The sequence below is a fragment of the Nicotiana sylvestris genome, chromosome 9 (genome assembly GCF_000393655.2).
Source record: "Nicotiana sylvestris chromosome 9, ASM39365v2, whole genome shotgun sequence".
In the NCBI taxonomy this organism is placed as follows: Eukaryota; Viridiplantae; Streptophyta; class Magnoliopsida; order Solanales; family Solanaceae; genus Nicotiana; species Nicotiana sylvestris.
Window position 1 is genome coordinate 153,208,085 of NC_091065.1, and position 72,089 is coordinate 153,280,173.

Consider the following 72,089-nt stretch of genomic DNA (forward strand, 5'->3'; position numbering starts at 1 on the left):
TAGAAGAGCTCCGAGAGGCACCAACTCCCGTGCCCGCCCTTGTACATTCAGCACCTCAACCGGATGCACCGGGTCAGGGGATGAGAGATGCTATTCAGTTATTGACTCGATCAGTAGTCACACAGGTTTGTCGTCAGGAAGTAGGTATTGGTCACCCAGATAGGTCCGTGAGTGCGAGGGTTCATAACTTTATTAATTTAGACCCTGCGGTATTCACTGGAACAGATCTAAACGAGGACCTTTAGGTATTTATTGATAGAGTGCAGAGGACGTTAGGGGTAATGAAGGCCACTGCGACTGAGTCAGTTGAGCTAGCTTCCTATAGACTCCGAGATGTTGCAGTTAATTGGTATGAGTATTGGGAATTGTCCAGAGGTGATGATGTCCCTCCAGTAGTATGACAGGAGTTTATAGAAGCTTTTTTTCGTCATTATATGCCACCAGAGCTTAGGCGACCCAGAGTTGATAGGTTCTTGACCCTTTGATAGGGTAACATGAGTGTTCGGGAGTATAGTCTTCAGTTTGATTTATTGGCTAGGTATGCTCCCACTATTGTATCTAAGATGGAGGATCGGGTTCACCGGTTCATGATAGGATTAGAGCCTCACTTGCTTAACGCTTGTATATAGGTGTCACTTCAGCCAGACATGGATATTTCTCGTATTCAGGCATACGCTCAGGATGTAGAGGAGCGTAAACAGAAATAGTGGGCCGATCATGAGCATGATAGGGCCCAGAATATGAGAGCAAGGTCTTTGGGTCCTTCTGGTGAGTTTCGAGGTGGTCAGAGGCAGCAGTACTCGAGGTATCCATCCAATCCCTCGGCTAGCGCGCCCCTCAGTTTGGCGGTAAGAGATTTAATTGTTCTACATATTCAAGGTCTGGTCAGAATTCCAGGGCCTCAGGTTCTCAGTATATGGGTGAGTCAAATCAGATGAGGCAACCCTTGCCACGATGTACTCAATGTGGTAAGCAGCATACCGGGCAGTGCTATATAGGGTTAGGTGTTTGTTATACTTGTGGTTATCCAGGCCACGTTATGAGGGATTGTCCGATGAGAGGTGATGCAAGCATAGCTCAACCATCGGGATCTGCATCTGGTTCGTCCTCATCAGTACGCCCCTTTGGGCAAGGTCCCCAAGCACCAATAAGTCATGGTAGAGGCAGAGGTGGAGCATCTAGCTCGAGCAGCCCTCAAAACTGCATTTATGCATTGGCAGGACGACAGGACCATGAGTCATCGCCTGATGTTGTTACAGGTATATTATCAGTCTCCTCATATGATGTATATGCACTGATTGACCCAGGTTCCACCTTATCATATGTTACTCCGCTAGTTGCTGGTAGGTTTGGAATAAAACCTGAATTGGTTACACCTTTTGAGGTATCTACACTTGTTGGGGACTCGGTGATAGCTAAGCAAGTATATAGGGGTTTGTATAATAGTAGTTCATGGTCGAACTATCGTAGCAGACTTAATCGAGTTAGATATGGTAAAATTTGATGTTATAATGGGTATGGATTGGTCGGCTTCTTGTCATGCCAACGTTGATTGTAGATCAAAGATAGTCCGATTTCAATTTCCAGGGGAGCCTGTTTTGAGTGGAAAGGTAACATGGCATCGCCGAGAGGTAGATTTATTTCCTATCTCAAGGCAAGGAAGATGATCAGAAAGGGTTGTATTTATCACTTAGTTCGGGTTCAGGATGTGGAAGTGGAGTCACCAACCATTCAGTCCATCACTGTGGTGAATGAGTTTCCAATGTTTTTTCCCGAAGACCTTCCGGGTCTCCCGCCAAAGTGAGAAATTGAGTTCTCTATTGACCTACTACCAAATATTCACCCAATATCTTTTCCTCCCCATAGAATGGCCCCCTCAGAGTTGAACGAGTTAAAGGAACAACTAAGGGGCTTGCTTGAAAAAGGTTTTATCAGATCTAGTACGTCACCATGAAGAGCACCTATGTTGTTTGTGAGAAAGGGGGATGGTCCCTTACGAAGGTGTATTAATTATAGGCAGTTGAATAAGGTGACAATCAAGAAAAAGTACCTGCTCCCGAGGATTGAGGATTTATTTGATCAGTTATAAGGTGCCAAGTATTTTTCAAACATAGACTTGAGGACCGGGTACCATCAGGTAAGGGTAAAGAGGAAGATATTCCGAAGACAACATTCAGGACCAGATACGGGCACTTTTAGTTTCATGTTATGTCGTTCGATTTGACCAATACCCCAGCAGTATTTATGGATTCGATGAACCGTATTTTCATGCCCTTTTTAAGATCTGTTCGTAATCGTATTTATCAGCGATATCTATTGGTATATTATCGTTCAGCGGCTGAGCATGCAGATCACTTGCGTACTGTGCTCAGAGTTCTACAAAAAGGGAAGTTGTATGCAAAATTCTCTAAATATGAATTCTGGTTAAACTCTGTAGCTCTCCTTGGGCATATCATTTCGGATGAAGGCATCCAGTGGATACACAAAAAAGTGAGGCATTGAAGACTTGACCTAGACCCACAACACTGACGGAGGTTAGTAGCTTTCTCGGTTTGGCAGGTTATTACAGGAAACTTGTAACGGAATTTTCTTCTCTTCTAAGCACCTTCGACCAAAATAGTATGTGGTGTCTTTATTAATGTTCCGGAATAACATAAGGAAATTTATAATGCAAGTAAATTGAAGAAATGTTGTGAATAAGTATAAATAGATATGTGTAGGTCGCAAGCTAAAGTATGGTAGAGCGACAAGGTTTTAGGAAGATAGGAGGAATGATAAGAAAAGATGAGTGAAAAGGTAACGAGAATGTGTAAGTCCTTGGGAATAGGTTCATAAGAAAGCCGATGATTTCTCTAAGTTACAGAAGGCTCAGTATAGCCTGAAAGAACTTAAAGGAGTCTAAGACTAGTAACATTTAGAATAGATGAAATATTACCCTAATAGTGGGATAAAGGCGTAATTGTAATGGATAAAGGATGAAGTTTGGGCCTCCGAAGAGGGAATTTCCTGAATTGTAAAAAAATTAGGATACCCATGTAAGTTAACTCAGAAGGGAACTAAGTTTCAATGGACCAATCCTTGCGAACGGAGTTTCCAGGTATTGAAGGACAGATTAACTTCAGCACCGGTTCTATCGCTCCCAAAAAGGACCGATGGTTATGTTATCTATTGTGACGCTTCAAGCGTTGGATTGGATCGTGTGCTGATGCAGCTTAGTAAGGCTGTAGCTTATGCTTTTGGACAACTAAGTAAGCACTAGAAGAACTACTCGACCTACGATTTAGAATTAGCCTTGGTGATTCATGCACTAAAGATGTGGAGGCACTACTTGTATGGTATTCATGTTAGTATCTATGCGGATCATAAGAGCCTCCAGTATATCTGCAAGAATAAAAAAGAAAAAGAAAAGAATTGAATTTACGTCAAAGAAGATGGTTGTAGCTACTTAAAGATTATAACGTTGATATTTTATGCCATCCGGAGAAAGCGAACGTAGTAGCTGATGCCCTCAGTCGTAGATCTATGGGTAGCCTATCATATTTATAGCCCATAAGGTTCACCAGCTAGCTAGTCTTGGAGTTCGGTTACTGGACTCAAGTGATATTGTAATTACTATTCAAGATACGGCAACATCCTCCTTAGTAACTAAAGTAAAGGAACGCCAGCACGAGGATCCTGTGTTAGTTCATTATAGGGATACCACCCATCGGAAAGAGAAAACACCGTCTGAGATTACAGAAGATGGGGTCCTTAGATATCGAGAACGATTATGTGTGGCGTCCTTAGATATCGAGAATGATTATATGTCCCTAATGTTATAGGGCTACGTCAGCAGGTTATGTGAGAAACTCACTATTTTCGTTATTCTATCCATCCAGGAGCGACAAAGATGTATCATGATATTATATTGGTGGGACGGAATGAAAAAGGAGATAGCGGAGTTTGTTGCTCAGTGTCTTAACTGTCAGCAGGATAAGATTGAGCATAAAAAACCCCGGGGGATTATTGTAGGCTATGGAGATTCTGATTTGGAAATGGGAAGTAACCAATATAGATTTCATCGTAGGCTTACCTCGTACCCAGCGTAAGTTCGATTCGATGTGGGTGATTGTTGATAGGCTTACAAAGTCAGCCCATTTTCCGCCCGTTAGGACTACATATTCCTCAGAGGATTATACAAAGTTTATATTAAGGAAATTGTACGACTGCATGGTGTCCCTGTATCTATTATCTCGGATATAGGAGCTCAATTTATAGCTAACTTCTGGAGGTCCTTCCAAAAAGGATTGGAGACTTGAGTAAGTCTTAGTACATCATTTCATCCCCAGACAGACGGACAGACTGAACGTGCTATTCAAACACTGGAGGATATGTTACGAGCTTGTGTAATAGACTTCAAAGGTAGCTGGGATGATCATCTGCTGCTTATTGAGTTCGCATATAATAATAGTTACCATTCCAGTATTCGGATGGCTCCATACGAAGCTCTTTACGGACGGAAATGTAGATTGCCTATAGGGTGGTTCGATATTTGAGAATCTGGATTACATGGCCCAGACCTAGTTCATCAAGCCATAGAAAAAGTAAAGTTGATTTGGGATCGACTATTGGCAGCTCAGAGTCATCAGAAGTCATATTTTGACGTGCGGCGTCGAGATTTAGAATTCAGGGTTGATGACTGGGTATTCTTAAAGGTGTAACCTATGAAGGGTGTGATGAGGTTTGGCAAGAAAGGCAAACTTAGCCCACGGTATATTGGGCCTTATAGAATCATTCGGAAAGTGGGACAAGTAGCTTATGAGTTAGAATTACCCTCGGAGTTGGAGTCTGTCCATCCGGTTTTTCAAGTATCTATGTTACGGAAGTGCATTGGCGATCCTACCCGAGTGGTGCCCATGAATGATGTATAGATTACAGAAGACTTATCATATGAGGAAGTTCCAGTTGCCATCCTAGACCGACAAATCCACAAGCTACGGAATAAGAAAGTAGCCTCTGTGAAAGTACTTTAGAGAAACAACAATGTGAAATAAATGACTTGGGAGGACGAGAAAAACATGAAGTCTAGATATCCCTACCTATTTCGTCCTCCAGAGAAGGGTCCGACTGAGACATCATAATCATAAGGTACATGTATAAATTCTTGTGTTGGTTATTGTCGTTGGTTATGTGAGACCATTGTCGTTTTTCATAATTATGGTCCTGTGTGTCATTGGATTATTAAGCTTATATGGGAAGAGTTGGTAGTGGTGTTATTATAGAGGCGACCCTGCCAAAAGTTACATAGATCACGGGGAGTTTAACATTCGAGGACGAATGTTTCTAAGGGGGAAGGATGTTACATCTCGCATTTTCGTACGTTAAAAGTTTTGCCTTCGGTTAATACGTAGACTCGGGGATGAGATAATCTTGATGTTAACGTACATATGCTATTTATAACAAGTGATAAATAAGTGTTATGAATGATAAAGGGGTACACAGATTAAAGAAAACGAGTTTCGTTAAAAGTGGCCAATTTGGAATAAAATAGGGGCCAGCGATAATACCTGATAATTATGAACTAGTACCATGCAAGGTACCATATGACCACGGTAGTATAATATATATAGTATACATGAAGTATTTTTAAAATAAATAGAATTTTAAGTAATTTGTGGCAATTTTTAAATTATGCGAGTAATTGATTAATTACCGGGTAACAGAACATGACCTAGTAAACTAATAAGTGGATAAATAATTAATAAATTAAACCCCCCCCCCCACGCACACATGGCAAGAAGCCACAAAGCCTAGAAAATGACTAAGTAATCATAAATCTAGGTGGCTACCTAAGAATAACTTAATAATGACTTAAAGACTAAGTCTTAGAAAGACTTGTAAAACTTATCCAATCTGCCTTTAAGCTTCATTTAGTGTCTTTAGCTTCATTTTGTTGCTTTGGCTGAAACCAAGAGCGTTAGAACAGAAAACCAATTCGTCCAAAATCTTTAGCCAACCTTTCAATTAAAATTTCAAAGAGCAACCAAATTTCATTTCAAGACTTCAAGCAGAATTTCATCCATATTTCGCAGAAGCAGATTCGTTCAAATAATTCCAATAACAAGTATGTTAAGGCCCTCCCTTCTTTCTTTTGGCATGGTCCATATGATACTGAAGAAACGAGCAAATACATAGTTTTCATAAATTACTCTATTCATAGAAATAGTAAGAGTGTCGATATTCTTGATTTCCCCATTATTATTATCTTCTGTTCATGGGTCTCAGAATAATACGCAGTTGAAAAAGTTATCCGGAAGGAATATTGAGATTATTACGTATTTTTCATGCATTTCACTCATTTATACATATGAATTGACCCATGACTGGATGGTGTTATATATGTAAATATATGTATATAGGATATGGGAAAAGGTTACGGCGTTATATACGCACCACCACCTGATCAGCTGGTATATGTTGATGATATTGCCCATAGTGGTTTGATGATATGATGGGATGCTCTCAGTGGCTTGATGATATTATGTACACCCATACCTATGCATGACACGAGATTTATATGCATGTGCATGACGTTATGGACGTTTTAGAATTTACAAAGTTGTTTCTATATTCCATGTTTCATCTATGTCCTTTACGTACTAATTTTCATGCCTTACATACTCAGTACATTTTTCGTACTGACGCCTTATTTCACGGGGCCTGCGTTTCATGCCCGCAGGTGCAGGTAGGCAAGCTGACAGTCCCCCTTCTTAGGATCCCTAATCAGCGAGAGTTGACACGCTCCATTTGATCCAGAGATGCTTTTGATTTTGTTACGATATGTTTGTATATATACATGTATATGGGTATGACGTGGCTTAGTCCCGTCTTTGTACAGCTATGTTTCTATTAAAAGTCTGTAGACAGTATGTCTAGTTGGGTTATATGTGGCCTTGTCGGCTTTCAGTTTTGGATATATAGTTGTCTATAGCAGCCCTGCCTGCTTGCCCACTGTATTCTGCATGTATACGTACATATGCCTTGATGGAGGTTTCCTTCACGTATGTTAATTTCGTAATGCAGCAGATGTTATTCAAGTTCATATCTTAGACGCATGCTTAGGGGTGTTTGACAGGTAGGACTCAGGCACCCGTCGCGGCCCATCGATTTGGTTCGTGACAAATATTATAGGCATCCTTCACACGCGAGCTTAACATTATGGATTTTATGTACTAATTTTACATGGTAGAACTGCATAATCATATATATATATATATATATATATATATATATTGAGTTGTAGTGAGCTATTGAGCTGTAAAGGCGTATGGCTTCATTCATATCGAGGTATCAGTTAGGGAAAATTAATTATATCATGTTCCTATAGGACGTAAAATTTTATGTTCCTATTTGTTTGTGAATTAGGATCCATCCCTCATGAGCCACCTTTCCATGTTTCTCACTTGGTGACATACACGTGGATTTATGAGAAATCCATAAGTTTCTGACTCGATTATGATATCGATTGATGAGTTTGAGCATAAGGGTGAAAGATTTATTTACATTAAGTGATCCTTTATGCCTGTTCATACTTTCTTACATATTTTATTCATGTATATCATCCATATATGCTTTTATATATTTTTACACATATGTAGGACTTGTTAGCAGATTGTTGGACACTTAGAGAGTGTTAATTTGATGTAACGGTCAAGTCTTTATTATAGATATTTGATATTAGGCTATTGTCAATGCATTTCATATAAATGCTCGCTGATTGTGCATATCATTAAATATGTTGTTTTGATGCGTTGAACTTATTTAGCTGAGATAGGTTGCATCATTATCGTATGTCCTATCTGTGCATATTGTTATATACTTTGATTGTTACTAACTTTCTCTATTGTTGCTTTGTATATGAGTTGCACATGTTAAAATGAGTATCTTTTGTAAAACTTCGCCACTACTTCGTTGAAGTTGTCTTAATACTTACAAAATATTGTTTCGAAGTATTCATACTATTTTAGAGTTGAGATATTGTACAGTTCTAGAGCAAGCATTAAAGATATAGTAGTGTTGCATTTGCAAGTTGTCATCTTGTTCATAGTAGTTAATTTGAGAATTGTATATCAGTTTTAAATATTTAGGATAGATATTATTTTTTCATATATGTGTTGTATATTCTCATTCTTAGTCTTTTATGACTTGTGACCCTAATTCTAGGATAGTTATTGTAAATTTTGCGATTATAAATTATTATTTATATAGTTATCTTTTGTTGAGGATTACTTCTGTGTTGGTTGATTTGCAAGTTGGGTTAGATATCATTACAATTTGATGGAATATGGGTCGTGACACAATACATGCTTGCCAAGTTTATAAATAACACACTTCGGCGAGTTAAAATGGAAGCTTATGATCATAAGATAAATGAGTTTGGTTTGTAATTCAAAAGCACCAATTAAATTAAGGCAAATGAGTTTGGATTAATCACAATTATTCTATTCCATCATTATAAATAAATAGGGTTAAGGTTCAAATATGCCATTGAACTTTGTGAAATTGTTCAACTATGCCATCCATTAATAGTTTCGATCAAATTTGTCCCTGCCGTTATATATAAAATTGGTCTAAAATCTAAGTATGCTTATTTACTAGCGAAAGTTTTTCAATACATGTCCTTTGTAAAAGTTTAAAGTTACCCTTGAACTTTGCGAAATTGTTCTAATTTGCCCGTAAAACTTTACGAAAATTGTGGCGCTAAGGATATTTGACGGGAGATCCAATTTTTATTTGTGGTCCATTATTAGTTAGCCATCGAGAGAAGCAAATACAGAGTACGCTAATCAATAAAAATAATGAAGTAGCAATTAATGCAAAAATAAGACACCTTTATATGAAACATGTTAAAACCCCAAATAAAACACATAATATTTTCATATGCTCATTTTCCCCTAGTCAAATCATTAGTGGTTATACGAAATTGTTTCCATACTATTTGACGCATAAATAAAACTATCATGTAAAAAACATTTAATTCCGTAATAGATGAAGGAATATTATTGATAAGAAATAGTAATTATTATTTCCTTCAGGTTGTCGTTGTAATCTTGAGAAAAGTTCTGATATAATAAGAACAAAACATTATTAGAGACGCTGCTTCTTAAATATTATTCAGAACCGCAGAAGTTCTCACCAATAATTCAAACTTAAGCAACATAAATTGGTAACCCAATTGAAGTAGAAGAAATTAAGATCTTCATAAACGATAATATGGTAGAAATTAACGTGGTTTATTTGTTCATGCCAGTGGCATTGTAACGGCATCTGCTGTTACTAGTGTTTTGGTCTTCACTTGCTGCCCCACCTATATCAAAATATCACCAAAATTAAAAAGAATATTTTTAATATAAATAAGCTTCAAAAGTTTAGATTTATTGCAGATGGTGGGTTGATGCTAAGATTTTTTGTTAAAAGGGATTAAACTCTAAGAAGAGGTTATCGAGCTCTGAATAAATTATTTATATAGACTAAATGAATTTTGAAGAACTAATCTAAATAACCGCTTAAACTAAAAATAGCCGGCGGATATATAATCTATGTATACCGGATAAGAATAATAAATAGTGAATTCGGTCGGCTATTTGTGTAAATATCTCATGAATGTGTTTTGCTCTGATCCTCACAGGACGGATCTAGAGGCGGAGCTAGCCTATAGTATGCGAGTTCGACTGGACCCAGTTACTTTTGCTTAAACGTTGTATTTATACAAAAAATCAATTAAATATTTATAAATATTTAATTGCTAAGACTAACTATGAATACTGTGGCATATTCAAAACTCATAAACTTCAAGTTCTCGTGATGTTTGATTGATAAATGAATAATTAACAAAGTCCGAACCTCTTGCACTGTTTCCTTGGCAGACTGCACAGCAGTCCCAACCTTCTCCATCAATTGATTACCTTTTTCCTGATGCATCGCAAATTCATAAAATATCACAGTGTTATCTAGGAAGTAGTTGATAAAACAATTAAACTTCTTTTACGTATACTCGTATAGACATCTAGAGTAAAAAATAAGACAAATTTCATGCAGAAATGAAGAGTTTTTCCGTTCCAAAACGATACTGGTAGTGCCCGAAATCCATTACATGTTTTCACCAATGCAAATACCGTATATTATTTTTCATTAATACTTAAACAGATCCAACAAATATTTTTTATCTCTATTTGTTATTTAAAGTCATGGTCTCCTATTATTTTCATCAACTTTATTAAATATAAGCTCACTAAATGGAATGTTTAAATAAATAAATAAAAACTCCTATAGAACCTATGTCGAGAAACATGCTAAAACGCGCCCCTACTCGATGGAATGAAAGTAGTAAAACTAAGATTGTACCATGATTTTTTATATTGTAATGATATCTGGGTCAACTTGCATGCGATAACTCTATCATCAATATTTAAACTGATAAAAAAATCACCAACTAAAATTAAAAATCGCATGGAAGAGATAGTGAATATTAATGCAAACCTGGGCTTGGCCCTTAGCTACGCCAATATCGTAGCTCAATTTCTGATTTTCGTCCATGGTTTTTTGCTTTTGAACTTGGAAATATTTAGAAACAAGTAGTGGACACAATTAACTTAAACTCTTAGAGATCTTACAATTGCTTATGGATGTGTGTTTTTCGTTTTACAAAGACGTTGTATTTATAGATTTGTAAGCCAATCCAATGCTGACATCTGGAAATCTAGATTTGTAAGCTTAGGTAAGTGGTAAAACACATTCTTGGCCACAGGACTAGGAAGAGGTTTTTTTGTTTTATACTCTGCATTTATAGATTTTAATGCTAGTACAATACCGACAGTGAGATTTTTTAAGATAAGTGGTAAAACGCAATTTTGGCCACACGGGTACTAGGAAGAGGTTTTCTGTTTTGCACTCTGTATTTATAGATTTTAATGCTAGTCCAATGCCGACATCTGAAAATCTAGATTTTAAGATAAGTGGTAAAACATATCCTTGGCAAGTTGGCATAACGTGGGACTTTTTGGTGCGTATTTAAATTTAGTCAAGCCTCGATACAAATATCAAACACCAAATGAATTTTTTTTAAAAAAAAAAAAGGAATAGGAAGTGGATGAAAAACAGTCACTGACATTTGGGATGAGTGATTATGAGATTTAATTTCTATTAATTTGAGGTAAATTCGAAATTGTTCGAATTCTCTGATCATCAATTGTCACACGCCTGTTCTAACCCCTCCAAAAGATAATGTGTGTTATGAATTGTGGGTTAAAGAGTTTTTTCCAATTAAAGTGACAAATTTGAAATAGGGATTATTTTGTTATTCAGAGTCGCCACTTGGAATTGATTTTTGGGTGTTCCAAGTCACCTTTTATTTGATTCCTATTCAAAGGAAAGTTTGACTCTTTTATTATTGATCTGCGAAAACAAAGTCCGGGTAAGGAATTCTGTTAACCGGGGAGAAGGTGTAAGGCATTCCCCGAGTCCCGTGGTTCTAGCACGGTCGCTTTATTGACTATATTTGGCTTATACTATTTTTTGGATAACTTGTGTTTTATTGGTTCTCATCTTTTACCTATGTCTACTTTATTGCTTGATTAAAATTATGAAGAAAAAAAAAAGTTATCTTGAAATAAGTTACGCGTTCTAATACTTATTTTGTTATATATCACAATTATGTCACGGAGACCATACACATAGCCATGATATTTAATTATTTAAAGCGCACCTAAATAAACTAGCGCACTTGAAGTATTTTCCTAAACTAATTTAAGATTATTGTAAGGCAAAAAGTTATGGAATTGTTTGTGAAAAAGTGTATGATTTTAGATATTTGAATAAATAAATTATCATATACCAATACCCTACGTCCCAACAATTGAAGCCTAAACTTATTAGTGTCCAAATCTTCCAAACTTTTAGCAAGTTTAAATACTATATTTTCAGAAACATGATTAAACATATAACATTTAAAGATTGATTTACATTATTATTTATAAAGTTTAAAGATAAATAAATAAAATCACATAAAATAAGATAAAAAAAAGAGGGAAGAATAAACCTTTTAATGCAAGATTTCCAATTAAATGAGTCTCCAAGAATATGTACAATAACTCAGACGAACGCCGAACAAGCATAAGCAAAGATGATCATCAAAGCCGGTGAACAGAGCTCCAACGGAATCCTCGACCTCGACTGTTAACACCACTCTTTGGCGTGTAAAAGGGGATGTTTTGAAGTATTTTTTTGTTGGGTTTTGGGGTGTTGAATTGCTGAAAATTTTCGAAAGAAAGAGGAAGAAAGAATAACACGAGTAGAAATTATCGTAGCGTAGAAGAAGAAAAAAAAATTGTTTCTCTCAATTCTCCCCTCTCTTTTCTCTCCTTTCTCTCTTTTTCTTCTCAGATTTTCTCTTCTATTTATAGCAAAATCTTCGAAATTTTTCAGATTTTTTTTTTATTTTTTTAAAAATATTTTATTATTTTTTAATTAATAAAAATCCCGCTTACAATTTGCTTTTCTTTTTTATAAAAAGAAATCCCACCTTTATTTACTTTTATTTTTTAAATTCCAACTTTAATTACTTTTATCTTATTTAAAATCTCATCTTTTTTTTTTTACTTTTAAAAGAGGATTCCACTTATTTTACTTTTCTTAAAAAAACAATCCACTTTCTTTTGCTTTTCTTATAAAAATTCTACTTTCTTTTACTTTATTTTTTTTTAATTTTCAGCTACCTTTATATTTATTTTTTAATTCCAACTTTCTTTACTTTTTATTTTTTTAAAATTTTCACAAAACTTTACTTTTAATTTTCCACTTTCTTTTACTTTTTAAAAGAGAATTCCACCCACTTTTACTTTTATTTTTTTATTCCATACTTCTCTTTTTCTTATTTTTTATATCTCACCCGAAAATTAAAAAAAATTAATATTTTTCGGATTTTTTTTTATCATTTTAAAAATAAAAATAAAAAATAAAATAATAGTAATAGTAATAATTCACCTTTTAAAATTTTGTATTTTTACCCTATAATAAAAAGTGTAACAAAGCTAAAAATTATAGGTTAAAACTCCTAAAATATTTACATAGAAGAAGTGACAAAAAAATAAATATTGTCAAAAATTAGGTGCTCACAGCTGCCCCTCTTTGCTTGGAAACATGAAAAGTTTTCGAGCAAATATAAGGTGAGCCATGTAACTAATTTTTGAACATATCTTTATTCAAAAGGGAAGAATAAGGATAAGAGAAAAGAGAAAGGGTGCAACCGAGTCTTGGTTTTGTACAGCCTACATATTCCGGGTTATAGGGGAATCAGGTCGTGTGTAGTTCAAGGAGAACTGTGGAATGATGAGTTGAAAAGTCGAGTGAAGTTCCGCCGAGGCTCTGGTCCGTAAGTCTGTTATTACAACAAAAATAAAAAAGAAACTAAACAAGCCTATCAGCTATGAGTTACAAGATTCCTATCTATGAGTCTTCTAAAGCTTGATCTTGAGTCTTGGATGGTTCTTCATGCAGACTCTGATCTGAATCTTGATGCTCGTTAGCTGCAACCGCTGGTTCATTCTTCTTCAGCTTTTCAGATCAAAACGGAACATGCAGAGCTTGTGACTTCAACTATGTCTTGAGCAATCCACATCTTTCCTTCGCTTCTGCACTTTGGATTCACTTCTTTTTCTTTTTCTTTATTCTGGACTGAGACTCATTCTTTGGGCATCTCGAACCCTGTGCCTCGAGGTAAAACCTGCTCAGACACCAAAGCAAACAAACGAACGAAATTTTTCTGCCCCAGTTTTCACTAGGAAAATTTCGTGAGTTATTGTAACAAAATTCTAAACTACTTTTTTATTGAAAGCAATAAAATCAGGATTGTGTATCCTTGAGAAAAAGGGATTGAGGAGTGGGCCCTATATCTATACTAAAAGTCTACTAGGGAGTGGAGACCCTATGTTGGAAAGCTCAGCTAGGGATTAGTGTACCCTATACTGGTAAAGGAAATTTAACCCGGGGTTGGTGCCATGTATTACTGAAAAGGAAATGTAACCAGGGGTTGACACCCTGTATTACTGAAAAGGAAATGTAACCAGGGGTTGGTGCCATGTATTATTGAAAAGGAAATGTAACCAGGGGTTGGCACCCTGCATTACTGACCAAAAAAAAAATGTTGAATCCCCCTGGGTGATAAAGTTCTACCTGGGTTAAACTAACCAAAGCAAATCTGGGTGAAGAGTACTTCTACCCGAAAACTATGAGCCGGATCTCCCTAGGCAAAAAGGTTCTACATGGGTTAAGCTAATATAAAACAACCTGAGCGAAGAGTACTTCTACCCGGAACTATGAGCTGGATCCCGCTAGGCGAAAAGGTTATACCTGGGTTAAGCTAATGTAAAACAACCTGAGCGAAGAGTACTTCTACCCGGCACTATAAGCTAGATCCCCCTAGGCGAAAAGGTTCTACCTGGGTTAAGCTACTGTAAAAACAACTTGAGCGAAGAGTATTTCTACCCGGAACTATAAGCTAGATCCCCCTAGGCGAAAAGGTTCTACCTGGTTTAAGCTAATGTAAAAACAACCTGAGCGAAGAGTACTTCTACCCGGAAATATAAGCCGGATCCCCCTAGGCGAAAAGGTTCTACCTGGGTTAAGCTAAGTAAAAATAACCTGAGCGAAGAGTACTTCTACCAGGAACTATGAGCTGGATCCCCTTAGGCGAAAAGGTTCTACCTGGGTTAAGCTACGTAAAAATAACCTGAGCGAAAAGTACTTCTACCCGGAACTATGAGCTGGATCCCCCTAGGCCAAAAGGTTCTACCTGGGTTAAGCTACATAAAAATAGGAGGTGGGAACAATAGTGACGTATTCCAAAAGTAAAAGAAAAATGGAGATTTTAAGGAACTTACGTTTGGTGACATTCATTCTTTTAGAATCACCATTCTGCATGCTTTGTTCCTGCTTCAAAAAAGAAAAATTTGTGAGGTTTCAAAGTGGTGGTTGGTTTGTGGCCTTGATGCCCTGAGTAGCTTGATTCACGGCCACTACTATCGAAGAACCGATTCTGTCAGCGTGGTACCGAGATGTCCATGGTACCGCTACCCTTGTCTCTAAGGCAAGGCTATTTTTTCTTTAAAATCAAGCACAGTTGTCTTGCACCCAGTATCAGTTTGTGTCCGTAGTGCTTATCAACTTTTCTTATGAAGCAGGTTTTGCTTAGGCGACCTTTTCAGTTTCTTTGAGACACTTTGTTCGTCTTATCAAATGAGATCACAGATGGATTCGTGCCTTCGTCAATGCCATATATGCCCCAAATTGTGCTCGACATTACAGGGAAACTGTAGCAAGTTTTGCAGCCCTTTCTTTGCTTCGATTTTGATGCAGGATTAGACCGAAAGGGACTCAAAGAAAATTATGGGTAAAAACAGAATAATAATTGGAAGCGAAAAAGAACTGTGCTTAAACAAAAGGTGTCCCTTTCGGGGAAAGGAATATGGAGACTTATCTAAAGGTATGTGCCGACTTCAATGAATGATGACATGCATTTTGGACTGGATGCCTGATCTGTCTACGCTATCTAATTATCAAAATCTGCCGCAAATGTTCATCTTCCATTTGTCTTGGTTGTGCTCCTGCCGGAGAATCGAAGACCCTCATTCGGCTAGTAGCGCCCTTTGCAGGTTTTCGCTAACTAACCTCTCTCATTTCTCTACTAACCATCGCCTTATGGTGCCCATCTGGGTTTTCACCAATAAGACTCTCTCATTTCTTTGTTCACGATTGCCTTATAGTGCCCGTATGGGTTTTCACTGATACGACTCTTTTTTTTGGCTAAGATACTACATGAGGGCGGTTACCTAACGCCCTTGGCATGAGAACTTCAAACATTCTCAAACACATCTATCAGAAGTTCTTGAAAGGTAAAAAAGGTGAAATGAACCTTGAAACGAATTACAACTTTTGGAAACCGTTTTTACGGAAAACCCGTGAAATAAAACAAATTTCTGCCCCAGTTTTAGAGTATTGGGAATATGGATATTTTGTTCTGATGGGACCGAACCCAGGGTAAGGCTGCCTACGTTTCCTTTCGGAATCAGGTCTGACGTAGTTCAATGCAAGGATTTTTTATTTTTTATTTTTTGCTTTTTTTTTCAAGTATACCGGTAGACAAATACGGATCAAAAGGCTTAACAAAAGGGTGACACCTATTTGGAGTAGCGAGCAAATGATAGCCTTTGTCACTTCAATCTGAGAAAATCAATGCGTGAAATTCTACAGTGGGTATATATCAGACATAATATCTTTTGATTGCATCTACGTTAATAGTCATGTATGGTACCCGTCCTTCTTCATCTACCAAGTGCAAGGCCCCTTTTGGTAACACTTTCTTGATGATGTAGGGTCCTTGCCAGTTCGGGGCGAACTTTCCTTTAGCTTCTACCTGGTGCGGAAGGATGCGTTTCAACACCAGCTGGCCTACCTCAAACTGCCTTGGGCGCACTTTCTTATTGTAAGCGCGTGCCATTCTTTGCTGGTACAACTGGCCAAAACACACTGCTGTTAGCCGTTTTTCATCGATCAACATCAGTTGTTCTAATCGGGTCTTGACCCACTCAGTGTCTTCAATCTCTTATTCCATAATAATTCCGAGAGAGGGAATTTCGACTTCAGCGGGTATTACAGCTTCAGTTCCATGTACAAGCAGATACGGAGTTGCACCAACAGATGTGCGAACAGTCGTGCGGTATCCCAAAAGAGCAAAAGGCAGCTTTTCATGCCATTGCCTGGAACCTTGGATCATCTTCCGAAGAATCTTCTTGATGTTCTTGTTTGCCGCTTCAACGGCTCCATTGGCTTTTGGCCGGTGAGGGGCAGAATGGCGATGCATGATTTTAAATTATTCGCATACCTCCTTCATCAAATGACTATTTAGATTGGCTACATTGTCAGTGATAATGGTCTTTGGGATACCAAAGCGACAGATGATGTTGGAGTGAAAGAAATCTACCACTGCTTTCTTGGTGACTGCTTTGAAAGTGACGGCCTCCACCCACTTGGTGAAGTAATCAATTGCAACCAAAATGAATCTATACCCATTTGAAGCCTTTGGCTCGATCGGCCCAATGACATCCATTCCCCAATCAACGAACAGCCAAGGAGAGGACATGGGATGCAACTCCAAAGGAGGCGAGTGAATCAGATCACCATGAATCTGGCATTGGTGACACTTGCGAACAAATATGAAGCAATCTCGCTCCATAGTAAGCCGATAATACCCTGCCCGCAGAATCTTCTTTGCCAAAACATATCTATTCATGTGAGGTCCGCATACCCCTGAATGCACTTCAATCATGATACGCTCTGCTTCTGTAGCATCTATGCATCTCAACAAGTTTAAATCTGGGGTCCTCTTGTACAGAGTTTCCCCATTCAGGAAGAACCATTGGCGAGCCGCCTTATAGTTCTTTTTTTATATCCTTTGGCATGCTCTGGATATTCTCTTGTTTTCAGGAATCGTTTGATGTCATGATACCATGGTTCACCATCTGGTTCCGTCTCGATTATATTGCAGTAACCGTGTTGATTCCGAACTTGGATTTCTAGTGGGTCAACATGAGTGTTGCCTGGATAAGGGAGCATCGAGGCTAAAGTGGCCAAGGCATCGGCTAGCTCGTTGTGAAACCTGGGAATGTACCTGAACTCGATGGATCTGAATCTTTTGCTCAAGTCTTGCACACATTGTCTGTACGAAATAAGCTTGATGTCTCGAGTCTCCCATTAACCTTGGGCTTGCCGGATAATCAAGTCAAAATCTCCCATAACCAATAGTTCATGCACATCCAGATCGATGGCCATTTTCAAACCCATGATACAAGCTTCGTATTCTACCATATTATTGGTACAGAAGAACCGAAGTCGGGCTGTTGCAAGGTAATGATGTCCAATAGGTGAGATGAGGATTTCCCCAATCCCAACTCCTTTGATGTTGACAACCCCATCAAAATACATTTTCCATACAGGGTGATCGTCTAAAACTACTTCCTCTATTGAGTTAACCTCTTCGTCTGGGAAGTATGTGCTAAGTGGCCTGTACTCATCATCAACTGGATTCTCTGCCAAATGATCTGCCAAAGCCTGTGCTTTCATCGCGGTACGAGTGACATAGACGATGTCGAACTCTGTAAGCAGGATTTGCCATTTTGCGAGCCTGCCAGTGGGAATTGTCTTTTGGAAGATGTACTTCAAAGGATCCATTCTGAATATGAGGTAAGTAGTGTAGGCCAAAATATAATGTCTCAGCTTCTGAGCGACCCAAGTCAAGGCACAACATGTCCTTTCTAAAAGGGTGTACTTAACCTCATAATTGGTGAACTTCTTGCTCAAATAGTAGATTGCGTGTTCCTTTTTGCATGTTGCATCATGTTGCTCCAGAACACATCCAAAGGAATTATCCATCACTGATAAATATAAAAACAAAGGCCTACCAGGTTCAAGTAGGACCAGTACAGGGGGTTTTGATAGATAATCTTTGATCCTGTCAAAGGCTTTTTGGCAATCGTCCGTCCACTTGATAGCGGCATCCTTTTTAGCAACTTAAAGATGGGCTCGCATGTGGTTGTGAGCTAAGAAATGAACCTACTGATGTAGTTCAACCTCCCGAGTAAACTCATGACTTCCTTTTTGTTCTTCGGAGGTGGAAAATCTCGAATGGATTTTATCTTAGATGGATCCAGTTCAATGCCTCTTCGGCTGACTATAAAACCGAGGAGTTTCCCATATGGAACCACAAATGCACACTTGGCTGGATTAAGCTTAAGGTCATACCTTTGAAGCCGTTCGAAGAACCTTTTCAAATCGCACACGTGATCAGCCTGTGTCTTTGATTTTATGATGACATCATCGACATATACTTCAATCTCTTAATGCATCATATCGTGAAAATGGTGGTCATGACCCTCATGTAAGTTTCCCCTCCATTCTTTAAACCGAATGGCATGACCCTGTAACAATAATTACCCCATGGAGTGGTAAAAGCGATTTTTTCTGCATCATCTTCATCCATTAGAATTTGGTGGTACCCAGCATAGCAATCCACGAATGATTGTATCGCATGCTTTGCGCAATTATCTACAAGAATATGGATATTTGGCAAAGGAAAATTATCCTTTGGACTTGCTTTGTTCAGGTCCCTGTAGTCAACACAGACTCTGGTCTTTCCATCCTTCTTCGGCACAGGCACAACATTCGCCACCCAGGTGGTGTATCGGACAGCTCTGATCACATTGGCGTTCAGTTGCTTCATTATTTCCTCTTTGATTTTGTCACTCACATATGTTTCAAATTTTCGTTGCTTTTGTTGGACTGGTGGAAAATCAGGATACGTAGGAAGCTCATGAACCACTAGATCGACACTTAAACCCGGCATATCATCGTAAGACCAAGCAAACACATATCTGTATTCAAATAAAAGTTGAATCAAGGCATCTCTGGTTTTCTGTTCGGTGTGAATGCTTATCTTCATTTCTCTAATTTCTTCAAGACTTCCGATATTAATTGGCTCAGTTTCATTGAGGTTGGGCTTAGGCTTGTTTTCAAATTGTTCCAACTCTCTTTTTATTTCCTCAACAACCTCATCTTCATCATATTCCACCTCTTGATGCATTATTTCGATATTAGACAGCTTTTTAAGATCTGGGCGTGAATTCCTCATGCATGTCATGTTATTAAAGCCGGCATTAACAAAACTGAAATGGAAATAAAATGACAGGAATTAGGAAAAGGGAAAGATACAAACTTAATACGAAACTGAACTGCATTTTATTGAATTCGAAAGTATAGAAAGGTTAACATTAAAATAAAACAATCACACTGAGATGTTTGGATTACAACCCTTAAAGTAACCCAAAAATACAAAAAAGAAGCTGAAAAAGCAAACTACAAAGACTCCTTCCTTGTGGGGAGAGGAGTTGTTTCCCAGTTGGTGAGCATGGTGGCTGGGTCAATTAGTTGCATATCGGCACGACTAGTGCCTTCACCGTCCTGGATCATATTCACTTCAGAAAATATCTAGCTGAGGCCATGACAAATTTCATCAATGTTTGCATGCGCTGAGGAATTTTGAACCTCTTGGAGTCATGGCTTGACAAAAGTGTAGAAAATGTGAAGGATAGGTTGTTACAAGACCCATCCATGCTTTTTGTGGTGCTTGGCTTTGTTTTTATCTGCTTGTGTTGGCCTGAAGCCTAAACCAAAAGTACCCCGGTTACCGAACAGAGAAATAAGCTCTGAAATTCCTTGCAATGATTCCCCCAAGCCTTTCCCTGGCTCATAACCTTGTCTCATTATAACCGCAGCCACCATTATAGATGTGGTGGAAAGACGAGGATGTAGAATGGGATTTTCTTCCTCAACATGGTCCACAGAAACCACTTTGAAAGCTTGATAGACAATGGACTCACACCCTTCCTTGGCCTCAATGCACGGGATTAACGGGTCTTTATAAATGGATGACTCGTCTTCTCCGTGAACAATAATCTCTTGCCTATTGTGTTCGAACTTGACCATCTGATGCAATGTGGATGGTACAGCTCGAGCCATATGGATCCATGGCCTTCCAAGAAGAAAGTTATAAAAAGTGTCCATGTCCACTACTTGGAAGACATTTTCAAAGTCAACCGGCCCAATCGTCATAGTGAGGTTGATCTCCCCAATGGTATCTCTCGCTGAACTGTCAAAAGCCCGGATGTGAACATTGCTGGGTCGGATTCTGTCTGTGTTGATCTTCATGCCTTGCAAAGTAGAGAGAGAGCATACATCTACACTCGAGCCTCCATCGACCATGACTCGTTTTACATAATGCCCCTCACATTTGACGACCAGGTGCAAAGCCCTATTGTGCCCGGCTCCTTCCTCGAGAAGTTCATCATCAGTAAAGGAGATTCTGTTTACCTCGAAAAAATCCATTAGCCATATTCTCCAACTCATTCACTGTGGTCTTCTCTGAGATATATGCCTCGTTTAAGGTCTTGATTAGTACACGGGCATGCTCTTTTGAGTGTAGGAGCAGAGATAGTAGAGAGATTTGGGCAGAAGTCTTTCTTAGCTGTTCAATGATTGAGTAGTCATGAACTTTCTTCTTTTTCAAAAACTCTTCTGCCTCTTCTTCCGTGATAGATTTCTTTATTGGCAATTGTCCCTCTCTGATTTTCTTGGCCTTTCTCAACTCCTCTGGAGAGTAACACCTCCATGATCGAGTCAAACCTCCAGTTTCCCCCACTTCTTCTATGATTTCCTTGCCTTTGTATGTCATCACAGTTTTGTTGTAGTTCCAAGGAATAGTTTTTGTATTTGTCACAGGGGGTTGCATGGCAGGTCTGATTATGATCAACTCTGTTATACCGTTTGTACTACCCTATTTCTGCCTTGTGATGGGGTGGCCTGCAAGGACATACAACCTTGGGCTTGGAACATTAGAGCGAATTTCCAATCTCATGACCTTGGGAACAAATAAAGTTACATTTTCTGAACTCGGGGTGCCTTTCACAAACAATGGCACATCTTGGATCGGACTTACATCCCATTTGGTTCCCTCTTGAATTGTTCCCATGGTCATCTCTGCCTGATTAAACGGCCTGCATTCTAGATCTCGTCCAATCATTCCTACAAAATGAACATCGTTGTGTGCTGGCAATGGGTTGTTTGTAACATTGGGAGGTTCTTCGCCATTTGTTACCACAATCAACTTTTCAGTGATGAGTCTTTCTAGGATTTGCTTGAAATCTATATGAATCGGGATGCATATAGTGGGGAGCGATGGGTCCAATCACGCCCATCTATTTCAGCTTCCGAAAAAGACTAGAGTATGGTTTAGCCAATGGGGTGAATTTTTCCACCGGCCTCTACTCTCGACCGTAATCCTGCTTGGGACGAGCATTATAGGATGCCCGAAAATTTTGTTGCTGAGGTCGGGGGGCCCTTGGAGCTGGTGCCTGTACCTGTTGATTGGGAGGCCGAGCATATGATTGAGAATTGAACATTGTATATTGCGGTGGGCCCATAGAGTATTGAGGAATCGGCGGGGGATAATAATGTTGAGGGTAGCTGGATTGCCCCTGCTGAACTTGCACATAATGGTGTGATGCCCCTCTTTGAAACTTCCTAGATCCCGAAGCCATCATGGACCCTCCATCTCTCTTCTTTCTATTTGCCAAACCTCCCGACCCATTTTGGATAGCTTGGGTGGTGGCTTTGATAGCAGCTTGACTTACAATTCTACCGGTCTTGAGGCCATTTTCGACTATCTCCCCTATTTTGATTGCTTCTGCAAAAGGTCTACCCATTGCGGACATCATGTTCTGAAAGTAATCAGGCTCTTGAGCTTCCAGAAAAACAGTGATCAACTCGTGGTTATCCATGGGTGGCTTAACTCTAGCCGCTTTCTCCCTCCACTTGATGGCATATTCCCTAAAGCTTTCGGTCGGCTTTTTCTTCATATTGGACAAAGAATTACGATCCGACGCAATATCAATGTTGTATTGGAATTTCTTGACGATGGCCTGGGCCATGTCGTCCCAGACATGCCAGTGAGAGATGTCCTGGTCAATGAACCACTCAGAGGCTACCCCTATAAGACTTTATCCAAAATATGCCATCAACAATTCTTCTCTTCCGCCTGCACCCCTCAGCTGGTTGCAGTACCTTTTCAAGTGGGCGATAGGGTCGTCGTGTCCATCATACTTCTCGAATTTTGGGGTCTTGAAACCTAGTGGCAAATGGATGTGAGGGAACATACACAGATCATTGAACGAGACACTTTTGTGACCACCTATTCCCTGCATGTTCTTTATGTTTTGTTCAAGACTTTTCACTTTCCTGGCCATCTCATCCGACTCACTTGTCTTTGCAGGCTTTTCATTTTCTGTTGGTGACTCGTACTGAGGAGTCTGATTGTAGGGAGCTGAGGACCTGAAAGCCATATTTGGGGAGTATATTGGCCATCATAAACCTGAGGTAGTGGCTCGTTGTTGGGTCTCGTCACAGGTGGTGGCGGTGGTATTGTATATAACGGTGCGCCAGACACAACTAGAGGGGTGTTCCTAAACGGTGCGACTGGAGGTCGCATATTAAAAGTACCGGGGCAGCATGAAGGCTGTAGTTTGGCACATACCCTGGTGGTAGAATGGGATTGCTCGTTGCATGGAGCGGTGTCTGAGTAGCCTGGGGAATGGTGGATGTTCCCTCTAAAGGACCCTGGGGTGGAGGTCGACCGGAAACCCAAGCTTGATATACATCTGACAGTTGTTGTCTCAATTTTCTTATTTCTTCCGACTCTTGCTCAACTGACTGACCCTGCGGATTGTCACTGACCAACTCGATTTCATCGTTGTTATCCATTACTACTGGTCCCTTAGATCTTGTGAAGTAATGATGTGTTGCCAGATTCACCACAAACCAACCACCTTAAACTTACTCTCTATAAGGGACAACAAACGTGTTAGGGTTAGACATTTTATAGATATGAATTACACATAACATTCCAAGCTCCTAACATCATCACCGTTTCGAAAATACATTTTGGAAGGCTTCATGTTTCATTTCGGCTTATCAAGTTGCTTCTTATTGGTGCCTTCCCACCCCCCCTTTTTTTTATCAAGTTACACTCCCCCCATTTTGATCCCAGCTTAGATTCATTGAAAAATATTTTGATCGAACCTTTTGTGGGTTGCCTACGTATCATGTCGCCGCATGAATCAGATCATTACGTAGTTCAGGGACATGACCTTTTTTTTTACAAAACAAACATCTTTTGGGTTCATTTTCAAATTTTTCTAAACAAAATCTTTTTCATATATATATATATATATTATTTTTTATACAAGACTTAAGAAGAAGCAATTGCATAAAGATAAACAAGACCAGACTTGACTCAAACAGACTTTTTAGGATAAAAGGCAAAACAACGAGACTCAAAACACCAAAAGACTCTTACAGGATCAAGAATAACAAAGGACTGATAACTAAAAAAAAGGACTTTGATTTTTGTAGTAGAAATTCACCAGCATCGTTGTAATCAAGGCATTTTTTCCTGCGGCTGACCCCCAACATTGTGGTATATTCTTCCAGGTCTGCAGATATATGACGAGCAACGTTCAATGATACTTATGCAAACCGATCAGGCGTCATTCCCTGACAAATCCTGCACGCTCTTGAGGTATATGTGGCTACCTCGAGGATCTTTCCCTTAATGTATTCCTGAGACACATACAACTCTTGATTTTGCTGACCACGGGTCTCAGCTAGATCCAGCGCATCCTGCTCGCGGTCCAAGGCCATATCTTTCTGGCGCCGAACTTCTAGCAACTCTACTTCTAACTAATTGATCACCTTTTGGTAGTCGTGCCTTTCTATTTCAAACTCCGCGATCTGGCTCTCCTTGCTTGACTCAACTTCCCCTATCTGATCCCTCAGACCTTGGATTAATAGAGCAAAACCTCTACGCTCTTGATCACGGACTACCCTGAAATGGGCTTCTTTCTCTTCTTGTTGCTGAGCGGTTGTGACTATGTTCTTCTTTCGAATTTGGGCTTTGAGTGCTCGTTTCTCTCGTGCCCATTGAGCCTTTTACCGCTCAAAATCAACCTGTTGTACGTCCAAGTCTGTCTCCAGAATGCCCTTATCTCCTTGTAAAGTGTCAATACGAGATTGGAACTCTTGTGCCGCTTCCCTTCTGGTTTCTCTAACTCTGACCTCGGTCTCCTTCTCACAATCAACTGCGTGCCGTATGGATCTTTCTGTCCTTTGCTCTGGGATAGCCTGGTTGTGAAACCACTCAAGGTATGCGAGGCTTACCTCCCCACATTCACGATCAACTACCATCTCGTCTAAATCAGAAAATCGACTACCAAACCAAACATTTTGTGCATATGACTCCCTTGGAGGTTCCTCTCCCTTGAATTCCCGCACGAACGGGCGCATGTCCTCAATCGGGGGCCTCTTTTGCTCTCTCCCTAACTGGCGCATGACGCATAGAGGCGCGTAGGGTTGGAAACCTCTGAAACCCATGAGAATGAAGAATGGGCGATACGTCGACATATGCATGACCCTAGCAGAAGGGAACCAATAGTAGTTCCAAGTGATTCTATCAACATTCAATGAACCAAGTAATTTCTGCCATACCCTCACCCCCTCTGGAAGATTACAACTTGCGACCATGTCTGGGTGGCATCCAATGTAATTCAACCAGTTTTCATTGAAATTTATTACTATTGGATGATGATAAAGGTGCTCTATGAACCACATCTGTAGTAGAATGTTGCATCCCTCGAAGTAATCTTCACCCTCTTGGCAGCGGGTCAAAGCTCAAAAAATATCTCCCAAAATCATGGGAAGAATGGTATGATCCTCGTTACTTTGCAAATATGAGACCACCGCAACCAATCGAATTCTGATGCGCCTACCACGCTCTAGAAAGACCATGATTCCTAGAAATGATATCATGAACGCGAAGATTCTCAACTCCCTCCAAGCATCATAACTCAACTGGTTGACGAATTCTATGCCCGAGAAATTTTCGAACCCTTTCTCGTCCCCAAACCTGTCATAGAGATATTCCAACGGAACCCAACCTTCGTTTAAGCAAACCATTGGAATTCGATGGAGGCATAATTTCTTTAAAAAGTTGTTCACACCAACATTTCTTGGAGCAGCAGGCTTTTTCCCACGAAGGTCTCTCCCCAATCCAGTGAGCCCACCTAATTCTTCCAATGTGGGCGTCATTTCACAATCTTTGAACCTGAAGACATTGTTTGCGGGGTACCAATAACCCACTAGAGCCTCGATTAAATCTCTGTTAGGCTTAATTCCCATGATGTTTGTGAGGAACTTGAGGTGCTTAAATACTTGATTTTGTTCCCATGTAGCAAAACTAGCCCACCAATTACAGAGACTACTCGGGGTCTTATCTCTGATCAAGAACATAGGAGGTGTCTCGTCCCTTACCCTTTTCTGACTGCTTCTTTGTGGAGAACTCATGGTGATCCTAAGAGTAAAATAAAAAGGGTTCGGACTTACCTAAACTATATGCAAATTATGATCATTCATTATTTTATTTTATTTTGGACAATTTAGGACTTGATCTATTTTTTTTAATTACAATATATATTTTGAAATTACCGAACACAAGTTGAGATGATAAAAGCAGAAAAATGGCTATTATTACAAAACGGCCCTTTAATATTTTCATAGAAGGCATAAAGGATGTCTCGGCAAAAAACAGCCAAACACAGGAACAAAATGATAAAAATAGACAAAATAAAAAAAAATAAAAAAAACTATTTTTACGAAAATAACCCTTTGCTACTCCTATAGGGGTTAAAAAGCTGTCTCATCAAATATAACCAGACAAAGCTAGATAAAAATGGCTACTTTTTGCAAAAATAGTCTTTCGGTACTTCTGGAAAGGTTTAAAGTTGCTTCGACAAAAATTGTCAGTCATAAAGGCAAATGGTAAAAGGTGAACAAATATGGATAAAGTAACTACTTTTACAAAAATGGCCCTTCAGCACTTCCCAGGAAGATTTTAAGGCTGTCTTGGCAAAACAGCTGGAGCATGAGGGCAAAACAGTAAAAGGTGACAAAAATAGGTTTTTTTTTTTTTTGAAATATGTGGGCTGAACCCGATGGATGTTGCCTACGTATCTCACATCCGGTGAGAATCAAACCCGCGTAGTTCGGTGAAACTGGGTACTTTTCTCTTTTGATTTTTATGAAAATTAATCTTTACACCTCGCGCCAAACTACTAAATTTTTTTTTTAAAAAGGTTATTTGCGCTAAACTATGAGAAAGACTCCTTTTTTTTCTTTTTTCTTTTTTAATGATTCCGCTGCGCCAATTTTCTAAAGCCGATCGACAATGCAAGTAAGCCTTCCAAATGATGTATCAAGTAGCACATACGTGAACATGATGGTCTCAAATAGGATACCTGTCTTATAAGGACCCGGCCCCTGTGCCGAGTTTCGCTAAGTCAAATGCATGTGATGCACATAGAGCGAACCTACTAGGGAAATCCGGTATGAGGTTTGTTCTTCTAGGTTTAAATCCTGGTGACGAAGGTATCTAGACTGGCTTACTCAAGCGGACAACTCGAACCGAGGAGGGTCAGTGTACCAGTAGCATTGCTTTCCAGCTTAACTGGTGGTGCTCCCCGCCTAAAACATGTGTGACTAAAATCCTTTACCGGGTGACAAGCACCTCGGCTATCTCAAAGAAAGCGGGCTATGTCAAGCAAATGCCCAATTTTTAATTTCAAGAAAACTCAGAGGGGGTGCGTGAGAAGACAATTTATATGTACAATTCAACAATATCGAAGCAGTAAAAAGCGAACAGGCAACACATTAGGCACAGATAAATCACAATATATACAAAATTAATAAAGCCAAATAAAAAGTCAACATGTATAAGCTCGAATTCTTAAAAGGTCCCCAGTAGACTCGCCAGAGCTGTCACACCCTTGTTCTACCCCTCCAAAAGATAATGTGTGTTATGGATTGTGGGTTAAAGAGTTTTTTCCAATTAAAGTGACAAATTTGAAATAGGGATTATTTTGTTATTCAGAGTCGCCACTTGGAATTGATTTTTGGGTGTTCCAAGTCACCTTCTATTTGATCCCTATTCAAAGGAAAGTTTGACTCTTTTATTATTGATCTGCAAAAATAAAGTCCGGGTAAGGAATTCTGTTAACCGGGGAGAAGGTGTAAGGCATTCCCCGAGTCCCGTGGTTCTAGCACGGTCGCTTTATTGACTATATTTGGCTTATACTATTTTTTGGATAACTTGTGTTTTATTGGTTCTCATCTTTTACCTATGTCCGCTTCATTGCTTGATTAAAATTATGAAAAAAAAAAAAAAAGTTATCTTGAAATAGGTTACGCGTTCTAATACTTATTTTGTTACATATCACAATTATGCCACGGAGACCATACACATAGCCATGATATTTAATTATTTAAAGCGCACCTAAATAAACTAGCGCACTTGAAGTATTTTCCTAAACTAATTTAAGATTATTGTAAGGCCAAAAGTTATGGAATTGTTTGTGGAAAAAGTGTATGATTTTAGATATTTGAATAAATAAATTATCATATACCAATACCCTACATCCCAACAATTGAAGCCTAAACTTATTAGTGTCCAAATCTTCCAAACTTTTAGCAAGTTTAAATACTATATTTTCAGAAACATGATTAAACATATAACATTTAAGGATTGATTTACATTATTATTTATAAAGTTTAAAGATAAATAAATAAAACCACATAAAATAAGATAAAAAAAAGAGGGAAGAATAAACCTTTTAATGCAAGATTTCCAATTAAATGAGTCTCCAAGAATATGTACAATAACTCAGACGAACGCCGAACAAGCATAAGCAAAGATGATTATCAAAGCCGGTGAACAGAGCTCCAACGGAATCCTCGACCTCGACTGTTAACACCACTCTTTGGCGTGTAAAAGGGGATGTTTTGAAGTATTTTTTGTTGGGTTTTGGAGTGTTGAATTGCTGGAAATTTTCGAAACAAGGAGGTAGAAAGAATAACACGAGTAGAAATTGTCGTAGCGTAGAAGAAGAAAAAAATTTGTTTCTCTCAATTCTCCCCTCTCATTTATCTCCTTTCTCTCTTTTTCTTCTCAGATTTTTTCTTCTATTTATAGCAAAACTTTCAAAAAAATTTAGATTTTTTTTATTTTTTAATTAAAAAAAATCTCACTTACAATTTGCTTTTCTTTTTTATAAAAAGAAATTCCACCTTTATTTAATTTTATTTTTTAAATTCCAACTTTAATTACTTTTATCTTATTTAAAACTCACTTTTTTTTTACTTTTAAAAGAGGATTCCACTTATTTTACTTTTCTTAAAAAACAATCCACTTTCTTTTGCTTTTCTTATAAAAAATCTACTTTCTTTTATTTTAATTTTTTTTATTTTTCAGCTACCTTTATATTTATTTTTTAATTCTAACTATCTTTACTTTTTATTTTTTTAAAATTTTCACAAAACTTTACTTTTAATTTTCCACTTTCTTTACTTTTTAAAAGAGAATTCCACCCACTTTTACTTTTATTTTTTTTACTCCATACTTCCCTTTTTCTTATTTTTTATATCTCACCCGAAAATAAAAAAAATAATATTTTTCCGTTTTTTTTATTATTTAAAAAATAAAAATAAAAAATAAAATAATAATAATAGTAATAATTCACCTTTACACAAGACCAGAATGAATACAAGAAATCCGTCGTCAGTGTAGTAGTGAATAGTGTCAAATAGTTCCAAACAGTCCCAAATAGTAGCGCTACAGTGTCCAAACAGTGAATGGAACAGTAGATCCCGCTACTGTTCATCGCGGAAAAAAGTGGCGATCTGAGCTCGATGGACATCATGACTTGCAAGACCAAGTAACCTAGGCTCTGATACCAACTTGTCACGACCCAAATCCCGGTCGTGATGGCGCCCAACACACTACTAGGCAAGCCCGACCATTATTCAACACTTAACCCAATTTATCAAAAATAGCGGAAAGAAATATCAATTAAGCAAGATTAAAGTACTGAAGATTTTAACAAAATACACAATATAATCTCACTAGGACCCGGTGTCACGAATCTGAGCCTCTAGAATACAGAATATCATCCTAATACACGGTATATCCAAAGTCCGATAATGCGGAAATAAAGAGATAGGATAGGAGGGAGAAGATCAATGGCTGCGAACGCCGTGCAGCTACCTCGATACTCCCAGAGGCTGGATCTGCTGATCAACTGGATCTACTGAGCCTGAGACTGCCCTGGATCTGCACACAAGGTGCAGGGAGTAAAGTGAGTACTCCGACCCAGTGAGTAATAAAAGTAACTACAGTCCGAAGATAAGAAAATCCAGTAAATACACAAAGTAAGCTACAATCCGAATATACAGCAACATATGGAACTGAGCAGCTAAACACCAGTATAAATACAAATACATGAATGCAATGCAATGCATATGATGGTACATTCCAGTACCCACTGCGGCGTGCAGCCCGAGCCATCCATATTTATTTATCGTCGACGGCGCTCACTGGGGGTGTGTACAGACTCCGGAGGGGCTCCTACAGCCCAAGCGCAATATCTTGGTCAGTCATTGTTACCTGACCGGTCAGCCATTGTTACCTGACCAATTTATATCATACAGTGCCATTGTTACCACTGTTCAAGTATATCATCCAGTGTCATTGTTACCACTATTTCAAGTATATCACACAGTGTCATTGTTACCACTGTTTCAAGTATATCACACAGTGTCATTGTTACCACTGTTTCAAGTATATCACACAGTGTCATTGTTACCACTGTTTCAAGTATATCACACAGTGTCATTGTTACCACTATTTCAAGTCACTTTATAATCAGTCCAGAAAATAATATAATAAGCCCCTTGGGCATTTACAAAACAGAAGTTCCCAGCCCAGAATACATTTAAAAATATCATTTAAGTTTTCAACACTTAGAATTATGGCTGAGTTTGCAAAACAGCATTTAAAACCTTGGACTGAAATTAAATGATATGCAAATCATGCTAAGCAGTAATATCAATCCTCGAAGGATTTTACAAATCGGCACAAGGCCCCAAACATGGCATCAAGCCCAGTAATATCAATGAAGTATGTGTATCAATCACCAGTATAGTATAAACATCACACGGGATGGACCAAGTCACAATCCCCAATAGTATCCGACCCCGCACTCGCCATGGAGTGCGTGTCATGCCTCAATATAGCGTTACGATGTGAAAGTCCGGGGTTTCAAACCCTCAGAACAACATTTACATCTATTACTCACCTCAAGATGGCCAAAAGTCTACTCCGCGATGCCCTTTCCTTTCAAATCGACCTCCTCGTGCGTCGAATCTTGCCAAAACCACAAGGAATATATTACAATAGGCTAAGGGAATATAACCCAATCAAATAGACTCGAAAAATATCGAAAATCACGAAATTTGCAAAACCCGAGCCCCGGGCCCACTTCTCGAAAAATTACGAAAGTCACATCACCGGATTCCTCGTCTCACCACGAGTCCGTACATATAAAATTTACCAAAATCGGAGTTTATTTGACCCCTCAAATCACCAAATCTTATTTTCAAATCCCTAGGCCTAAATCCTCAATTTTTCTACAATTTTCATGCTCAAATCCATACATAATTGATGTACTTAACTCAAAATAGGTGGGGATAACTTACCTTCACATTGATGATGAAAATCCCCTCTTGAAGCTCCCCAAAAATCGTCCATACTTTGAAGAAATGAAGAAAAGTGAGCTAAATCCGTGTATAAAAGAATCTGCCTGTGCTTCGTCGAGTTGTACCTTGCACTTGTGCTATACAAGTTGTACATCCTATTAAAATTGTTCCTTGTCGGACACCTTCTGTTTAAACACCCATAACGTCTTGTATAAATATCCAAATGACAAACGGTTTGAAGATTTAGAAACTAGACTCAAAGATCTTTAATTTGATAGGTTGTACACCATATAACTCTTTATATATCCCGAGATATGAGCTTCTAAAGTGCATCGTAAATTCTGCCGAAATTGCTCCAGCAGCCCTTTTCGATCCATCGTAACTTTCTGAGATGATATCCAAATCGCGAATGGTTTAACTTTCCGAAAACTAGAATGTATGGGCTACAACTTTCGTGTTTTGTACTTTTTCCGATTTTGTATAGATTACAATATATGAGCTTCCAAACTGGACTACTCGCACCTAAAATTTTCTGGGCACAACAGAATTTTCTGCAATTTTCTGCAATTTTTCCTAAGTCCGAAATCACTCCGAGACACTTCCAAAACACTCCCGAGCCCTCGGGGCTCCAAACCAAATATGAACACTGACTCTAAAACAACACACGAACTTGCTCGAGCGATCAAATCACCAAAATAACATCAAAATCAATGATTTGAGCCTTAAATCCAAGAATTCTTTCAAATTTCATAAACTTTCAAATTTTCCAATTTAAGGCCGAAACCCGTCAAACAACGTCCGTTTGTAACCAAACTTTACAAGAAGTGCTTAACCAACATATATGACCTGTACCGGGCATCGGAACCAAAATACGAGCCCGATACCATTACTTTCTGATCAAATTTCATTTTCATTTTCCTTAAACATTTTCAGAAAACAATTTCACGAAAAATTTCATTTCTCGGGCCTGGGACCTCGGAATTCGATTCTGAATACACGTTCAACTCCCATATTTTTCTATGGAGCTTTCGAGACCAAAAAATCACGGGTCCGGGTCCGTTTACCAAAAATGTTGACCAAAGTCAACTTTAACAATATTAAATATCAAAATTTTCCAAATTTTCCCCATAATTCATATATTTCAACACAAAGATATTCCGGACACACTCCTAAGTCCCAAATAACCTAACGAAGCTACCCAAACTATAAAATTCGCATTTTGAATCCGATATCAAAATTTCCACTTCCGGCCAAATTTTCTCAAAAACCTTCAATTTTCCATCTTTAGCCGAACGGCTCCAAAATGACCTACGAACCTACGAATTCACTTCCGATAGCGCTCCCAAATCCAGAATCACCATACGGAGCTACTCCCAGTCTCGGAATCCCAAACGGACATCAATAACACTGAAATGCATTTTAAACCAAACTGATGCAATTTCTTCTAAAATGCTATCTTCCACAATAGGCGCCAAAACGCTCCCGGGTTATCCAAAACCCGATCCGGGCATACGCCCAAGTCCGAAATCATCATACGAACCTGCTGGAACCTTCGGATCCCAATTCCGAGGTCGTTTACTCAAAATTCCAATCCTAGTTCATTTCTTCAATTTTAAGCTTTCAAAATGAGAATTTCCATTTAGATTTGACTCCAAACTTCCTGAATTTTAATTCTGACCATACACACAAGTCAATATACCTGAGATGAAGCTGCTCATGGCCTCAAACTGCTGAATGACGCGCCGGAGCTCAAAACGACCGATCGGGTCGTTACAATCTCCCCCACTTAAACATACGTTCGTCCTCGAACGTGCTGAGAACTACACTGAAGTAGTCTGAAATCACTTGTTTAACACATCATGCACCTTCCCATGCTACCACTACTCCGTTGAGCACATTAGCTCGATAATTCTGTAGATATACTTATTTATTCAAGCAAATAAGCCATTAGGCCCAATTCCAACATCCTGAATTTCCCTGCCAAGCCTGTTTCCATCATACGACCACCATATCAATCTCCACACGCTGTACCCAAACATGACTGCATAACTTTGCTGAATTCACACTTTGCATCACTTTACTCATAGAACCACAATAACATTCTTTAAACATAATAGTCGAAATTCCACGAATCTGATGCTCCCATTGCATCTCATGATCTACACAGGTCTTGCTCTAGTTTTTTTTTCAACACCGATACGACTGAATAGATGTGCTGAAATTCACAACCAACTGCTGAATCAACAATTCATTGGATCTACACTCCTCACAAGTTCCATTACCTTGTCCCAAACCAAAGAATGATCTTTGCTCTATAATATACTTCATATAATAAGTTTGCACTGACCCCAAATCTAGTAACCTCGTCTCACCCAGTACGAACTGCTCAGGCAATAAGCCATCTCAGACATAATCAAAAATCCCACAAGACGCCACAATGTGCCAGTATGCTATCAATTCGAACACGATACAAAAGGAAGGCGATTTCTAGAAGGAACTACTCAACTCGCACACTAACATAGACTTCCTCAGAAAACAGGGAAACAGAACACACAAAAGCAAATATGGGCACTAAACTGAACATCACACTATTGCGGCATGCAACCCGATCCAAACAACATACCCATGGCGGTGTGCCACCCGATCCACATATAGAGCTCACATAAGGAGATATACGTCGAGCTGAATAGCTCATCACATCAAAATACCGAATATCGGTCATAAACACACTAAGGTGCATAATATCATTCCCAAGGAAACATATAGCGCTATAGGCTACAAACTCAAGCACAACTGAGGTGCGATACATGATCTAAGTCTCATCCTGCTCATATAACATCACCGTTGAGCGGAACCTCAACACATAAGGAATTTACCAAGCCGTCTCACAACTCATACGGTGCAATATATCTTTACATGAATTAACTGACCACGAAATAAGACCGCGACTATCCTTCCATAAAGAGCGCATTGCTGAAATAAACACAACTGGCCTGACGTAAGGCTCACTTCCACATTTAAATCTATCCACCGACCTCAAGTCGATCCTGATCGTGCCAAGCTAGGCCAATAATCTTTCACAGGTCCATAACCCAATAAATAGAGTGCCCTCCAGGCATAAATTCTCAAATGGATGATATTACCAAAATCCTCATACTTGGTTTAAATTTCTAATTAATCAAGTGACTACATCTCACACTTATACAATATTCCTGTGGGACAAGCTCCCACCATCTTCCGAAATAATTAACGGGTCTGCACATCCAAACCACCGGCTGCACTAACGATGAAAAGCGATCAAGAATCCCTAACCAGAATGCAAAGCCTTTCTCACAGAACACCGACCTCAGGTGATACTGACGTCAATACCCATCTTACTCAAAACACTGAAACTCATATACTGCTCATCCGAGATCGTGACATCACAGTCATTGACCAAACTGCAACCTTGGTCCTTACTTCAAATTCCATACCACTCACTGCACCTCACGTGCCAATATACGATAGACGCGATTTCCATCACAACTCTGGAACCGCCGATAGGCTAATACTTCATCACATAAGACTTTCCATTTAACTCACTTCAGGAGAACTATAGCAGCATACAGGCGAATCCTCATAATCGTCGAATATGCCAATCTCTAAGTAGTTGTCCAAGCCACCATAACACTTTCTGGGATCCGCCTACTCATAATAGGCCCTAACAAAAGAATGCTTCAGAATAACATCAATCACTGCGGCCGACAAGCCTCACATGCATAACTCGATCACGCTGAACGAACCGATCACTGACACCAGTATACCAACTCAACTATGGCTAATCAATCTACTTCCTTCCAATTTATCCTTGATTGCCTTAGAAATAATAATATCTCCCTTTAACACCTAACTTATTTCAACCAAACTCACCCCGAGTGACCTTAAATCACGAGACCATGCTGTCTCAAATACCATGACCATTTCATGTCTCTCAAATGCTACACCGCAAGTCAAAACATCATAGAACATTCTGTGCCTTTCTTCATAAGCTGCTTCAAAAGCTTGACTCTTAACCGTACTTATAGACTCAAAATCATTAGGCACCACACTTTACCTCTTGAATTAACTAGGACCGCTATTGAGAGCCACCCAGCTCTGACTTGGCCCCGAATGCAACCAACTCTACTGAATTTTATAACATATGAATACCCTCTCGATAAAGCACCTAGAGGGATCACTTCCCTCGAAGCCTGCACCTATACGAGGCATAAATCATGAATCTTCCCTCAAGTCTGAACATGAGCCAATAAGGCTAACCATAGCATGCATCCAACAATTCATTTACTCAAATTACCACTCATGGTCCTTTTCCGTAGCTGCAATAACCCACCAATACGCCAATAACCAGAATTCACGCAGGTAATAAACCGTGCAATCAGCTAATCAACAGCAAGCTCCCCAACTTGGCTCGAAGCCATAGATCACAACACATATACTCTATTGCTGTCGTAATATCATGGTGAGATTAAACTCACTCCATCATAAGCTTGTGGAAACACGAATCATCTGGAATTTTAACTCTTCTGAAATTCTTGCATTTACTCACACAATAGTTAAGCCCACTCTCTAGGTGACCAATTTTTTTTTTTAAGTCCTAAATTTTTCAAAATTTTCGGCAGAGCCTCCTTTGTAATTGGTCCTATCCACCTGCCAGAGAATCACCAAAACCATCCTAACAACACATCCACAACTTGACAAAGCATCATAATGCATATCAATTACATAAATCTAAATTGATACATGGACATGCGTTGCACCTATTTGAATCATAACACATAGAAAATACCCTTCAACCCTCCATTATTGGGTTATTCAACCAAGTAGGAACATATTCTTCCTTTAATATTTTCGACCTTCAAGGTGGTCTCCTTGACTCAACGATTTTGTCATAATACATTTACGGAAGCGATCTCAGCTCCCAGACTTATCTAACTAGGAGACACGAAAAATATTCTTCACGCGCCTATAACTCGGGCTACTCAACAAATCACAATAAGAAACGAATCACTTAGCAGTTCATATACTATCCAGTAGGCTTTTTCGCCACTACCAAGTCGTACAAATACACCTCGCAACACTAACATACTCATCACGTGGATATCCAACCGCCATTCCGGCTAACAAGGACAATAATGAACATATGAGTTCAAAACACTTGCTCACAAAATCAGCACCTCGGTGCTCAAGCCATTGGCAAAGATTTGGCCTCAAGTCCTCCAGACTGGTCTAACTTCAAACTCACAGAGATTACACCTCGCCCCTCGATCGGGGAATCAAAAGCCATCGAGACACATCTGATACTGAGCGCCCGTTGGTGCATACGATCACGCGGAAGGAATTTCAAAAGTTTCTTTTCAAGCTGAATCAAGGACGCACGATAAGAATTCAAGAATGTGAAGTTTTCCTAAAGGTTCGGCAGCCTCTCAAGGATAAGTACAGACGTCTCCGTACCGATCCGCGAGACTCTACTAAACTGGCTCATGACTCGCGAGACCAAGTAACCTAGGCTCTGATACCAACTTGTCGCGACCCAAATCCCGGTCGTGATGGCGCCCAGCACACTACTAGGCAAGCCCGACCATTATTCAACACTTAACCCAATTTATCAAAAATAGCGGGAAAAAATATCAATTAAGCAAGATTAAAGTACTGAAGATTTTAACAAAATACACAATATAATCTCACTAGGACCCGGTGTCACGAATCTGAGCCTCTAGAATACAGAATATCATCCTAATACACGGTATATCCAAAGTCCGATAATGCGGAAATAAAGAGATAGGATAGGAGGGAGAAGATCAATGGCTGCGAACGCCGTGCAGCTACCTCGATACTCCCAGAGGCTGGATCTGCTGATCAACTGGATCTACTGAGCCTGAGACTGCCCTGGATCTGCACACAAGGTGCAGGGAGTAAAGTGAGTACTCCGACCCAGTGAGTAATAAAAGTAACTACAGTCCGAAGATAAGAAAATCCAGTAAATACACAAAGTAAGCTACAATCCGAATATACAGCAACATATGGAACTGAGCAGCTAAACACCAGTATAAATACAAATACATGAATGCAATGCAATGCATATGATGGTACATTCCAGTACCCACTGCGGCGTGCAGCCCGAGCCATCCATATTTATTTATCGTCGACGGCGCTCACTGGGGGTGTGTACAGACTCCGGAGGGGCTCCTACAGCCCAAGCGCAATATCTTGGTCAGTCATTGTTACCTGACCGGTCAGCCATTGTTACCTGACCAATTTATATCATACAGTGCCATTGTTACCACTGTTCAAGTATATCATCCAGTGTCATTGTTACCACTATTTCAAGTATATCACACAGTGTCATTGTTACCACTGTTTCAAGTATATCACACAGTGTCATTGTTACCACTGTTTCAAGTATATCACACAGTGTCATTGTTACCACTGTTTCAAGTATATCACACAGTATCATTGTTACCACTATTTCAAGTCACTTTATAATCAGTCCAGAAAATAATATAATAAGCCCATTGGGCATTTATAAAACAGAAGTTCCCAGCCCGGAATACATTTAAAAATATCATCTAAGTTTTCAACACTTAGAATTATGGCTGAGTTTGCAAAACAGCATTTAAAACCTTGGGCTGAAATTAAATGATATGCAAATCATGTTAAGCAGTAATATCAATCCTCGAAGGATTTTACAAATCGGCACAAGGCCCCTAACATGGCATCAAGCCCAGTAATATCAATGAAGTATGTGTATCAATCACTAGTATAATATAAACATCACACGGGATGGACCAAGTCACAATCCCAAATAGTATCTGACCCCGCACTCGCCATGGAGTGCATGTCACGCCTCAATATAGCGTTACGATGTGAAAGTCCGGGGTTTCAAACCCTCAGAACAGCATTTACATCTATTACTCACCTCAAGATGGCCAAAAGTCTACTCCGCGATGCCCTTTCCTTTCGAATCGACCTCCTCGTGCGTCGAATCTTGCCAAAACCACAAGGAATATATTACAATAGGCTAAGGGAATATAACCCAATCAAAAAAACTTGAAAAATATCGAAAATCACGAAATTTGCAAAACCCGAGCCCCGGGCCCACTTCTCGAAAAATTACGAAAGTCACATCACCGGATTCCTCGTCTCACCACGAGTCCGTACATATAAAATTTACCAAAATAGGAGTTCATTTGACCCCTCAAATCACCAAATCTTATTTTCAAATCCCTAGGCCTAAATCCTCAATTTTTCTACAATTTTCATGCTCAAATCCATACATAATTGATGTACTTAACTCAAAATAGGTGGGGATAACTTACCTTCACATTGATGATGAAAATCCCCTCTTGAAGCTCCCCAAAAATCGTCCATACTTTGTAGAAATGAAGAAAAGTGAGCTAAATCCGTGTATAAAAGAATCCGTCTGTGCTTCGTCGAGTTGTACCTTGCACTTGTGCTATACAAGTTGTACATCCTATTAAAATTGTTCCTTGTCGGACACCTTCTGTTTAAACACCCATAACGTCTTGTATAAATATCCAAATGACAAACGGTTTGATGATTTAGAAACTAGACTCAAAGATCTTTAATTTGATAGGTTGTACACCATATAACTCTTTATATATCCCGAGATATGAGCTTCTAAATTGCATCGTAAATTCTGCCGAAATTGCTCCAGCAACCCTTTTTGATCCATCTTAACTTTCTGAGATGATATCCAAATCGCGAATGATTTAACTTTCCGAAAACTAGAATGTATGGGCTACAACTTTCATGTTTTGTACTTTTTCTGATTTCTTATAGATTACAAGATATGAGCTTCCAAACTGGACTACTCGCACTTAAAATTTTCTGGGCACAGCAGAATTTTCTGCAATTTTTCCTAAGTCCGAAATCACTCCGAGACATCTCCGAAACACTCCCGAGCCCTCGGGGCTCCAAACCAAATATGAACACTGACTCTAAAACAACACACGAACTTGCTCGAGCGATCAAATCTCCAAAATAACATCAAAATCAATGATTTGAGCCTTAAATCCAAGAATTCTTTCAAATTTCATAAACTTTCAAATTTTCCAATTTAAGGCCGAAACTCGTCAAACAACGTCCGTTTGTAACCAAACTTTACAGGAAGCGCTTAACCAACATATATGACCTGTACCGGGCGTCGGAACCAAAATACGAGCCCGATACCATTACTTTCTGATCAAATTTCATTTTCATTTTCCTTAAACATTTTCAGAAAACAATTTCACGAAAAAATTCATTTCTCGGGCCTGGGACCTCGGAATTCGATTCCGAATACACGTTCAACTCCCATATTTTTCTATGGACCTTTCGAGACCGAAAAATCACGGGTCCGGGTCCGTTTACCAAAAATGTTGACCAAAGTCAACTTTAACAATATTAAATATCAAAATTTTCCAAATTTTTCCCATAATTCATATATTTCAACACAAAGATATTCCGGACACACTCCTAAGTCCCAAATAACCTAACGAAGCTATCCAAACCATAAAATTGGCATTTCGAATCCGATATCAAAATTTCCACTTCCGGCCAAATTTTCTCAAAAACCTTCAATTTTCCATCTTTAGCCGAACAGCTCCAAAATGATCTACGGACCTCCGAATTCACTTCCGATCGCGCTCCCAAATCCATAATCACCATACGGAGCTACTCCTAGTCTCGGAATCCCAAACGGACATCAATAACACTAAAATGCATTTTAAACCAAACTGATGCAATTTCTTCTAAAATGCTATCTTCCACAATAGCCGCCAAAATGCTCCCGGGTTATCCAAAACCCGATCCGGGCATACGCCCAAGTTTGAAATCATCATACGAACCTGCTGGAACCTTCGGATCCCAATTCTGAGGTCGTTTACTCAAAATTCCAATCCTAGTTCATTTCTTCAATTTTAAGCTTTCAAAATGAGAATTTCCATTTAGATTTGACTCCAAAATTCCTGAATTTTAATTCTGACCATACACACAAGTCAATATACCTGAGATGAAGCCGCTCATGGCCTCAAACTGCTGAATGACGCGTCGGAGCTCAAAACGACCGGTCGGGTCGTTACATCAACAAGCTTTGATCCATCAAAAACAGCAACAAATAACAACAACCAACCATTAGATTATAGCAGATTGTTAAAATCATCAACAATCAACAACCAAATGAACAAGAAAGATGCATCAGTTGAGCCAATTCCTTTCAAACCGGCTACTTTCTTACATGGACAACCTTTTGTCAAGTTTACAGAATCAGAGGTGGATAGAATGAATATTATTGAAGGTTTACAGTATGCTGTGCTGGGTAAGTTCTCTTATGGATGGCCAGATCTCCAAGAATTGCGTCGATTAATCCCTGCACAATGTGGTATTAAAGGAGATTGTAATATCGGATTGTTGAGAGACAAACATGTACTAATTCGTCTAACTTTGAGGGAGGATTTTCAGAAAATCACGTCAAAAAGCACCTACTATATTAAGGCAAAATATGGTTATGAATACCAAATGAGACAACTCATCTATGATAAAAATTTCAAAGTCGAAGAAGAAACACCTATGGCGATGGCATGGATTTCATTTTCACATTTACTGCCCACGTACTTTGTGAAAGAATGTTTGTTTTCTCTAGCATCTGCTGTTGGAAAACTACAACAATTGGATTTGGCAACCATAAACAAAACAAGGCCTAACTGTGCTAGAGTAAAGGTACTTGTCGACCTACAAGCAGATTTGCCGAAGAGAGTGCATATGGACATCGAGAATGAGGCTACTAGAGTTGCGAGAACTGAATGGGTGAAAATCCAGTATGACTTCGTGCCAAAATATTGCAAGGAATGCAAATTGCAGGGCCATGATATGATAGAGTGCTGGAGGCTATATCCAAATTTAATGGAACACAAATCTGATGAGAAACAGGCTACTGATGAAGTTGTGGTTCAAGCCAATAAGGACTTTGTTTCAGAGAAACAGGGTAATTTGGCTACTGTTTCGAACCAAAATAGACCTCTGCTTCAGGGTGATGCAAGGCAATTATTGAATGCAATAAGAGATGCCAATCAGCTGCAAGAAAATGACAATGTGACTCAAATGCAGGGAGTGGTCGATGACACTTCACATACTCAGAATAAGATGAAAGGTAAGGCTAGTGCTACAGGAACTATTGCGATCTTCACAGGTCAAAAGCCTACTGGAAATTTAGGAGGACAATGGAAAGAGGTGAAGGATAATCGTGTGAAGCCTATCAATACAGTCTCAAATGGTACGGTTGCTCAGACTGAGGAATTTGCTACAGGTTATAACTCAAGGTGTAATCGAGCTGATACATCTGCACAACTGGGTAAGGAAGATGATGGTCTAGAAAAAACTGTCGCGTTGAATGCAAATGGGAAATCCGACGATCAGCAGATGATGGTTGCTAGTACATTAAGTACCGCAATTCGAAATAATACAGAACTACCAGCTACACTAGTTGGTACATCTCACAATGCTGAAGCAGTTACGCAAGCAGCTCCCCTTGAGTTTGCTGTGAATATTGCATCAGATGGTGCAACTGATGTTAATACTAATCCTGGGCAGCAGCAGTCCAATGCAAATAAGACTGGGCAGAAGCAGTCTAATGCAAACACGACTGGGCAGCAGCAGTCTAATGCAAACATGACTGGAGCCAAAGTAATGGTAACTGATATACCTGCTATTTTGTTGGAGGACAGAAAGTTGCTGGATGCTTTGGGTAGTCCAAAACCACACAAAAGTGCATACTCATCATACTAAAAAATGACCGGACTGAAGCTGAATTTTTCAGTGACAAACAGACAGGAACCAAGTAGTGCAAAGACACTGAAGAGGCATGAACCATTGTGGATGGTTATACAAGATTAAGCTAATCAAAAACTTGAGGACAACTTACGCGTTGCCATCTCCGAAGAAGCAAAAGAGGATGACTTGATTGAATCTTGTCCGGAAGAGACGGCTACAACTGGAGATTTCACTTCTAACAAAACTGAAAAAAGAAGGTGACTCAAGAAATAACACTCAGGCAACTCCCAATAAGAGCTGCAAAGAAAAAAGGGGTTGCCACCTCCAAATCTACGAAGTCCAATAGATACGACAACAAATGAAAAACTTTGAAGATTATTTGAAGACAGTTAAAGAGGATTTTAAGGACGTTCAAATTGAAGAACTCACAAGTTTGATAAATGAGGGGCAAGATTCTAATTTCTACATTGTCTTATTTTATCATTTTCAAAGCATCATCACTTGTAATAGCGTCATAGAGTGTGTTATAAACTCTATGGAGATCATAGAGTATTTGGTACTTTCAAGTTCCTATTTTTTACATGCTTTCTAGAAGATGAGGCTTTCTCTTTGCCTCAATAGGATTGGTAAGGTAAGGTTTAGCACGGTTAGTGTTGCCTTGGTCCTATGTCTTTGGAAAAATATCCACATGGCTATGAGATTATATGCCCTCGTGAGACGTTGCCGGCAGCTACACCATGAACCTCTACATGAGGCTGCCATCATAAGGCAATGTGAGGCGTAGAGGAGTGATTATATAGCCAAGGCATATGGGTAACAATACCGGTGCTCCCCCTTATTTATACTTTTCCTAATTGTTGTATTTTTGTTTTTCTTTTATTAATAAAAAACTAGCCCTAGGCGTTTGCCTAGTGGATTGCCAAAAAACAATAATAACAATTCACCTTTTAAAATTTTGTATTTTTACCATATAATAAAAAGTGTAACAAAGCTAAAAATTGTAGGTTAAAACCCCTAAAATATTTACATAGAAGAAGTGACAAAAAATTAAATATTGTAAAAAATTAGGTGCTCACATCAATTACTGACATTGGTAAGCGACCCAAAGTCATTTGATTGTAATTCAATTCGTGACCATCATATACCATCCTAAACTATCCACGTTTTGTAATAGAGCCTAATTTAGTTTCGTAATATATTTCAAATGTTATTTTCGTTATATTACATTTTTCGCATGACATTAATAAGAATAACATAGGAGATGATCTGTAAATAAAACAAAGAAATTTTTTGTAACATTATTTTCTTTTATTAAAATTATAAATGGATATAGGAGCATCACTTCCTTTACCATTTTCGGAAAGAAGGATTAACAAAATCATACATGCAAGTTCAGATCTACAGAGCGCCCATGGAGTCTTTGGAAGGTTCTGAGAGAAGAGGAGAGAAGAAATAGAGAAAGCAGATAAACGGAGAAATGTTTTTGTGTAAAAATGAACCTTCATTCTATTTCAGTAATTGTACAAGTATATATATACATGTTGGCCATTTGACCAAGCTAATTACTAACTAAGCCACTAACTAACTAAACAAACTAAGCATAGGCTAACTAAGTATACAACATAATAAAGAATGTACAAACAATAACTATACTCAATACCCCCCCCCCCAAGTTGGAGGTGAGGTCTTCACAGCCAACTTGCCTAGGACAACTGAATGTTTGACTCTTGTGAGGGCTTTGGTGAGAATATCAGCCAACTGATTGTGAGTATTCACATGGTGAAGAGAGATGAGACCTTCTTGTAGCTTGTTCCTCACAAAATGGCAGTCAACTTTAATGTTTTTGGTTCTTTCGTGAAATACTAGATTGTGGGCAATATGTATGGCAGATTGACTATCACAAAACACCTGAATGGGTCCTGATTGGGCAAGAGTAAGCTCTGCAAACAGCCTGCTCAACCACACTAACTCCCCAACTACTTTCATGAGGGATCTGTACTCTGCTTCAGCTGAGGACAAGGAAATAGTCTCCTACTTCTTAGACTTCAAGCTAATAGGACTGTTTTCTACTAGAACAATGTACCCGGTGACACATCTCCTAGAATTTGGGCAGGCTGCCCAGTCTAAGTCACAATAAGCCTTGATTGAGTAGTCAGGACTGTTGGAGAAGAATACACCCAGGCTGGGATCCTTTTTGAGATACCTAAGGAGGTGGAATGCTGCAGTTAAATGAGTATCCCTTGGAGCTTGCATAAACTGACTTAAGAGCTGCACACTGTAGGCTATATCCAGCCTGGTATTGGTGAGAAAATTGAGCTTTCCTACTAACTTTCTATAGTATGTGGGATCTGGTAGAAGATTGCCCTTTTGTGCCTTTAGCTTGACAGTAGGATCAAGAGGTGAGGAGACATTGCTGTAATCAAAACACTGGTATTCCTTTAGCAAATCCAAGGCAAACTTCCTATGAGATATAAGGATACCATCAGGTTTGTATATGACCTCTAAGCCCAAGAAATAATGAAGTTTGCCCAAGTCCTTTATCCTAAATTTTTTATCAAGGAAAACCTTCAAGCTTGCAATCTCCTCTGGGTCAGTTCTAGTGATGATAACATCATCAACATACACAACTACAAAGATGATGGATGTGGAAGTTTTCTTGCAGAAAAGGGAATGATCATTTTCAGAATGTTGATACCCCTTTGAAGACAATGCTTCAGTTAACTTTGCATACCATTGTCTACTGGTTTGCTTTAGTCCATATAATGACTTATTTAGCTTGCATACCACTCTACTTGGACTGGATTGATCAACTACAAGTCCAGGTGGAGCCTCCATGTATACCTCCTCATGGAGGTCTCCATGAAGGAAGGCATTGTTCACATCCAATTGGAATATGTCCTAGCCTTTCTTAATATCCACTGTAACTAGAACTCTGACAGTTGTCATTTTCACAACGGGGGAGAAAGTCTCTGTATAATCAATCCCAGCCTGTTGAGTGTAACCCTTTACTACCAAGCTAGCTTTAATTTTCTCAATACTTTCATCTGCTTTATGTTCAATCTTGTATACCTACCTACAGCCTATTACTTGCTTTCCAGGGGGTAAAGGGACCAAGTCCCAAGTATGATTAGCATGGAAAGCCTCAAATTCCTGTGTCATGGCTGCTTCCCAAGCAGGATTGATGGCTGCCTCTTCATATGAAGATGGCTCACAATCATGACAAACACTTAGCATCAAGTGCTGACTTTCAGAAAATAGAGCATCAGGAGTGATGTGATGATAATTAGAAAACATGGCATTTAGTGAAGGGGTGCAGTGAGATACATTGGACAATTGAGTGGCATTACTAGGTAATTGGTAAACATAATCTCTTAAGTAGGTAGGAGTTTGATAAGTTCTGCTGGAGTTTCTCAGAACTGGTGCTTTTGATTGTTCATCTGTAGGTGAATTCTGTGGACTACTATCATTAGAAAAGGGTGTATCATTGGTGAATGATTCAGAGTGGTGTTCTATCCCTGGAGATGTGACACTGTCAGGACCTTGTCCAATGTGTATAGGGGAAACTTGACTGTTGTCCTCAGAATAATTAGGAAATGAGACTGTTTTAAGGATAGCAGGGAAGGAGGCATTATTAGAACCAAAGGAAAAGGGGAAAATATTTTCATGAAAGATCACATCTCTAAAAATGTGAATTCTCTTGGTGTCTAGACTTAGCACTTTGTATCCTTTTGTGCCAAAGGGATATCCAACAAAGATATATGGGGTAGTTCTTAGTTCAAATTTATCTCTGTATATATTGGGCACAGTGGGGTAGCAGAGGCATCCAAAGCTTCTCAAATAAGAATAATTGGGCTTCTTTTGGTATAACAACTCAAAAGGACATTTGTTGTTAAGGTAAGTGGTTGGTAGCCTTTTAATCAGATAGGTGGCTGTCATAACACATTCTTCCCAATATCTGGTTGGGAGTTTGGACTGGAACATGAGAGCTCTGGCAGTCTCAAGAAGGTATTTATGTTTTCTCTCTACTACATCATTCTGTTGTGGTGTATAGAGACATGTATTTTGATGTATAATTCCTTTAGATTGGTAAAATGAAGAGGCTTCATGGCTGGTAAACTCCAAGCCATTATCAGATCTAATGATCTTTATGGATGTATTGAATTGGTTTTCAATCATGGACACAAAGGCTTTTACAGCCTGAAGAGCATTACTTTTGCAACTCAATAGATGTGTCCAAGTGGATCTACTGAAGTCATCCGCTAGTGTAAGGAAATATTTGTAGTTGTCATGGGTGGCTACATGCTAAGGGCCCCATATATCTATATGGACCAATTCAAACAATTTGGATGTGGTGCTGGTTCTTTGAGGAAATGGGAGTCTGGTTTGTCTTGCCATAGGACATATAGGACAAATGAAGGGTTGTCTTGGTGCAAACTTAGCAGGAATTGAGGATATTCCTTTCATCTTAACAAAAGGAACATGACCAAGCCTATTGTGCCACAGAGAATTTACATCATGTTTATCAAACACACATGAGGACTCATTCTTATTATTTGAAATGAAAGTATCTACAGATTGAGGAGCGTGATACGAATGAGCATGACTAATAGACTCATGGCTATTTACATTGGGAGCAAGAATACAATTGCAGTAAGAAACTGAAACAGTAGAAGGCAAAGTGGTCTTTTTACCCCTCAAGCACCTGGAACAGAGATAATACAGACCCTCTTTGTCGTTATCAATCACCTGAGGCCTCTTCACTGAAGGGGCCTGGTACTGCAAGGGAGTGAACAGAAATCAAGTTATACTTGAAAGATGGAACATAAGAACCCTATGTAGGACAATGTCTGAAGAGAGTATCACATCTCCAAATTCAAGAACTCTTACTCTATAACCATTTGGTAGACTTAATAATAGAGGATAGGGTAATCTAGTGATGTTAGTGAGTGCATGTTTTTTAAAGGTCATATGGTTAGATGCTCAAGAGTCTATGATCCAAAGATCAGCCTTTGATTCAAAGCATTTGCATGAAGGCTTGTCAAAATCAATGGAAGAAGTACAGACAACAATACCTGCAAAGTTTGCACTGCCAGTAGTGATGTTGCTATTGCTGGAAGATCCTCCCATGTGTCCTACTTGAAAATGCTGCAGCAGGGTCATTATTTGCCCATATTGCTCTTTTGTTAGGCTGACATTCTGATTCTCATCTTGCAGGTTTTGATCATCTCCACTCTCATGAATTATATCAGTTGGAGTCCCGTGTACATTTGCCACAGACCCTTTTCCCTTATTGAACTTGTAGTTCTGGTTGTTCCCCTTATTGTATGGTTGTGCATTGACACGATTGAGGTTATGATTGCTATAAGAGTTGCCTTGAGGGTATCCATGTAGCTTGTAGCACTTTTCCCTCGTAAGTCCTGGTCTTTTATAGTAGTCACAGAATGGGCGACCCTTATTATTGTTGTTGGCTGTATAATGTGTCTTGAAGTTCCTGGCTCCAAATGGAGTTTGATGTTGTGGACTTGCATTCACATGAAATGAAGTATAATCTAGATTTAGCTAACTATTGGGCTTGAATTCCCTTTTATTTTTCTTCTTGTATCACCAGAGAAAAGGCGTGAGCCATAGAAGGTAAATGCTTCATCATGAGAATGCTTTCTCGCACTATTGTGTATACCTCATTTAGTCCCATCAAAAATTGGATAAGCCTTTGATCTTGTTCTGCCTTATGCATGGTCTCCTTTGCCCCACATGTGCAATTGCAGCTGCACTGAGACTTGACACTCAAAGTGTTCAGTTCTTCCCACAGTCTCTTCATTCGCATATAGTACGTGTAATGTCTAAGGAACCCTGTGCAAGGTCATTAATTTCCTTCTGAATCTGATACAACTTTTCTCCATTTGTTTGATCATAACGATCTTCTAATTCCCTCCACAGCTCAACTGAGTCATTTACATATTCCGCACTATCAGAAATCTCCATAGCGAGGGAATTGAGGATCCATAAGGTCACCATATCATCACACCTCTCCCATTGGCGGAATTGAGGTGAATCGGGGCTAGGTCTTCTAGATTCCCCATTTATAAACCCTAATTTGTTCTTAACTGACAAAGCTCGCAGCACGCTTCTTCTCTATGAGCGATATCCAATTCCGTCAAACGGAACTGGTACTAAGGTCATTTTAGGACTGTCAGAAGGATGGATGTAAAGGGGATTACCAGTATCAATGACCAATTGGTCATTTCTGCTCGTGCTAGGGCTCGTTTCTTCATTTTGATCGATAGCCATGTGCGAGGTTCCAATTTGATGAAATTGTGAAGTATAAAACCCTCAATTGAATCAAAGACCGTCAATTTTGAGACGAATTTCAGAACTGGGCAACAACCGAAGTTCTGGAGATCGACGAAGTTCAAGTGAGATTCAAAACTATGTTTTGAAACGCTGAGAGGGATTCGAGCTGATACGTAAGCTCTGATACCATAACAAAATCATACATGCAAGTTCAGATCTACAGAGCTCCCATGGAGTCTTCTGGAAGGTTCTGAGAGAAGAGGAGAGAAGAAATAGAGAAAGTAGATAAACAGAGAAATGTTTTTGTGTAAAAATGAACCTTCATTCTATTTCAGTAACTGTACAAGTATATATATACATGTTGACCATTTGACCAAGCTAATTACTAACTAAGCCACTAACTAACTAAACAAACTAAGCATAGCGGCTAACTAAGTATACAACATAATAAAGAATGTACAAACAATAACTATACTCAATAAGGATCACAATAAAAATGATCTTTTAATAATTATATGAATCTGTTTCATAGAAAATTGATGAAAATAAGTAAATAAAATACAAAAGATCGATCGCTGTGATCATTTTTTTTATATTGAAATTGTAACTAGTCATAGAACATCATTTCCTTACTAATAATAATTGTTTTGGCGTGCATCTGATGGAGTATTTGAGCAGGGGTGGCCTGTCCATAAAGCAAGTAAAGCAACTGCTTTAGGCCCCATATTTATGGAGGCCCTATTTTTTTTACACCTAATAGGCTATATATAAATTTTTTTTAAAAAAACTTATGTGAAGTGAAAAAGTTTGATTTCTTTATTTAACAAATAAGAAGATGAAGGATTTGCAACTGTTTTGATTTCTGCCAAGGAAATTGCATTTGAAATTAATATAAAACCCGAATTTCATAAGAAACGTGTAATATATAGGAAGAAACAATTTGAGGAGAATGTTAATAGTGAAATCTCAAAATCTCTCGAAAAGTCCTTTAGAGTTAATTACTTTTTATGCATACTCCCTCTGGTCCATAAGAAATGACTTTTTAACCTTTGCTATGCCCCTTAAGAAAATACTGACTCCTAGAACAAAAATGTATTTGACTGAATTATCCTTAATTAAAATTTATATGTTGTTAACTTGACACATTGAGATATGTAAATAAGGGCAAATCTTAAAAAAATAAAGTTAATTTCTTCTCTATTATACAAGACACTTATTTTGGAGCAAAATAAAAGCAAAAAAGTCACTTATTATGGACCGGAGAGAGTAGTAGACAAGGTTATTTTTCACTTTAAAATAGATTTGAATAATTAGAGGCATATGAAAATATTTTTTGATTTTCCATTTAGCGATAAAACTGAGATCACTAGATGATTGATATTTGAAAAATATTGTCTTCATCATGAATGTTGTCTAAATCATGACAATCAACCCGATATTGATAGTTTATATTTATTTCCTGAATTAAAAATATTAAGAAAAATAGTAGAATTAGAAGAATACTCAATCAAATAAAAAGATTTGATTATTTTTCAAATGCCTATATTACTTATAGAATAATGTTAATAACTCCTATTACCGTTGCTTCAGCTGAAAAAAGTGTTTCAAAATTAAAACTAATAAAACTTTACCTAAGATCAACAATGTCTCAAAGATATTAAATGAATTGGCTATATTGTCACCTTAGAAAGGCTTATTAGGAGAAATTGATTATAAAAAATTAATAATAACTTTGCATCTAAAAAAGTTAGAAAAATAGATTTCAAATAAAAATAAAATATTTTTTATTAATAAAAATAGTTAGGGCCCCTTATAAAGTTTGACTTTAGGCCACCAACTTGGCCGGACCGCCCCTGTGTTTGAGACAGGCATCGAACTATCATGTCGAAAACTTCTAATTCCCTAAAATAAAAAGGAATATTACTGATACAAATTATTTATTATTTCTATCAGGTTGTCGCTATAATATTGAGAAAAGTTTGTAGTAGTAATATTTTGTGAAAGTCAGATAATCTGGTCTTAAAAAGCAGAGGAAAGTACAGTAAAGCCAGTACATCCAAGTGAATTTGGATAACATTTATATACTGCAAGTGTTCAAATGCATGTAGGGAAACTACTTATAAGAAACAAACATTATTACAATAATATATTATTGAGGCGCAGTCTCACGTCCTTAGCTTTGAACTGAGTATACTCGCTCACTTCCTATAATTCATAAACATAGAACCTCTCAATAAATAATTCAAACCTAAGAAGCAAAAATTGGTAGCCTAAAATAAGAAGAAATAAGATCTTCATAAACTATAACATTGTGAAATTCAATGCCATGGTTCATTTGTTTATCCCAGTGGCATTTTTAACGGCGTCAGCTGCTCCTTGTGCAGTGGCCTTCACTTGCTGCCCCATCTATATCAAAATATCACCAAAAATATAACATATTATCTTTTACTAATTATATATATAAGTTTAAATTCCAAAATGTGTTGATGTTATACGATCAATCACTTATAATAAAGCAAATATGTATAATAAACATTACTAATTGGTAACATGTTATCGGTAGGTTAAACTAAAATGATACTATGCTAGTATAAATTTAATTTTACGCTGTTGATGTATATATCTTTAATCCATGATAAATAAGTTTAGATGAATGAGATAATAATAAAAATGGTCAAACCTCTTGCATTGTTTCCTTGGCAGACTGTGCAGCATTCCCAGCTTGTTCCATCAACTGATTACCTTTTTCCTGATATGCATCAAAATATTACAAATGTTATATCCAGGAAGTAGTAACTAAAAACAAATGTTGCATGAAAAGACAGCATTTTTTCTTCTTAGGCATTCGCGTCGGATATGTCTACTAAGAGTGTTCCCTACCAAAATATTACTTTTATTACGCGGACTTAAATGCGAAACATTTGAATAAGAATGAAAGGATCTCAACCATCTCACCACACTATTAATGGTCGAAATAACGTAGAACTATGGTTCGAAATAACGTAGAACTATGCCACAACTTAGGTATGAAATTTCTAAAACTTAGATTGGGACCATCATATATATATATATAGGAGTGTGTATATATATATACATACACACTCCTATAATAACTAGAAATTAAACAGAAAAAAGGAATAAATGCAATGGAAGAGATAGAGGAAGAGCAAAGCAGACCTGGGCTTGGCCCTTGGTCTCGCCAGCTTGGTAGCTAATTTTCTGAGAATTATCCATGATTTGCTTTTGAAGTTGGAAAAACAGAAACAACAAGTAATGATACAATTTAAAACTGAAACTCTTGTTGATCTTACAATTGCTGGATGTGTTTGTTTTAAGAAGACTCTGTAGTATTTATAGATATGAGAACTCATCCAATGCTGACATCTGTAAATCTTGATGGTAAGGTAAGTGGTAAAACACATTCTTGGCCTCAAGACTAGGAGAATTTGAGAAAAAGTCACCTGTCAAAATTTGGGTCGGCATAAAAGAATTTCACACTTCCAAATTCCTTAAAAGATTGCACGAGTAGGTAATGTACGTTGTGGATTTATCCAAACTCAGTAATTTTCATTTAAATCTCATATATGTATTTAAAAATTCACTAGATTATTACAAATAAACAAATTTCGAACTCAATAAATCGAATAATTTGTAGTGGAATTTAGAATTCAATCTTGATAGCTTATATGAGTCCACCAAACTATAGAGTACCAGGTCCTCTATGAGTTTCCATTGAGAACGTTAATGAAACAGTAAGAAAACAAGATAGGGAGTTTTACGTGGAAAAATCCCTGCTCAGGGGGATAAAAAACCACGACCTACACTGGTAGGATTTCATCTTCACTATGAGCAACTTTTAGATTACAACCTATGCAATCTAGGAATTAAACTCTTAATCCCTCACTAACTCGTAATACACCTATTACAAGCCACTTTGCAATACACCTATTACAAAGACTTCAACTCATGACTAACTCTAGTTACGACACAAACACAAAGGGTTTATGGTTTTACAAAGAGATTCCTAAGCAACGCTTCTAGCTAAGCAACTTAGGAATTACAATGAAAAACAATTACAAAGTTACAACTCAACTAAGGACAACAAAATACTAGATTTAGGAACTGGTCCATAGTAGCGTTAAACTTTGTTCTTGATGCACTTGAGAATTGAATGCTCGAATCTGAGAAGGCTTGAATGCTTGGAGTGAATTCTCAAGTGTTCAAGTGATGTTTTGTTGTAATGCTCTTGTTAATACACCTTGGATGACATCACTTGAATGATGTAAGCACTTGGTTGGTCAAAGGGCAAGTGAATGCAGAACTGTGTTGCACTGTTTCTGTGGCAGTCACTTTCCAACTGTACACAGTTGACTTCCGTACTGCTGTCAGGGAAACACAAGGGATCAGATCCTAATGTTGGTTCTCTATCTTCTAAAGTTGCAGCATTTATCATTAGCTGGAGTCATTTGATTAGCAATGTATACTAAGTGTGTCAGGTTCCCTATCTGGTTCTTGACAGTAAGTTTGTTAGATCATCAAAACATAAAGCTAAGACATTGAAAACCCATCATTTTCCCCCATTTTGATGATGACAAACTTAGACATTGATAACATATTTTTAGAACAGAAATAACCAGATGAAGCAACAGGAACTTCACAAGTTCCCCCTGACTTTATGCTTCCCGCTTAATCAGATCCTAGTTTTAATTACACTTCCCCCTTTTGGCATCATTAAAAATACACAAGCAGGCAATCAACATAAAGAAGTTTAGCCTAGCTAACTCATGCCACATATGTGCACACAACATGATAGAAAAGAGAAACAGAGAACAAAAGAATTTAGATAGCAAAAGAGAATAGTTTTTATATAAAAAACATATGCCTTTGCTATATAGCAAAGGCAAAGATTGGACTGTTGTCATCGGGAGCAGTACAGGTACATCCCATCCACATCAAAATAAAAGAAACAAAAACAACTGCCAAAGCATTAAAATAAGAACAGAAAATCCAGAAACTGATCACTGAAAGGGGTTGTTTAGGGGGCACTAGGAGTAGAGGGCTTGTAAGTTGCAACAAGGGTCTGGAGAACTAGATTTATTCGGGCATTCGTCGACGTTTGCTCGGTGAGCAGTTTCTCTTTCAGGTTCTCCACTTGTGCCCTGAGATCAACATTTTCTTTTGTCAAACGAGCTATCTCCTCATTTGACCCTGGGGCCCCGTGGGCCTGCTGACCTTCCAGGATAGCCTTCCTCCCCCTCAACCTTCGAATCTCCTCAGTTGCGCTGTTTTGAGCATTGATAAGTTGAGAGATGGTTGATGTACTACCTACCCCCCATTTTTCTCGATGCACTCATATTCCTCCAAAGTTGTTTGAGAGAAGGTCTACTTCTCGGTCCCTACTTTGCACTGTCCTAGTGTCACTTTGAAGAACTTAAACACGTGCTTAAGAAGGAACCCATACGGAAGACCATGATTGTCATCCTTGAAAGGTGCCACCTTCTGTATATGTTCAGTCATGATGGCAGGCAAGCTCACAGGTGTAAATCCATCCAGTGCCTCCATCAGATACAAGTCAGACCTGAAAGTCATGGACCTCCTCTCAACACGGGGTAGAAGAACCTTGTTCACCAGCTCGAAGAGCAACTAATAAATAGGGAGCAGTGCCTTCTTGTGAACCCGTTCCCCTATCTGGTTTGCATTATCCTTCACGTTAGCATTTCTGAAGTTTGACCCGCATACATCCTTCACTGTAGACACACCAACCGTAAGGACCTTCAGAATATCCCTAAGAAGACCCATATCAAACACGATATCCACCCCATTAACCAAGGCACAAATGTGATCAGTATCAGTAGGAAAGAGGTTGGCATAGAAGCTTTGAACCTCATCCTCATACACCTTGGGTGCATCCATTTGGAATAAATGCCCCCACCGTTGAAACTCAACCATCTCAATTACTTGTCTCATGCCAGCCATATCAGAAATGCTAGGTCAAAAATGCGACCCAATAAGACCTTTTGGTGCCTCAATCATTCTGTAGCAGACCTAGTCTCATTTCTCACTTTCTTTGGAACCAGGTTCCTTTACAGGTTCCAACTTTCTCTTCCAAACTTCACAACACTTGATTTTGCTTTTCCACTAGTCTTTACCAAAACATCCTCATCAGAAATTGATGGTTCACTCACAATATTTTTCAACTTTGAACTGGGGGTTGTAACATTCTCTACTGAAGCAAATTGCTGCTTCTTCTGAGACCTTTTCACCAATGAACTGGGTTCCTCTGTTGCTTCCTCATCCACTTCTACCACAGGGACACTCTTATCACATACTACTTCACCATTTTTCACCAACCTCTTCTTTTTCTTCTTACTGCTCCTTTTGCTCTTTTGGAGGGTAGACTCATAAGCCTTTTTTTCTTTCAACCTAGTAGTAGGTCGCTTGGTAGAAGACTCAGGAGTGATTACTGGCCTTCGCTTGATAATAAATGCATCTAGAGCAATGTTGTCTTGATCTTCTTCATCAGTAGACCTCATTTTAGAAACTAGAATTTCCAAGGGCTCAACATCAAAGTGTGGAGAAGGTGCAGGAGCAAAACTGACCTGGGAGTGGGATCCTTGACCTATTTTCTCCGGAGAGGGGTCAGGTCCTTCACGAGAAGTTCCAGTAGTTTTTGCTAGTGTAGAGCTTTCAACCAGCACTATGGCTCCTTCTTCCACTAACTCATGTGTCTCATTCCTCTGAGACTTGGGTATACCAGAAACTACCTTATGCACTATTCCATCTGTAAATACAACAAAAATAGTTGTGACAGTTTTCTCCTCTAGAGACTCCATGGACACCACAAAATCTAAAGCAACAATGGCAGAAGGTTGATCAACCCTAGCGCCTGAAACCTCTACAAACTTTGGAGCTTTACCCTATTCTCCACTTTTGCCTTGGTCGGTGAGGATATTAGACGATAGAGACGAAGGATCATTGATTTTTGGGGTTTTTGAGTCCTTATCATTTGGAAGGAGAGAGAGGTTTGAGATAGTCGCATTAGAATTGGAGAGTGAAAGGAAATCTGGGTTGGAAGTGGTTTCAGTGGTTAAAACTGGAATGGTGATAGAGGATTCATCAGGGACGGAGTATTCAAAGGTTTTCTTTGGGTTAGTGTCAACTGGAGAAGGGATTTTGGACTGATTGTCAGCCATTGAAGAGATAAAGTTGAGAATTTTTGGAGAAGGTCTAATGAGAGAAATATGATCGGTCAAGAGAAGAGAGGGTTTTAATGAGGGAAGATAATTATGAGGGAGAGAGATATAAATTGATTCTGAAATGGCGGTAGTGTGTGGGGAGTTGCAACGTTTTAGAGGGAGATGAAAGGATTTGAAATGAAAAGACATAACAACAGAGTCTGAAAAGGGGGATGACATGGCAGTTGATATTTGCACATTTTTAAAGATGTGTATTAAAGAATGCACAGGATTACTAACCTTTGGTACAAGAACTAGGTTCTTGACCTGTTTTTGAAAATTTCAATCCTCTTTTACCATCCATGCAATGCATCTACAGCTTCTATAATCATCATTCGTGTCTACCTACAATGGTATTGAAGTGAGTTAGACTTGGCCAGAAAACACTTTAGTTAATATTACCCGAAGGTGACTTTCATAGCCACTGATGGGAATCAGGTTCTCAATTAGGCTTCAATAGCCCCAGCTTCACCCTATTTCTTTCAAAATGCTCCCTACTCAATGCTTTGGTGAAGATATCTGCAATTTGTTCTTCTGTACTGTAGAACTTCATACAGATAAGCATTTTCTCTACATTGACCCTCAGAAAATGATGTCTCACATCAATGTGCTTGGTTCTTTTATGTTGAACTAGATTCTTGGCCATGTTGAGTGCACTGGTGTTATCACATAGAAGAGGCACACAGTTAGTAAACACCAAAATCTTCCAACTGTTGTTTGATCCATAGGAACCGAGCACAGCAAGAAGCTGCATCTATATATTCTGCTTCAGCTGTTGAAAGAGCCACTGAGTTTTGCTTCCTTGTGCCCCATGAGATGAGACATGATCCAAGAAAGTGAGCCATTCCAGAAGTACTTGTCCTGTCCACAAGATAACCTGTATAGTCAGCATCAGCATACCCAATAAGATTAAAATTGTCATCTGAGGGATAGTACTAGACCAGGTCTTGTGTTCCCTTAAGATATCTCAAAATTCTTTTGGCAGCCTTCAGATGAGATTCCTTGGGATTTGACTAAAATCTTGCACATAGCCCCACACTAAAGACAATATCAAGTTTGCTGGTAGTGAGGTAGAGAAGAGACCCAATAATGCCTCTATACATAGTTTGATTCACAGGAGATCTAGACTCATCCATGTCCAGTCGGTAGCCGTTATAATGGGAGTGTCTATCGCTTTTGATGCTTCCATATCAAACCTTTTCAAGAGCTCCTTGATGTATTTCTTCTTGCAAATGAATGTACCCTTTGTGGACTGCTTCACTTGAAAACCCAAGAAGAAATTCAACTCACTCATCATGTTCATTTCAAACTCACTTCCCATGAGTTTTGCAAATTCTTCACACAGTGAATTAGCTGTTGCCCCAAAAATGATATCATCAACATATACCTGAACAATGAGCAGGTTCCTCCCCCGTTTCTTTAGGAACAAGGTGTTGTCAATTTGTCCTTTTGTAAAACCGTTTTCTAAGTGGAACTTTGATACCCTTTCATACCAAGCTCGAGGAACTTGCTTCAACCCATACAATGCCTTGTCCAGTTTAAACACATATTTAGGGTGTTCATGACATTCAAACCCTGGAGGTTGCTTTACATAGACTTCTTCCTTAAGAAGTCCATTCAGAAATACACTTTTGACATCCATTTGGAACAAAGTGAATTCCATATAAGATGCAAAAGTGATTAGGATTCTAATAGCTTTCATGCGAGCAACCGGAGCAAACGTCTCATCATAATCAATTCCTTCCTCCTGATTGTAACCTTGAACCACTAGCCTAGCCCTTGTAGTGTATCCATGTTCATCAAGCTTATTCATGAATACCCACCTGGTTCCTATGATGGTTCGATCTGAGGGTCTAGGTACCAGGTGCCATACATTGTTCCTTTCGAACTGATGCAACTCATCTTGCATGGCTGTAATATAGTCTGCATCCTTGATGTTTTTGGGTTCTATTTGGGAAATAAAGGCTGAGAAGGCAAGTGAATTTCTGGCTTTTGATCAAGCTTATTCTATTTGGGTTCTATTTGCATCAACCACTCTTTCTTCAGCTTTAGTGGTTGTAATTGTGGTACCTGGTTCCCTTGAGGAAGAAGCTGCATTGTCTCCGCTTGGCTCATTCACTTGACTCATCATGTCTGCCTTTCCATTTGTCATGTCGATGACTTCACCTGGTACCAGTAAGGGTTCACCATCTTGATCATCCTTGTTGATTTTCTCACAGGAGGGATAGGACTCGTAAAAGATTACGTGAACACTTTCCTCAACACACTGAGTCCGCTTGTTGTATATCTTATAGGCTTTGCTTTGAGAAGAATACCCCAGAAAGATTCTTCATCACTCTTGGCATCAAATTTACCAAGCTGATCCTTTCCATTGTTAAGAACATAACATTTGCACCCAAATGTTCCTAGGTGAGTCCGCTTGGGTTTCCTTCCATTTAGCAACTCATATGGAGTTTTGTTTAGGAGAGATCTAATCATGCACTTGTTCACCGAGTAGCAGGCAGTGTTGACAGCTTCAGCCCAGAAGTTCTTTGCAATCCCACTGTCGATCAACATTGTTCTTGCCATTTCCTTAAGAGTTCTATTTTTCCTTTCCACAACTCCATTTTGCTGGGGAGTTCTTGGGGTTGAGAAGTTGTGGGCAATGCCATATTCATTATAGAATTCATCAAATTTGGCATTGTCAAATTCTGTTCCATGATCTGATCTAATGCATGCTACTTTGGACTCCATCTTCACCTGGATTTTCTTCACAAAGGCCACGAATACCTCAAAAGTTTCATCTTTTGTTCTTAGAAATAGAGTCTAAGTGAATCTGGAGAAGTCATCACTATCACAAAGATGTATCTTTTTCCTCCCCTGCTTTGCACTCTCATAGGGCCACACATATCCATGTGAAGGAAATCAAGTGGTTTTGAGGTGCTGACATCTTTCTTTGACTTGAATGAGGACTTCACATGCAACCCTCTAGCACAAGCATCACAAACTTAGTGTTCTTTGAACTTTGACATGGGCAAACCACGAACCAGGTCCTTCTAAATTAGTTTGTTTAGAAGAGAGAAACTTGTGTGCCCTGGTATTCTGTGCTAGAGTTCAGCATCATCATCAACAGCTTTCAAGCAACTCAGATCATCACTTTGTATAGACTAGAAATTAGAAACATAGATGTTCTTGTATCTTTTGGCTATAAGTACCACTTCACCAGTTACCAGATTCATAACTCTTCTAGGACAAGAACTCCACCTTATTTCCTTTATCACAAATCTAAGAGACACTCAAGAGACTGTACTTAAGATCATTGACATAGTAAACATTCTCAATTGAGTGAGTGAGTGATTTCCCGACTTTTCCAACTCCAAGAATGTACCCCTTTTTCCCATTGCCAAAGGATACACTCCCTCCTTGTAGGGCTTTTAGTGAAAGAAAGTCCATGGTGTTCCCATTCATGTGCTTTGAACATCCACTATCCATGAACCATTATTGACTGCTTCCTTTCACTATTCCCTGCACAAGGAAATTAAGAATTAGTTTTAGGAACCCAAAGAAGTTTGGGTCCTTCGTAGTAGGCAAGAGGATGAATAAAAATTCTCTTAGTCCATGCACGTAACATGCGTTTTTTATAGGTGGCACCTGGTCGCTTTTTAGTAGTTACCTTTTCAGCAAACACTTTATTTTTCTGAATAGACTGCACCCTGGCTTGGCAATTTTTCTTGAAATGTCCATTGTTCCCACAGTGGGTACACAACCAGTTATTCGGTACAGTAACATACTTACTATGGGGGTTATAAGGAGTTTTCTCCCTTTGAAACCCTATTCCTTGCTTGTTCCCACCACTATTAACATATATGGCAGTAATAGCTTCTGAGGACCAGGTCAACTTAAGAGACTTTTCAAGATCTTTTTTACTCTTTCCAGTTCAGTTTGGAGATGCTTGTTTTTCTCAATTTCAACACACAAGCTAGTTTTCACAACTTTCAACTTGTTTTCAAGCCTAATGTGTGCCTCACTGGCTACCTCTTTTCCTTTCTCAGAATTTCCAGGTCTAGACTCAGTTCCTAGTCCCTCTATAATTTCCCTCAGGTCTGCAATCACTATTAAGAGATCATCTCTCTCCTCCTCAATTTCAGTCACTCTCTTCACTAAGGTCTCTTTTTCTTTACTAAAATTTTCAATGGTTTCCTTATAGTCAACAACTACAACCACCAAGTCATCTCTTTCCTGTTCTATACTAGCAATTTTTTCAGTTAAAACCAATTTTTCATCTTCCAAATTGCTTATAGTTTCTTTCAGGTCAACTACACACACTACCAAATCATCTCTTATTTGTTCAGCTTATCTTAGTTCTAAGGTCAAGGCATCCTTATCCTCCATAAGACTATGATAGGAATCAATTAATACACTAGCTAATGACATGAGTTTCTTAGGGGAGTAGAATTTCAAGATTTCTCTAAAAATCCCTGAAGTTTACCTCATTGTTGTCATCATTTTCATCATCATCTGATTGAGACATCAAAGCAAACATTGAATCATATTCATTTTCTTCACTTTCAACTGCCATCATGGAACTATCACCTGCATCAGTTTCTTCTTCAGACTCACTAGAGAAATCTCCCCATGTTGTAAGACCCTGTTTCACCACATTGGCAGTAGATCTCTTCCTTTTGAAGTGCTTGTCAGGAACCGAATTCCTCTTCGCTGCTTTATCAGGGTTGTATATGGAGTGTTCTTACTTCATGAGAGGACAATCTTTAATGAAGTGCCCTGGCTTTCCACATTTGTGACAGAGATCATAGTTCTTCGGTCTGCTAGAGTTGCCCCTTTTTAGTATTCCTCTATTTTTTCTGACCATCTTCTGAAACCTTTTTGGTAAGTAAGCCATGTCACTGTCCTTTTCACTTGAGTCATTGCTTTCAGATTTGAGTACCATGTTCTTTTCCTTCTTTGGTTCTCTTCTTTCACTGTCTATCTTCCTCTTCATCTCGTAGGTTTTCAGATTTCCAACCAGCTCGTCTATGGTCAGCTCCTGCAGGTCCTTTGCTTCAGTAATAACATTCACTTTACTCTCCCATGAACTAGGCAGAATACTAAGGATCTTCCGCACGAGCTTGTTCCTAGGAATGACTTCACAAAGTGAGTGTAACTCATTTATGATGGAAGTGAATCTTGTGTGCATATCTTGAATAGATTCATCGTCTTTCATCCTAAAGAGTTCATACTCGGCGGTGAGCATATCAATCTTGGATTGCTTTACTTGAGTGGTTCCTTCATGTGCTGTTTACAAAGCTTCCCATATCTCCTTGGAAGTTTCACAAGTAGAGATCCTATTGTATTCATCAGGTCCTATTCCAAACACCAAAATTTTTTTGGCACAAAAATTTTTCACCACAGCTTTCCGGTCTGCGTCAGGTTATTCTTTTCTGGTCTTTGGCATCGTCAATGGAAGATCTCCGACGTTCTTCGTTGGGATATAAGGACCATCACATATGACATCCCATATCTCAGAATCTTCAGCCATGATAAAATCATGCATTCTTGTCTTCCACCACCCATTGTATTACCCATTAAACCTGGGTGGTCTATATGTAGATTGACCTTCTTCAAAATTTGGTAGAGCAACCATAAGGATCCTTCCTAGGTGTTAACCTGATAGGAGGAACCTACTCTGATATCAATTGATAGTTTATATGAGTCAACCAAACTATAGAGTACCAGGTTCTCTATGAGTTTCCACTGAGAACGTTAATGAAATAGTAAAAAAATAAGACAGGGAGTATTACGTGGAAAAATCCCTGCTCAAGGGGATAAAAAGCCACGACCTACACTGGCAGGATTTCAACTTCACTATGAGCAACTTTTAGATTACAACCTATGCAATCTAGGAATTAAACTCTTAATCCCTCACTAACTCATAATACACCTATTACAAGCCACTTTGCAATACACTTATTACAAAGACTTCAACTCATGACTAACTCTAGTCACGACACAAACACAAAGGGTTTATGGTTTTACAAAGAGGTTCCTGAGCAACGCTTCTAGCTAAGCAAATTAGGAATTACAATGAAGAACAGTTACAAAGTTACAACTCAGCTAAGGACAACAAAATACTAGATTTAGGAACTGGCCCGTAGTAGCGTTAAGCTTTGTTCTTGATGTACTTGAGAATTGAATGCTCGAATTTGAGAAGGCTTGAATGCTTGGAGTGAATTCTCAAGTTTTCAAGTAATGTTATGTTGTAATGCTCTTGTTAATACATATTGGATGACATCACTTGAATGATGTAAGCACTTGGTTGGTCAAAAGGTAAGTGACTGCAGAACTGTGCTGCACTGTTTCTGTAGCAGTCACTTTCCAGCTGTACACAGTTGACTTTCGTACTGCTGTCAGGGAAACACAAGTGATCAGGTCCTTGTGTTGGTTCTCTATCTTCTAAAGTTGCAGCAGTTCACATTAGCCGGAGTCCGTTGATTAGTAATGTATACCAAGTGTGTCAGGTTCCCTATCTGGTTTTTAACAGTAAGTTTGTTAGATCATCAAAACATAAAACTAAGACATTGAAAACCCATCAAATCTTTAATGTTCAAATCCTTAATTCGCATATGAGTCCTTTCATAAAAAATTACAGTAGTTAGTAATCTGAAAAATAAAGTAGGTCACTTGTTACAACATCTTAGAAGAAAATAATAGTTTAAAAATTTATTACTCTGTTAATATATATAAATTAAATATTTTTCATAAAATCGCATCGCCAACACATAAGATGAGTATGACGGCTAGTTACCACCTAATTATGTAAATTTTTCGAAAAACCGAATTATGTATCTTACACCACTAGTCCAATATAAACTCATTTATGAATTCTTGCAAAAACTGTTTGTTTGAGTTAAATGTTAAACTACGTTATTTTATTACAAGATTAACAAACTCGAGTTTTCAAAATTTGAAAAACAGAAAATCTTGAAAATTTTAATTTTCCCCCTCATAATCCAAGTCAAACAATCACCTTGCACTACTACTCAATGGTAATTGAAAAATAGCCATAGTTTTAAAAGTGATCGAAATTTAACTACTTTTTATATAAAGATAAATCTGAACGAAAATACTGTTCAAAATCCGGAAAATATTTTAGCATATTATATAGGAGTTCCATCATAATATACTGGTCCAGCATAATATGCTGGAAGTTCATATACAGGTGCTCCAATCTCTAGTATATTATGCTGGAACTTTTTGTGCGTTGGAGTTCCATCATAATATGCTAGAAGTTCATACATAGGTGCACCAATCTCCAGTATATTATGCTGGAACTTTCCGTGTGCAGCAAAATAATGACTATTTTTTATTGATTTTATAAATAATGATTATTTTTTAATTATCGATCAAAAAATTGGCTAGCCCGTGTTATTTTCACCTTTGTAAGTCCAGAAAACAAGGCTCATACCGAACAAAGCCCACCATATAATTTTTAGCCCAAATACTCATCATTTAAAAATCTGAAAATATCTAAGGATCCTAGAATTTGGTTCACCTTACCCTCTCATCCTCAAGTATCATAAAAAATAAAATAAAATGAACTACTACAATAAAATTCTGTAAAACCCAAATACTGCTCTTATCTTCCTCCCAAACTTGCTGTATACTGCTAAAGCCTAAAAGGTCTCCACCTTTAACATCAAACTAATCAAAACCAGGTAAATTATTCACATTCTTTGTCAAAAAATCAAATCTTTAGTGTTGGTTCCAAGTTTCATGGAGCAGCTCATGTGCATATTATAGAACAATGGCATCTTTTCCTCTTGTTTCAAATGAAAGATTATTAGTTTCTCACAAGAAATGGCAGCCCCATCTTGGAAAGTTTGAACCTTTAAGTAGATTCAAGAATCAATCTTGCTCATTATCCAATTCTTGTTTTACCTCAAGTTGTGTGCCTTTGTTGGGGTTGAATTATAGATTGTATAAATCTCAATGTAATTACAAGAAATGGATGGTCCATTTTGGAATTTTTGAACCTTTAAAGAGATTCAAGAATCTATCTTGCTCATTTTCCAATTCTTGTTTTGGGTTGAATTATAGGTTCTGTAAATCTCAGAGTAGAATACTACTTTGTAGTACTGGGGTTAGGTCACTGGTAAATGAGAAGGGAGATATAGAAACCCATTTGAACAAAACAGAAAGTAATGATATTCGTAGGAAGTTTTCGTTGAGATTGAGACCAAGGCTAAGATTATTGTCAAGAAGGTTGAAAAGGGTGTCTGTTAAATCTATGTTAAATGATTTTGGCAAGTTTTTGAGGAAGAATACAAGAAGATTGACACTGTCAACTTCAATTTCAGTGGTATTGGGCTTGTGCTATTTGTTTCTTAGATTGACAGCAACACCTTCTCCAAAGGTTGTTCCATATTCAGACTTGATTACTAGTCTTCAGGGAGGGTCTGTAACAAAGGTTCAATTTGAGGAAGGCACGCGGCGTATTTACTACAATACAAACTTCAGTAGTCTTAAGAATGTTCAGACAGGTGAAGCTAGTTCCTTAGTTCCTGCTGAAAGCGCGGCTATTCAGATGGGTGAAGATAGTTCCTTAGTTCCTGTTGAAAGCGCGGCTGTTCAGACAGGTGAAGATAGTTCCTTAGTTCCTGCTGAAAGCGCGACCATAATTGAGGAAAGCAAAGATATAGATAGCAATAAAGGTGGGAGGAGTAAAATGTCAACAGCCCAACCTGTATGGCAGTTTTCTACGAGGAAGATCGATCACGATGAAGGGTATCTTCTTAGTCTAATGAGGGAAAAGGGAACGGCATATGGCTCAGCCCCTCAATCAGCACTTATGTCGATTAGGAGCTTATTGATTACTATCTTAACTTTATGGATTCCTTTGACTCCTTTAATGTGGCTTCTCTATCGTCAACTTTCCGCTGCCAATAGTCCTGCAAAAAAACGAAAACCAAGTAACCAGGTGGTTGGCTTTAATGATGTCGAGGGTGTGGATGCTGCAAAAGTCGAACTTATGGAGGTAAGCAGCTATCATTCTGAACTCCACAGCAACTTTTAAATTTTGTAATTCTGGTGATAGTGAGTTTATTATCTCTCAACTGGCAAGCGTTTTTCCTTCTCTTTTCCCCCCTCCATTGTTGGTTGATTCGATGAGTTGTGATGCATTCAACTAGATGCTAATTCAATACTTTGATTCTGAAGATAAAAGCACACGCTTTTTTGTGTCCAGCAAGTATGACTGGAGTTTAAATAGAGAAAGAACTTAGACTTATGTGAATATGAGCATTCAGAATTGCAACAATTAGTTTCTGATGACATGACTTCTCACAAAAAGAAGTGGCTTCACTCTATGATCAGGCAACCCATTTCCAGTAAGAATGGTCTAAATTGAATTCGCGTGTAAAAACTTAAGTGCAATCTGTAATGAAGAGTTGACTGACTACGTATTGGACATACATGTCGATCCATCTTAACATAGTAATACTAGGGTTACTCAGTTTCAGCCATTTGGCTGACTAACACAATGGGCTTTAGCAGCTCCTTTCTTCGACTGTACAAGAAGTTTTAAAAGTCTTTTAATGCTTCCAACTTGTTTAAACAAAATCCTAGTTCTTTTGGACCAAATTGTCCAAAAGAGATACAGTGACAATGTTCTCCATTGCTTATTGTCTGTAATCTCCAATACATGATTGTTTTCTTCACTTTCCTTGATAACACCAGTGATATGTTAAACGGTGAGAACGAAATGGTCCAGTGCACTAGAAGTAGTCTGTTCCTCTTCACACTCCTTGCACAAGTAGCACCAACTCATAAAAATCCTCCTCTCCTTCTTAAATTGTTTTGCGTTGCGATAGCATGCGCACTGCACCAAGCAAAGAAAATTCTTTTCTTCAGCGGAAGCTTAAACCATTTTGAGCCAGAAACTTCTGACAGTCAAGGAGCAAAACGTAAACACCATGGAAGTACAACAATAGCTAAAATTTAAAATTCCCGTTGTAGGAAATATCATAAAACTTGAATTAGTTTCTTTTTCATACTAGTGCTGCTATATATTGAGAGAAAAGCATACCTGCATATATTCCTACAAACTTCAGCCTTATTGCATGACTAAAGTTTCTACAGATTACTAACTGTAACACTGAGACAAACCATCTCCCTCCCTCCCTCTGTCTCTCTCGCTCTCTCTTCCAACCTTTCTTTGATCCTGACTTTGCTAATGATTAAATGAGTATTCTTAAAGACGTGTAATACACTAGCCTATTAGGTTTATATTGTTGAATTTATTTCCTCAGAAAAGGTGTCCAATTATTTCTCCTCCCATTTAAAGTAAACAGGGTTTTGTGCAGTTCATATGCTATTATTATATCCTTGGAATGATAAGTGAAGAGTGAACCCAAGTAGATTGGTTTCACTTTGCAAGCTAGTAAAGGATCTGTCTTATGTTGCCTAGTACTTCATTTTTATTCCTTATCGGATTCTGAACAATTCATTTTCTTGTTTGTAGATAGTATTGTGTCTGCAAGGAGCTATAAACTTCAGTAAACTAGGGGCGAAGTTACCAAGAGGTGTACTGCTTGTAGGTCCACCTGGCACAGGAAAAACGTTGCTAGCTCGTGCAGTGGCAGGAGAAGCAGGACTACCCTTTTTTTCCGTTTCTGCTAGTGAATTTGTTGAAATGTTTGTTGGAAGAGGAGCAGCTCGCATTAGAGACCTTTTTAGCGTGGCAAGAAAGAATGCTCCATCAATCATTTTTATTGACGAACTTGATGCTGTCGGAGGAAAGCGCGGAAGGAGTTTCAATGATGAAAGAGACCAAACTTTGAATCAGGTAAAACAAAGACTGGGACCTCTATCACCTCTTTGGTGGTGTCACCGTATTTATCTGATGACATCTTGATTGAGTCATAAGTTACCAGTAGTATCCTTCTGCTGTTTGTGCATCGTTAAGTTGGATGTTTAGTATTAACATAGCAAAAGCAGTATAAAGCCATCAGTTTATCGTTACTACTGCAAGTTGACCCACTTTTAGTTATCTTCCCTAATCTTTTTTTCTAAATAAACATTGGGATCGATGTCCTCATTACCCTTCACCTGGGAATACTTTTCATAACCAGTCACGTTTATCATAAAAGTTTCATTGCTATGCTGCCTAGCGACTAATATTTAAGCTGAATTTAGGAATGTTTTTGTCATATCTTTCTTAAATGAGTTTAGTTTATGAATACGGATGATGGTTGGAACTATGACGGACCATTGTACATTATTTTGCGCCTCCTTTTTAACAACAGGTTTTGATGTATATACGCTTGGCTATAAATTTTTTAGTTTTATCAAACCCCTAATTTGCTTTAAAAGACAAATCATTTAGTATTGGAATGAACTGGACTGAAATAGATCGAACTGGATACAGAGGATCCATATAGCGGACTCGAACTAGCTCCTGATTGTCCGTTTGCTCTCAGTGAGGGTGTAGGAATTGAAACATTGCGCTACAAAATTGATATTTTTAATTGTTGGTTATATTATGCATTTGTGGCCCTCAGAAAACCCTTCTGTTTTTCTAGTTGCTTACGGAGATGGATGGCTTTGACTCAGACTTGAACATCATTGTAATTGCTGCAACTAATAGACCAGAAGCTCTGGATCCAGCTTTATGTCGGCCTGGACGTTTCTCCAGGAAAATTTTAGTCGGTGAACCAGATGAAGATGGAAGGAGAAAGATCCTGGCCGTACACTTAAGAGGAGTGCCCCTTGAGGAAGACCTGGAGCTTGTGTGTGACCTGGTTGCATCTCTTACTCAAGGCTTTGTAGGTGCTGACCTTGCTAACATTGTCAACGAAGCTGCTTTACTAGCTGCACGCAGAGGTAAGATTTATACATATTGCACTTATTACCACTGTTTCATTGCATTCAAAAATGCTTAGGGGTCGTTTGGTAGGATACATTAGATAAAATAATGCATTCATTAGCTTTGTGTATTAGTAATGCCTTGTTTGGTACACATTCTGAACCTATGCACTGGTTATGCAAGCATTAGTTATACGCCCTATTTGGTATTATCCTATGCATAAGTAATGCATAGAAAATCATGATATTAACAATGCAACGGTTTTTAATGCATGCATTATCTTAGTTAAAGACAAAATTGTCCTTCACAATTTATGCTTAATTAAAATATGCTATTATATTAATGCAAGTTTGAAATAATCCAAATAGTGAGAAATAAAATTATATCCCTTGTAAATAAATAAATACTTAGCATATTTTCTTTTTTATAAATAAATATTCAGTTTTATACTACAATATAGGTAGACAAATCAAATAATTTTTTAAAAACTTTTTTCATATAAAAACATTCCTCTAGATATGTTTCTTTTAAAAAGACAGAGTGATGGACTAGTTTTGAGGGCATTTTTGTAAACAAACAATTCTTTTAGAAATTGTGCAATGCTTTAATACATCAAACCATACAATGGATAAGAAATATGTTAGCATAACTAATGCAAGCATAACTAATACCGGCATTACTATTACACCCTATTCAGCATTATTCTTATGCACCCTATCAAACGACCCCTTAGTCTCTTGTTGGTTGATTTGTATAGCTAGCTAGTTTATGCATATTATTGTAAATGTGTATAATTGGTAGCTAGCTGTTTTATTTGTGTTACTGTAAATGTGTACCAACTCTAAGCACCGTCCTTCTCCCTCAAAAAAGGAAAAAGAAAAAGTAAAGGAACTATGAAGGAGGGCCAGAAATGGAAGAAAAAGTCAGGAAGTTTTTTGATTGACGAGTATTCTATATCCCCTGCTCACCCCTGCATTAGCAGGGCTGTAATGTTTCTTTATTACAGCCAAGCACTTCTTCCTATATAGTTCCATTTTTTTTATAAGGTAAATATGGTTTCCGTTTATTTAGTACGTGAGGAGCCTTCTTTCTCCCTCAGCTTAAGAATTTTGTTGCCGCTCTTTATGAGATGGTGGAGAACTATGCTTCTTATTCTACCATCAAAGAAAAGACAAATTTGTTCCTTTACCCGACAAGACTGATTGGTGTACTCATAGTTCTAATAGCAATGTTACATATATATATTTATGTTTTACAGGGGCTGATTCTGTCTCAAGGGAAGACATAATGGAATCCATAGAAAGAGCAAAATTTGGGATAAATGACAAGCAATTTAGCCAAGGTACAATAGGCAAGGAACTGGAAAAACTATTCCCCTGGGTTCCTTCTTTCATGAGGAGGAATAATATGAGAAGTGATGCGATGCAAGGACCTTTGGGGTATCAAACACTCAGCTGAAATATATGTTCTTAAGCCTCTTGTTTATATAATGTTTTCTCTACATGATCAAGAGTGTAATCTCGAGATGAGTTTGAGTTTAAATGGCGAATCATATGGTCAGTAAGGATTCATATAGCCGATCCCAACTTGTTTGGGATTCAGGCGCAGTTGTTGTATCATGTGGAAATTTATAGATGAAATTTTTTTGGCTGCTGTTAACAGAGGCATAGTTGTTGCATTAGGACGTCGCCATAATGTTTCGGGACTACTACAATATTGTTATAATTTGGAAATTTTATACTCAACCATAATCATCCAAGTAGATCTGAGCACTGTTTTATGGTGGATGAACTAATATGAAATTTGTGAGCTTGGTTGATCAGTTACCTAAGTTGAATATATCCCTTTCTGCTAGGAAATTATATTGACATTTATGAACATGAACTTTGATCATTTTCTTTTCCCAGCAAGTGCAATCTCTTTTTATTTTCTTTTCCCTATGCTAAGTGTTAACTTGAAAATTGTCATTGAGATATTTATAGGCAACAAATGGGTCCTTTCAAATATTAGCATGAAAAGTTCTGTTTCTTTTCTGAAAGTAACACTACCCATCCAGGAAAAAATTATTCAGGCATATAATTTGTGTTCATTGGTAGTCTTAATAATGATTTGGTTTTGCTTTAGATTATTGAGGCAGTTCCCTGTTGTTTGCATTGCCAATGCAAAAGGGTCTAAACTACCCCTATAATTTGCCAAATGGTTTACAAATATCCTCTGTCCATTTATCCGTCTGAAAAAGCACACGACATTAATTCTATTAACAAAAATACACTCGCGTCTAACAGCAGAATTGGTGGGTTTTTCATTAAATGACGTGGTAATTTTTAACTGGGCCACGTAGCATTATTGACCAAAAATCAAACATGGGTCTTATTTTTACCCATTTACCTGGTCCGAACCTATGGCATAAAGTAATAATAAGCTGGGTTAATGCAGCCTTTTTGACCCGAAAAACAGATCATAGAAACATCAAATTTCATTGATTATTACTCTCTAACTTTCCTAAAATTCTCACTCATTTCATCATCAATCTCATCAAGCAATAGAATCACAGTCTGAAACCTATGAACCACAAGCCATTCATTATAAGACAAAAATATTTGGATAGCAATTTCAATCCCATTAACAAATCCAATTAGCATACTATACACACACACACACACACACGAGAATATATATATATATATATATATATATACACACACACACACACGAGAATTGATTTTGTATCCAACAATTAGCAAACTATAAACTACCATCAAAGGTTGTGTGGTAGGATGGATAGCATCCCTCTACCTTTAATCATACGTCTTGCCTTTGAACTCTGAGAAAGGAAAAATTCTGATAGAGAGCACTTTCCCCTTTAATTGGTATGAATGCGGTAAGTCATGCTAATGCGGGTACAAGACGCTGATGGGAAGAAGACTTACCTGTAAACTAACTTTCTCCTACATAGATCTTTATTCTCTAAAGTCTTTCAAGAAGTCTTAGACGTCTGATGTTTTATACTTCAATACCACAGAAGAGGGGGGGGGGGTGATTTGTGTGGTGTCCAATTTTTCGCTTAATCTAATTGTAGAAGGACCTGGTTCTTCTATGTGTTCTAACTACTACTATTGCGGAATAATAAGTACAAAAATTAAAGAACACGAAGATTTTATGTGGAAAACACCTGGCTCAAAAGGTGAAAAAATCACGACCTACTTTCCAGTAGGATTTTCCCAAACTCTCCACTAAAATCACTAAGCCAAAAACTGTATTTACAAAAACTCTTTTGTAAACCTAGGATTAACTCTAATCCCGTTGTAGCACACAACCTCAACTGTTGCGACAACTTCAAGTTAACTCTAACTTGAAAACTCTGAGTACCTAATATAATTGCTTCTAGATAAGCTGAAAGGTACAATATGAAAATACCTACTACAATTGAACTAGAATAAAAGACAGACACATGGAACTGGTTCTTCTATCTGGTTCAAATAGCTTCAGGTTTGCACGCTTGAATCACACACAAATTGCTTACAAAATTGCCTTGCTATTTTGCTCTCAATTCACGTTTTACTTCTACTTATGTGCATTACCTGTAAAAGAGAACAACACTGATATTTAAGGAGTTAGTAAATAGAGATTGACTAGAATTCTGATGCCACTCTTCCTTGGTGGAAGATTTCTAGTTGGCCTCATCCTCTAACCCTATCCATCTCTTAAACCATGTTCTCTTTGTGTAAAGAGTCTTTATCCTTATCCAATATGCAACCTTTTCGATCAAGATCGGGAGATATCACTTCTGGTAAGTGAGGTTTATCGCCTTCACATGCATCTCACATGCTTGAGTTGACCATATCTGTGGTTCACTAGGATGGACCTGGTCCATGTCTGAGTTCCTTTGTCAATCTTCAAAACTCTCCTTTACTTGGGCCAACAAATTACCCCTTTTTGATGATGACAAACTCTGTGCTTTTCACTCACTTAGGCCCTGTCAGAACTCAACTTATTCATCAATGCAAAGTTAGAAATTTTTTACTTATCATCAAGGACTAGGTTCATTAAGCTATAAACATCACTTATTCAGAATATAAAGCACAATATCTCTTCCCCTTTTTGGCATCATCGAAAAGTTGCATAAACACAATGTGATTCCCATATTTTAACAATTACTCATGGCTACTGGAGCAACTGCAAGTGTAATCATGGATTAATCATCAGTAATCAACCAAACATATTCAAACTATCAAGGAAATATAAACAGTCAACAAGAGCAAAAACAACAAACTTTATTGATAGAGAATATGATTCTGCCACAATCCACAAAAAGAAATAAAAACAGTCAAAACATGAGCAAAACAAGAAAAATCCCTAATCTGGGTCACTGAAAGGTCTAGACAAGGTTCAGGAACTAAAGGCACTTAAGGCTTTGAAGAGCTAGAGGGTTGGGTTTTGGCTTGGAGAAGGTGCAACATGTCTTGAAGAATGCCATTATTCTTCTCCTTTTCCTTTGTGAGCTCAGTTCTGAGAGCATCTCTCTCAGATTCAACCTCTGCTAAACGAGCCTTCAGCCTAGCTATCTCAGCATCCTTTGCCCCACTCTCCTGCATTAGAGCTCTGACTTTGCTATTGATAGGTGTCTTTTTAGATGAACC

At 38.3% G+C, this 72,089-nt stretch overlaps 3 protein-coding genes and 2 long non-coding RNA genes across 5 annotated transcripts; 1 reads left to right on the forward strand and 4 right to left on the reverse strand.

The window, feature by feature from the left end:
- Positions 1–9,123: 9,123 nt before the first annotated feature.
- On the reverse strand, positions 9,124–10,663 carry LOC104231531 (uncharacterized). The gene is made up of 3 exons (XR_712096.2): positions 10,519–10,663; positions 9,883–9,951; positions 9,124–9,346 (listed from the first exon to the last, which is right to left on the reverse strand). It is a non-coding gene; the product is annotated as an uncharacterized lncRNA (long non-coding RNA).
- A 7,121-nt stretch (positions 10,664–17,784) lies between these two features.
- On the reverse strand, positions 17,785–20,847 carry LOC138878440 (uncharacterized). The gene is made up of 6 exons (XM_070158118.1): positions 20,186–20,847; positions 19,426–19,751; positions 19,024–19,368; positions 18,661–18,925; positions 18,359–18,541; positions 17,785–18,262 (listed from the first exon to the last, which is right to left on the reverse strand). Exons 1-6 carry the CDS (start codon positions 20,845–20,847, stop codon positions 17,785–17,787), a joined length of 2,259 nt encoding a protein of 752 aa, XP_070014219.1.
- Positions 20,848–50,430: 29,583 nt separating this feature from the next.
- Positions 50,431–51,687, reverse strand: LOC104236428 (uncharacterized). The gene is made up of 3 exons (XR_011402434.1): positions 51,553–51,687; positions 51,056–51,124; positions 50,431–50,781 (listed from the first exon to the last, which is right to left on the reverse strand). It is a non-coding gene; the product is annotated as an uncharacterized lncRNA (long non-coding RNA).
- Positions 51,688–59,087: 7,400 nt separating this feature from the next.
- LOC138878441 (uncharacterized) lies at positions 59,088–60,810 on the reverse strand. Its single transcript, XM_070158119.1, has 5 exons — positions 60,354–60,810; positions 60,079–60,305; positions 59,618–59,828; positions 59,263–59,471; positions 59,088–59,114 (listed from the first exon to the last, which is right to left on the reverse strand). Exons 1-5 carry the CDS (start codon positions 60,808–60,810, stop codon positions 59,088–59,090), a joined length of 1,131 nt encoding a protein of 376 aa, XP_070014220.1.
- Positions 60,811–63,205: 2,395 nt separating this feature from the next.
- LOC104236427 (probable inactive ATP-dependent zinc metalloprotease FTSHI 3, chloroplastic) lies at positions 63,206–69,194 on the forward strand. The gene is made up of 4 exons (XM_009790344.2): positions 63,206–64,620; positions 66,106–66,429; positions 67,166–67,466; positions 68,708–69,194. Exons 1-4 carry the CDS (start codon positions 63,391–63,393, stop codon positions 68,905–68,907), a joined length of 2,055 nt encoding a protein of 684 aa, XP_009788646.1. The 5' UTR covers positions 63,206–63,390; the 3' UTR covers positions 68,908–69,194.
- The last annotated feature ends 2,895 nt before the right edge of the window (positions 69,195–72,089 follow it).

What these genes read in the sequence shown, in the direction of transcription:
- LOC138878440 (XM_070158118.1), bottom strand. Translation starts at nt 20,847, where the DNA reads ATGGTCGATGGAGGCTCGAGTGTAGATGTATGCTCTCTCTCTACTTTG. An exon ending in CGCTTTTACCACTCCATGGG is followed by an intron (nt 18,926 to 19,023) that starts GTAATTATTGTT and finishes TGATGCATTAAG; the next exon opens with AGATTGAAGTATATGTCGAT. An exon ending in GTCATGAGTTTACTCGGGAG is followed by an intron (nt 18,542 to 18,660) that starts GTTGAACTACAT and finishes AGCCTTTGACAG; the next exon opens with GATCAAAGATTATCTATCAA.
- LOC138878441 (XM_070158119.1), bottom strand. Translation starts at nt 60,810, where the DNA reads ATGAAAGACGATGAATCTATTCAAGATATGCACACAAGATTCACTTCC. An exon ending in AGGGCACTTCATTAAAGATT is followed by an intron (nt 60,306 to 60,353) that starts GTCCTCTCATGA and finishes CTGATAAAGCAG; the next exon opens with CGAAGAGGAATTCGGTTCCT. An exon ending in ATAAAGTGTTTGCTGAAAAG is followed by an intron (nt 59,115 to 59,262) that starts GTAACTACTAAA and finishes TTCCTTGTGCAG; the next exon opens with GGAATAGTGAAAGGAAGCAG.
- LOC104236427 (XM_009790344.2), top strand. Translation starts at nt 63,391, where the DNA reads ATGGCATCTTTTCCTCTTGTTTCAAATGAAAGATTATTAGTTTCTCAC. An exon ending in CAAAAGTCGAACTTATGGAG is followed by an intron (nt 64,621 to 66,105) that starts GTAAGCAGCTAT and finishes TCTTGTTTGTAG; the next exon opens with ATAGTATTGTGTCTGCAAGG. An exon ending in TTTACTAGCTGCACGCAGAG is followed by an intron (nt 67,467 to 68,707) that starts GTAAGATTTATA and finishes TATGTTTTACAG; the next exon opens with GGGCTGATTCTGTCTCAAGG.